Genomic DNA, 72,089 nt, shown 5'->3' with positions numbered 1-72,089 from the left:
ACCTGGAAGTCCTCCCAGGAGCGTGCGCAACGCACAGGTGTGCAGAAGCATTCTGTGCACTTAGCACATGTGCAGAAGCGCAAAAACGCATGAACCTCCGGGGGTTTTCCCCCAGGGGTGTTCATGTTAAGCATGCCCGTGTTACATAGTGCGATCAAGAACACGGGGTACCACTGTATAGGGTTGCCCAGAGGCTCAGTAAGGGCAGCAGGGAATGCAGAATAGTATCTTTGGAGCTCTTTGGTGTCTAATACAGTCATTTAATATTGCAGAGAGAAGGAGGATCTTTGGGTGGTAGTGAGCAACAACAAATCCTGTTTCCACATCTGCTGTGACCCAGCTTTGGGCCTCCTGATGTTGCTCAAATGCCACCTGCATCATCCCTGATGATACAGTGGTACCTCTGGTTACGTACTTAATTCATTCCAGAGGTCCGTTCTTAACCTGAAATGGTTCTTAACCTGAAGCACCACTTTAGCTAATGGGACCTCCCGCTGCTGCTGAGCAGCCAGAGCACGATTTCTGTTCTTATCCTGAAGTAAAGTTCTTAACCTGAAGCATTATTTCTGGGTTAGCGGAGTATGTAACCTGAAGCGTATTTAACCCGAGGTACCACTGTACTTGCTAGGGACTGTGAGATGCAGTTCAGCAACATCTGCAGGGCCAAAGGTCCTACACTCCTTGTTGTAACTTACTAAAATAAATGAAAACCAGTGAAACACTTTTCTTGTTAAAGCCTGCTGTGGGTTCTGGAATTTGGGGTGTGAGTTTATGCCCACTCTACTTGGCCCTCACTAGTTCAGTTCCCCATTTATTTGTTAGAAGTTCCTGTTTTCTATGCATGATACAGACCCCTATTCTCTGCATTGCTCAGCTTTCCCGAAATTCCTCAGAATGGGGCAGTCCAAGAAGAGGAGGATGAGAGCTTGCCTTAGGACTTTCCTGCCATTTGAAGGCTACCATTTGCTGTCCTGAAATGGTCCCTGTCTAATGCAAAAGAAAATATTTGACTTCCCTCTGATAGATCTGTCATTTTCCTCCCAGTAATTTGTCCTGTTGACCCGCAGACCTTTAATTTCCAAGCTCTTAAGACCCAATTTCCTATGCAATGCTCCTGAGAAATGAAGTAACTTTCAAAGGCTAATTTGTTTGTTTATGCCTTTTTCTTTAGCCAGCCTCACTCTCTCCAAATGACAGAAGAGAGGCACGGAAACAGGGAGACAGAAAGAGAGTGAGAAAGAGAGACAGAGAGAGCTTTGTCTGTCATTTTATTGTTGCAATTTCTCTCTGCCACGTCCTTTCCTGAAAAGGCGCATAAATCCTCCTCTCATAAGCTGCAATTTAGCAGGAAGGGAACATAAGCTGTATTTACGCAAGACAACTGCCGTTTACTGATAAAATGTAAAGTTGCCATGTCCCTCCCTTGCGTACAGAGTGCAGCACCATTTGGAAAGTCAATGTTACATAGCCTTGACTTTGAGCCAGAGATAGTCATGGGGTGCTCAGAGCCATCAAAGGTCGTGGGGTTGGAAAACTTTATTTTGACAGTGCATCAAGTCAGGTTGAGTCTCTAGCACCTCCATGGCTAAAATATTCAGGAAAAGGAAACTCCACAGAGTGCCACACCAGTCATCCTACTGCAACCTTGAATCATTTCCCTCTGTGTTACAGGCACCACATAATACCTGTTCTGCATTTGTAAGAAATCAATATTTTATGGTGGCAGCACCTAGACTTTGGAAATCACTGCCTACTGACATCAGGCGGACACCTTCAATGTACACCTTTAGGCACCTGCGAAAAGCATTTTTGTTTAGACAAGCCTACCCAGATATTTCAAACGCTGATGTGGTTTTCATTTATTGCTGGTTTTTAAATTTTTTTATGTTTTAATTATTATTTTTACTAATAATCTTGGAAACCGCTTTGAGTTTTTCTGCAATTGAGCAGTATATAGATTTTATGAAATAAGCAATGTTCTTCATCCAATGAACAATTCAAATGCTTATGACTCTGCCATCACTTTTCCAGCACTTGACTGTATATAGCAGAAGGCTCTATACCACTTTCTATATTCATAGACTCTATACCTAACTGTCCTCCACTGATTTAAGAGTGCGATCATTCAGAACATAAGAAGAGACCTGCTGAATCAGACTGAGGGCCTGCCTCCTCCTGCTGTTCCCAAATATGATGATGAGATGCCTTTGGGAAACGCAGCAATACTAGACAGCAGTAGCTCTCTTCCACTCTGATCCTGGAGGCAGCATGCAGCCATCAGGACTAGTAGTAGCCATTGCTCATCTCCCAAGAATTGGGATTGGGACCTGCACTTTTTAACTTGTCCATAAATGGTTTAGAGTTAGGCATGAGCCGTGCTGTAGCCGAGTTTCCTGATGACACCATATTGGCCAAGGTGATTGAAACAAAAAAAAGGACTGCAGGGAACTCCAAAATAATCTCCCCAAACTGCATGGATGGGGAGTAAGAAGGCAAATGCAACTCAATGAAAGGAATCTAGGATGAGCAATCTAGAAATGGAATGAAGAAAATAAATAATAGTTCCTAATTTTGGCATTTGTGTAACAACTGGCTGGAAGAGACTGGCATGATTCCAAGGGAAAGGTATGCATCTCACACTCTTTTTGGAGTTTTTAAAAGGACACCCTTGGCCCTCCGCCTTGACAATGAGGGCCTCCGGTTGCTTGTCCAAATATTTGTGCCTGGAAATCAAGGATGGAGAGCTTTGCATTCAACCCTCGGTTTGCAGTGAAATATGGATTGGATAACAGAGGAATAAATCAGACGAGGTTTCCAGGGAATTGCAGCACTCTTGCGACACAGTTTGACACACAGAACTTGGTCTGCCTGATCGGCTCCTCGCACTTGAGATGGAAATTAGCAGGCTCGTTAAGGCAAAGAGGCTTCTCCTGCCTTGGTTTTCTGGAGAGCAAGGCTCTCAGAGCAGAAGCAATCAGGGAGATGTGGTAGAAGTGTGTGCTGGAGGCCCAGGTGCAAATGAGGATGGGGCTGTCTATGCGACGGAGCTCCGTTTTATGTCTCCTCCACCTGTCTCTCCCAGACAGATGTGGATGGTGTAAAGCAGACAGATGTGGATGGTGTAAAGATAGCACCCACCTGTCTATCCCCTGACACCCCAATGACATCAAGTTCCCTTTGTTGCTCATGGAGGTCTTGCAGATGATTCAAAGTTCTACCTCTGAAAGTGCTTCTTCACACAGGGCATCATAGTTAGACTATGAAACTCGCTTCCATAGGAGGCAGTGAGGACCACCAACTTGGATGGCTTTAAAAGAGGATTGGACAAGTTTATGGAGGAGAAAGGTGTCCATGGCTCTTAACCATGATGGCTCTGCTCTGCCTCTACAGTTGGAGGCAGCAATGCTTCTGAATACCAGTTGCTGGAAAGTCGGAGAGTACTCAGGTCTGAACTAAAACTCCCATAACCCCTAGTCATTAACCATGCTTGTTAGGATTGATGGGAGCTCAGCAATATATGGGAAGCCAAAAACTCTCTACCCTTGAGGAGTATCAGTTAGGTAAAGGTAAAGGTATCCCTGACCTTTAGGTCCAGTTGCGGACGACTCTGGGGTTGCGGCACTCATCTCGCTTTACTGACCGAGGGAGCCAGTGTTTGTCCGCAGACAGCTTCCTGGTCATGTGGCCAGCATGACTAAGCTGCTTCTGGTGAACCAGAGTAGTGCATGGAAACGCTGTTTACCTTCCCACCAGAGCGGTACCTATTTATTTACTTGCACTTGATGTGCTTTCGAACTGCTAGGTTGGCAAGAGCTGGGACCGAGCAACGGGAGCTCACCCCGTTGCAGGGATTCAAACCGCCGACCTTCTGATCGGCAAGCCCTAGCTCTGTGGTTTAGACCAAAGTGCCACCTGTGTCCCCTATCAGTTAGGTAGAGGTGCATTAATCCATTTTGGGCCAAACTGTCCCTAGTCACAGGATAGCCACTTCTATCTTAAAACTCCTATCAATGCAGACCCTCCAAGTGTCTCTATTTTCCAGGGACTGTCCCTGATTTACAGAAGCTGTCCCAGTTTCTGGTTTGATCCCAGAATGTCCCGCTTTCCCCCTAATTTTCACTGGAGAAATATTGGTGGGTATGTCAATGGCTACCTGTCAGAATGGCTATCCTGAATACCAGTTGCTGGAAACCACAGAGGGAGAGAGTGCTCTTGTGCTTGAATCCTGCTTATGGGTTTCCCATTGGAGCATCTGTTTGGCCACTGTGAGAACAGGATGCTGGACTAGACGGGACATTGGCCTGATCCAGCAGGTCTCTTCTTACATTCTTAAAACCTTCTTAAAAATTACAATCAAAGAGTGCGGCTTCTCCTCACCTTTTGTCCAAATGGGATTTTGATTCGGCCTCAAAGATAACTTGCAGAATAATATATACAATATATTTAGCATTCATAACTGTTCTAAATTAACTCAGAAACTGACAATTTAGTTCCAGGCTTCCCTGACAGCCTGGTCTGGAGGAAGAAGTAAAACACTTTCTTTTTCTTTTCTTTTTTTCCCTTTCCCCCAGCCTTGGCAGTTCTGTATAATTTACAATGTTGCCCTCAGAGTAAAAGAAATTGCCCTTGAATGTTGGCAAAGTGCTCCCTTCCTGTAACTGTGCAGCAAATAGCAGCCTGCGAGACCCTCTGGTCTAGTCTTCCGTCAGGCGCGGTGATTTGTATTCCGACAAAAATTACATGGCGCGCGTGTGACTGAACTGCCGGTTTCGAGTTTAACATCCTCTCCCCCTCCCCCTCCCCCCCATCACGATAACACTTGGTACTAGAAGTGCTTTTCCAACCTCCACTGATAGTATGTGGAGTGGCATTTCCAGCGAAAAGTGTGAGACAAGATTCATTACAGGCAGAGAATAAAATGTCAAACATTTTATCAACTCTGTAAAGTGGTGTGCCAGAGATGCTCCTCTCCCCTCCCCCCCAGCCCAACTCAAAGCTTGATTAAAATGACAAGTACTTCCTTAATATGAATATTAGATATTCTCTCTCTCTCTCTCTCTCTCTCTCTCTCTCTCTCTCTCTCTCTCTCTCTCTCTCACACACACACACACACACACACACACACACACAAACACACACACACACACACACACACACACACAAATTCTTTCTCTCTTCCTTGGCAGTTTATTGGGCAGAGTCACCATGCAAGGGGGGGGCATCATAGCATGTGGCATTGACTTGAAATTCAGCTTCTCAAAAACCTTAACCTTATTTTTCAATTTTTTTAGTCACTAGCCTTCATGTTTGCAGAATACCATAATGCATAAAAAGCACATGCCAGTGTGGTGTAGTGGTTAATAAGAGTGGTAGACTCGTAATCTGGTGAACCGGGTTCGTGTCCCCACTCCTCCACATGCAGCTGCTGGGTGACCTTGGGCTAGTCACACTTCTCTGAAGTCTCTCAGCCCCACTCACCTCACAGAGTGTTTGTTGTGGGGGAGGAAGGGAAAGGAGAATGTTAGTCACTTTGAGACCCCTTCAGGTAGTGATAAAGTGGGATATCAAATCCAAACTCCTCCTCCTCCTCCTCCTCTTCTCCTTAAAGTTGAAAACATTCATAAGTTAGCTTCCTGAGAATCCCAGATTTGTTTGTTGAAAAAGTAAATTTATTTCATTCTTAGTTAACGAGTACAGGGAATTAACATCATTTGAGGTTGTTTAGGATGGCTTAAATCACTCTGTCTGACTAATCAGAGAACAGGTGATTGGCCTCTGGTCTAACAGGAAAGTGTTGTTACTTCAGTTGTTGGTCCTTTTCTTTTGTCTTGAGTTTTATTTGTTTATCCAATGGGGGGGAAATATTTCTAGGACTGCAAAGCTGCACTTGCCAGAGTGTGAGTGATGACAAGTGAAATCTCAGAATATCATAGAATCATAGAATTGTAGAGTTGGAAGGGACCACAAGAGTCATCTAGTCCAACCCCCTGCAATGCAAGAAACTTCTGCCCAACGTGGGTCTCAAACCCACAACCCTGCGATTGAGAGTCTCATGCTCTACCAACTGAGCTAGCCCATATTTATATTACATTTTTAAAATTTGTATTCCGCCCTTCATCCGTAGATCTCAGGGTGGTTTAGAAGACAGAGGAACAGCTGGATTCAATGTTCAGTGTCCTCCCCTTACTTCATCACTAGCAGAAACAGAACTAAGGATCTCACTTGTGGAAGCCACAGTAGATGGCCGGGTGGAGTCCTTGGTCCAGCTGTTTGCAGGTGCTAGTGATATATAAAGAAGGCTGATCGCCAAAGAATTGATGCTTTTGAATTATGGTGCTGGAGGAGACTCTTGAGAATCCCATGGACTGCAAGAAGATCAAACCTATCCATTCTGAAGGAAATCAGCCCTGAGTGCTCACTGTGAGTGCTCACTGGAAGGACAGATCCTGAAGCTGAGGCTCCAATACTTTGGCCACCTCTTGAGAAGAGAAAACTCCCTGGAAAAGACCCTGATGTTGGGAAAGATTGAGGGCACAAGGAGAAGGGGATGACAGAGGATGAGATGGTTGGTCAGTGTTCTCGAAGCTACCAACATGAGTCTGACCAAACTGCGGGAGGCAGTGGAAGACAGAAGTGTCTGGCGTGCTCTGGTCCATGGGGTCACAAAGAGTCGGACACGACTAAACGACTAAACAACAACAACAGTGATATATGTAACATTGGGTCAAATATCCCTCCGTTGTGGACCCTCCATGAAAGCTGGAGAGGGTTTTTTTTTGGGGGGGGGTGATTTTTGAAGAGGGAAACCACTGGTGCTGGATGGTTTGATGAGGTCAAAAAAAAAATGGAGACTGGATCCTAAGAAGATGGAGGCACATGTGCTGGGCAGTTCCTGTGTTCTGGTGCTGGGTCCACAACTTTCTTCAGATCCTGGAATTGTTTGACTTCTGCTTTTTTAGAAATTATGCACCAGTGGTTTGCAAGGAGAGAGTCAAGACAGCCCCGGACAGATGCTGCACACAGCTCTCCATCCAAGCAGAACCCCACAAGACGTAGCCAGAATCCAAGTGCAGTTCAGCTTGCTAAATGATGACAGCATAGTCATCTCCTGCTCTAACTTCATTTGCACCTGAAAAGGGAGGGCGTTAAGAGTGAAGGGCACCCTGGATTACCGGTAGGCTGTGTGAAAAACAAAAATATATTCACAGCAATGCATCTCATTCAGCCTGCTGTGGCATTGAAGGCTGCCTTATTTCAGGAAAGCACAATTGTAGAATAACCCAATTCACCAGGGGTGTGGACCCTCTGGCTCATTTCCAGACCACACCCCTCACTGGACCTGTCCTTTCCTCTAGGGTAGCCTTTTTCCAGCTGGGATTTTCCTATGAACTGTGACAATGCTTTTTGCTAGCCTGGGTGGAGGATAACTAAGTGTGGCTATGGGCAGAAACCTCTGACTTCTGCCTTACTGCAATGTAGCCTACTGTATGAGTTATCTAGCCCCGTTGCTCTGCTCACTTTTGCCTCTGGCTACACCCATCCCGGGTAAGTGACCTCTGGAAGGTTGCCCACAAAGGAATGCAGCCCCTAGGCTCATTATAAATCAAATCAAACAATTGTTGAAAGGGACTTCCAAAGGTCATCTAGTTCAGCCCCGGCCATGAAGGACTCACAGCTAAAGAACCCCTCACAGATGGCCCCCCAACCTCTGTAGAAGAGAATACTCATTTAGAAATAAGTCCTGTTGCATTCAGTGGGCCTCCCAGGTGAGTGAATATAACCAGATGCAGGGAGCCTTTTTCAGGCTGAGGGCCACTTTCCCTTCGAGGTGACCTTCTGAGGGCCACATGCCAGGTCAGAGGCTGAAGTAGGCAGAGCAATGAATGGTGTTGAAGAGGCCATCTCTCTGAGGTAATTATTGACCTTTAAAGGCTGTGAATCAAGACCTGAAAACCAACACATGCCTTTGGTGGAGGAAATGCTTTAATTTGTGGTGTGTGGAAACGTGAATGGCTGTTATAAAAAAAGCCCATTTAGCAATGTCAGGGTAAGAAACAATGCAGTGAAGCTTGTCACTCTTGACCCTACAGTCGTACGGACCCTGTGGTGACAACTTTCAATAGGTCAAAATGCAGGAATAAGAATCAATCCCGAAATCAGTTCCAGCTTTGGATCTGGGGAGGGGATCTGTAGGAGAGGAGACTTAAACCAAGAACTTTCCAGATCTGAGCAATGGTGCCCTCTTGTGGAAAGCAACTCAGGACCACAAAATGGACCAAGCTGCAGGACTGCCCACTCGAAATTGCTCCATCCTCCACATGGCCTGCTGTTTCACCCTGACTAGGAAGGCTTCAAGTAAATCTGTGTGGAAGTTTCTCCAAGGGCAGCCTTTCCAAATAACATCGGAGGATGGGAGGCGCTGCAAAGCATTAAAAAGTCCTTGAGGTGTCCTGATTGTTGTTGCTAGTATCCATCTGTCAGTGCGCCTCCAGGAGTGAAGACAAATCATTGTGTTGGCAGCTTTGAAGTGACCTCCCTGAGGTGCAGGGCTGGGCAGTATGGATGGAGGTTGTGAGTGCCCAGGTGATAAGACACCCGCCCCTCCTCAGCCTCGCTGATGTGCTCCAAAGGAAAGCAGAGTAATGTTTTGCACCAGCTCGGCTGCAGGAATTGCCTGCAAGGCTCCATCCAACTGTCTTAGGGCCCCCACTCCGGATTTGTGTAGGGTTTGCTCCCTAGCCTTTTATTCTCCTGAAGACATTCCTCAAGGCACTGGTGGTTTAGGATCAGAGTCTTCCTTCTCCTAGATCATGGGCTGCTTTCCCAGGTTGATGAGCTCCATCTGCCCCTCACTTCCCTCTACAGCGTGGGCAGTAACCACCTTCTTGACCATTGGACCCACTACTAGTCTCATCTGCTCAATCCTGGCACCAAGCCATTTATGGTAGAAGTGAGACAAATTCCTCAGGAGACTCTTTCCCCTCTTATGATTCCCAGCTATGTTGAAGCAGATTGTAGGCATCACGGCTAGTAGCCAATTTCCACCCTTGGTTCTAGTCCTGCCCTCTTTGGGTGACAGTTATACTCAGCTGTTGTTGTTGTTGTTGTTGTTGTTGTTGTTGTTGTTGTTGTTGTTGTTGTTGTTGTTTAGTTGCTTAATCATGTCCGACTCTTCGTGACCCCATGGACCAGAGCACACCAGGCACTCCTGTCTTGTTGTTGTTGTTGTTCAGTCGTTCAGTCGTGTCCGACTCTTCGTGACCCCATGGACCAGAGCACGCCAGGCACGCCTATCCTTCACTGCCTCCCGCAGTTTGGCCAAACTCATGTTAGTAGCTTCGAGAACACTGTCCAACCATCTCATCCTCTGTCGTCCCCTTCTCCTTGTGCCCTCCATCTTTCCCAACATCAGGGTCTTTTCCAGGGAGTCTTCTCTTCTCATGAGGTGGCCAAAGTACTGGAGCCTCAACTTCAGGATCTGTCCTTCTAGTGAGCACTCAGGGCCGATTTCCTTGAGAATGGATAGGTTTGATCTTCTTGCAGTCCATGGGACTCTCAAGAGTCTCCTCCAGCACCATAATTCAAAAGCATCAATTCTTCAGCGATCAGCCTTCTTGATGGTCCAGCTCTCACTTCCGTACATTACTACTGGGAAAACCATAGCTTTAACTATACGGACCTTTGTCGGCAAGGTGATGTCTTTGCTTTTTAAGATGCTGTCTAGGTTTGTCTATACGGCTGCAAATAAATGTTTTAAGTGTGTTGCAAAGTGCATTGTACAAATGTGACACTAGGTGGTGATGGTGAGCTATGGCAAATTCTATGTATTTTTCAGAACTTTTTAAAAAAAACAAAAAACAAAAAAAACTTCCAGTAGCACCTTAGAGACCAACTAAGTTTGTGATTGGTGTGAGCTTTTGTGTGCATGCACACTTCTTCAGATTCTTCAGAAAAATGATTGGACATAAGAACATAAGAGGAGCCTGCTGGATCGGGCCGATGACCCATTAGTCCAGCATCCTCTTCTCACTGTGGGATTCCTGTAGGAAATCCACAAGCAGGACCTGGGCACAAGAGCCCTCTCCTCTCATGTAGCTTCCAGCAACTGTTCTTCAGAAGCATTACTCCCTCCAGCCATGGAGGCAGAGCATAACCACAATGGCTTGGGAAGCTCTCCTGGTTTTTTTTCTTAGCCCTCCATGAGTTTCTTCTGCCAAATGGGACAAGGCATTGGCACGGATGTCCTGGGAGCCTCGTGAGCAAACGCCGCCCACCCTTCCTCTTTGCTTGCGACAGAAGCACCCCCAAGGCTTGGCATTTCCTACGGAGCCTAATTTTCACTTTCTAGACGAGTTGTGAGGCCACGTGCCATCATGAATGATTAATCTGGATGCTCCTTAATAGGGAGCGGCATCATGCTGCTCTCCTCTTCAGTAACCAAATGATTGTCTCCCCATAGCGAAGACTTCTTGACTTCCTCTGAACCCCCTGGGTAAGCAGTGCCAAGCACGCCCCTTGTTTGGAGAGCCTCCCTCTTCAAAAGCCTGCAGCTTAAGTAGAAACAATTAAATTATTTTTTCAGCACCTGCCAGGCCTGTGGCACTGCTGAAGTGGAATTGTGTTGTATGACGAGGAGATTGTTTTTAATTACATATTGGAGGGTTTTTGGGGGGAGGAGGGGAGGGGATGAAGAATTCCCGGCTGACGTTCACGAAAAAGAGGGCTGTAATTGGTCGGCTTTATCAGGCAGCTCACACAGTCTTGTCCTGTCCATACCGGATTTCAATTTGCTTGTGTGTGTGGTGGAGGGACTCGACGGCTGGGGGGGGGGGGAGTTACTCACCTATGCAGAGCTATCTGGCAGCATAACAGAAAGAAAGGAGTTTTGCTCAAATTTGGCAGGGACAACCACATTTAGCGACTTAGGAATGCATTGTAGACAAGGACACAGAATTAACTCTGTACTCCCCAGTTTACAGCATGGTAGACTCCAGTTGTCCCCCTGCCCAGCCCCATAATTCTAGTGAGAGAATGGATAACTTTTCACCTTTTCACATGTCTTGCTGTCAAGCCAGGCATCCCCCATCCTATATTTGTGCACCTGGTTATTCCTGCCTAAGTGCAGGACCTTATATTTGACCCTGTAGAAATTCAATTGGTTAGTTTTGGCTCAGCTCTCCAATCTGTTAAAATCATCTTCAATCCTGATTCTATCTTCCACTGTGTTTGTTACCCGTCCCACTTTGCAAATTTGATGAGCATCCACTCAGTTCCTTCAACCAACTCATTCATAAAGATGTCGAACAACAACGGGCCCAGGACAGAACCTTGCGGCACACCACTTTTCTACCCCACAGGAACACCTGGGCAACACCATGACATCACTGCTGGTTCACCATTCAGCTTTTAAGAGTAGTAGTAGTAGTAGTATTTCCCTGCTTAAGCTCTTCATTGCTTATAGTTCCTACACGAAGAACGCTGAACTCCTGATAGAATGCAACAATACACTGCAACATTCAGTTGCAGACCCCACCTTGGTTTGGTGCCTAGCTGGCTTTCCTTTTAGAAAAAGTTTCTGGAGGCTCAAAACTTCAGGGATACTGGCTCTGGCTAACACGTGCCAAAGTCCATCTGGATAAACTGCAGAATGGGAAGGGGAGCTTTCCTGTCGGGATCCAGGGAACAGGCTGTGCTGAATTTATTTGAGAGAATGGACCTGTCTCTCTGGAGAGCAAGTAGCAGCTGCGGATGCAGCACGGAGTCGATAATTCAGGTAATCTCTCTCGGGAGCTCTTAATTTTTCTATCCACTGATTTCTGAAGTTATTTTCGAGGAAAGCGGCAAGTCACGGTCCATGGCAGCTGAGTGCCCGCTAACAAGGACAGCAGAGATGGTTCAGTGAAGAAATGTGCAGGCAACGGACCAGTCAGTGGAGCAGCCTTGAGTGATTGTCGCCTTTGCTGCTCGGAAGAGATTTCATCTTAGGATGGGGGAGAAATTCAGCACGGCGAGGATTTCAATGTGAAAATTTCCTTATTTCCCAAAACATTCCACAAAAATATACATTAGATTAAAATGCATTTAGAAATGTGTGTTTTGAGAGAAACATCCACTTGGTGAGAAAATGGGTCCATGATTTCTGCATGATATTGAATGGGAGGAGGGACAAAGCTGTATTCTTCTCCAGATTGTACCTCTGGAACAGGTTCCCTCACCTCATGGTCAGTATCCGAGCTGTCGTCCGGGGTCCTCAGGTGCAGAGAAGCAGGCAGAAATTAGGAGATAGATACGGTAGATGGGCTGGATGAGTGCAGCCAATCTGTGAGCCTTACAAGAATATAAGAAGAGCCCTGCTGGATCAGGCCAATGGCCCATCTAGTCCAGCATCCTGTTCTGACACTGGCCAACCACAATATCCCACAAGCAGGCTTTAAGAGCACTCTCTGTCATGGTTTCCAGCAACTGGCACACAGAATCATTTCTACATCTGGCCATGGAGGCAGAGCATGCCTTATTCTCCATTATCTCAGACTCTGACACTGGACTCTGGGCATTCTCCTTCCTCGGAGGTTTTTAAGCAGAGGTTTCTTTAGCTGAGATTCCTGCATTGCAGGGGGGTTGGTCTAGATGACTCTTGGGGTCCCTTCGAAGTCAAGTGTGGATTTCATGCTCTTTATTCAGCTCATTGTAGCGAGGAATGCAGTTCCCCCCAAATGTCTGCTTTATATACGCTATTTACACAATGGGCCCCACGTGGTTGGCTAATTCCGGGATACACCTGTATGCCAATCGGGTTGCAGATTCACTTCCACCTGGAGCTGGATTGGGTGGCTCCTGCGGACCAATCAGACTGCTGCATTCTGAATCCTATTGTTCTAGGACCAATCAGACTGCTGCATTTTGGATCCTATTCAACTCAGTACATAACACTATGACTAACTCTCAAGCGTCCCCTGACTTTTCCAGTTGAGGAGGGTTCTAGGCTGTACCCTAAAACCAGTGCCAAAACTCATTTTCATAGAATGGTAGAAGTTTAAAGTTGGAAGGAATCCAGAGGGTCCCCTGCAATGTAGGAATCCCATTGCAGGTTTATGTCGTGGGGTGGGGGCTAACTGAATTCAATTCCTCTCATCTTATTCCACCCCATCACAAGCATTTTCACTGATGAGTTTTGTTTGGATTTTTAGGAATAAGGAAAACAAAGTGTAGGAGGCATTGGGTTATTGCCTGCAATGTAAATGACATGTTTTGTTGTAGGTGTTGGTGTTTTTAAGTAATCCCCACCCCCACAAAAAGGGCAGCTTTTTCAAGAGCATCTCTAGAGTGCTCAGCATCCCTGCTTTGAAACATTGCCAGGTTTTTAAGTTTAAAATTGTGTGCGATGGGTGTCTCAGTAGGAGATGCGTGACACGAGTGAGCAATAGATGGAGAGAGTGGTTGTAACAAGTAGCTGGTTTATTGTGGTGTGAGCTTTGGTAGGCAGCATATGGCTTGATCAGATCTGTAGGTGCCAAAACACGCAACAGATGCTATGCAGACACAAGTGGATGTCCAAAATTTGATCTCACGTGGTTTAATTACTGTACAGCCTGGCGGTGTTGCCTGGCGAGGGGAGGAAGTGCAAGCGGCCCTCCGTTTTCCCACTGGACAGTGCGCCAGCAAGCTGCAGAAGGGCATCCATGGACGACCACGGGGTAACGTTGCTCATGGAAGGGGTGGTCAGGCAGCAGGGAAGGGGTGGTCAGGCAGCAGGGAATGCTGCTCTGTAAGCAAAGGTCAACTTGCAGGCTGGATGAGGGCAAAAACATCAGGCACTCTTAGGAATAAGAGCCTCCAGCCTGCCTGTGATTGGCATTTTTCTGCTGACCTTGCAAAATCACTCCCAGAACTTGCGGGCCGCTTATGGTTGGCCTGTTCATTGGTGCCCAGGCAATGATGCCTCTGAGCATGTGCAGAGTGCCCCTCCCCCCCGCTTGCAGCTGTGCAGTACTGGTTCACATTTTTCCTAGAAAGAAGGAAAAAACACTGAATATAACCTGTTACCCATCTTTCTTGATGAGAGTCTTCTTGGGCGTGTTAGCAATGAGAGTTGTAATCCAGTGGCATTGGAAAGGCTGCAGGTTCTCTTTCCCTGCTGAGACTTTGGAGATGGAGCTGAAACTCTGGATGCATTCTAATGCTTATGAATACCAGTAGCTGGGGGGGGGGGAATCACAGGAGGGGAGAAAACTCTTGTGCTCGGGTCCTGCTTGCAGGTTTCTCATAATGAGCACCTGGTTGGCCACTGTGAGAACAAGATGGTGAGCTATGTGGGTCACTGGCCAGGTCCAGCAGGCTCTTCTTACATCCTTATGATGCAAACTACCTTATATCTTTATGCAAAACCCATAAACCCAAATCCCCATTTCCACCGTGCTCCTTAAAAGGGGGAGGGGGGAGCCTCCATCGCTATCGTACCGCTGAAATATTTCAAGCGGATGTTGTTCCCGTGGCAAATAACTGCTTTCAGCTCAACGCTACCAGTTCCCCAAGGCAGGCTTGGAAACCCTCCGACGCTTCGTTGTCTTTCTTCACCGCCTCCATATTAGCTTGGCTTCTTCTCAATGTGGACCCAGGGAAATGTTGCCTCAGGATTTAAATCCCAGCAACATCACAGCACCGGGCCCAGAGTACATCTCCTGAATGCCGGAGCGCCTGTCTAATAAGGAGACAAAAGCTTATGTAAATAGAATAGCTCTGTTTCCCCTTGTTCTGCCTTAAGCACTCTCTAAGCCACTACAACTTGCTGATTCACATTAAAATAATTTACACGGAGCTGTTCGGCGGCAAAAGCGAGAGGAAGCCGGTTATTGCCTCGGCGCCGAGGTGAGTCGTTCCTCTGGGCTTCGGGGAGTATTGCCAGGTACAGGTCTTTTTACATTGCAGCGAGTCGGTTTGGGTGCAATATAATGCAGGAGATTAATGGATCTGGATGAGGTGGGATTAGCCATTTTGTCTAGCTCAGCAGCCTTGGACTCCATTTTGGACTTAATCAGTCTATGCATTACCATAAGGTTTGCCTGTGAGCGTGCAGAGATTAATTTCAGGAGAGGAGCCATGTTAATCTGTGGTGGGGATGGTTCCAAAACCCTGATTGGAATCATTCCCTGGATTTGTAGTTTCAAATTATCCAATCTTGTTTCTTCAATAGGATAGGTGTAACAGAAATCTGCCATTCCCCCCCCCTGTATGTGCCAGATTTCTATTACATCCATCCTATTTAAGAATCTTATACAATCTTAATTTCAGTGCAGAATATTATACATTCCAGTTCTTGCATTCTCCCTTCCCCATCTTCTACAATATCATGCGATTATAGAATTTGAAGGTCCCCTGGATGTCATCTAGTCTAACTCAATACAGGGGTGCAATGAAGAATGCACCTACAGCAGGCATGGGGGAGCTTTGCCCCTCACACCCAGGTGTTGCTGAATGACAGCCCCCGCAACCAACCCCTGGAATTACATCCTGTTCTCAGGCTTCCATTCCTCCCACTAGGTTTATACTGCATCTGCTGTGCCCTGCTCATTCCTGGTGTCTTTCCAACACCCATTTCTGGAACGTTGAGGCTGTGTTCCAATAAAAAGACACTAGGACTGAGTCCTGCAGAATCCCCAACCTGACACAATCTGTCACATCCCTTGTGGCTACTTCCACTCTCAAAATAATTGAGAAGATAACTTTAGGATGTCCTCCTATGCATAAATTGGGCCTTTGCAACTGCTGCTCTAGAGGAAGGTTTGGTGCTCATTTCATAGATGCTATCAACAGAGCAACCTCTGCTTTTATGGGTAGGCAAACTCCTGTGACTCCTTCCACAGTCTACCATTATTTAAATCCTGACTCTCGATAATCTCTTTATAGCTGGCTCAGCATGAAGATAAACGACTCAGGAGGATGCTTAAGCTGGCTGTGTTCATCTGATTTTTGTTCATGTCTGCGGATAAACAAACTTATCTGCAGCATGCCCAGAGGACATGCATGACAGCTCCCAGATCAGAAAAGTGGAGGTCTGACCTGAATTCCACAGTCCATTTCAGGTCAGCAAACCCTTTAAAAGACTGTTGAGGCAGTGTTTCAAACTGGACTTTAACTGTACATTGAGCTTTCAAACATATGTTCCACCCAACAATTTTCCAGGGTGATATTTAACATTAAGGCTACATAAGGCTGAACCAAAACTATTCAACCACCTCCCAAAAATAGCTTCTGTGGTGTCTGCCCACTGGGGGTGGGAATGCTCCCCTTGTGTGACAATTTTTGGTACTAATGATTTTGATGATGAATATGATAATGATTCAGTTTATTACCGGACCTTCACTAAGAGGCCCCAAGATGGATTACAACCATTGAAAAATTAAAAAAAAGGATAAAACAGATTACATTCACAAGAATAGGAGCATTCATGAAAGCTTTATAGTGAAGAAGTCAGGTGTAATTCCATGAGGAGAGGTTTCTGCAACTTAGGGGCCATCACAGAGAAGGCCCTCTCATAAGCCACTTCCCCCAGAACTTCAGAGGGAGATGGAACTAACAATAACCCCCGCTTAACTTAACACCCAGTAGGGTCTGTAGGGAAGGAGTTGGTCTTACAGGTATTTAGGACCTGGGTCACCTAGGGCTTTAAACACTAAAATACTCTCTGTCACTTTCTTTTTATTGATGCATTTGTTGTTGTATAGCCAGATATTATTCTTGCTATGCTTCCTGCACTGCAGAGAGTTGGACCCTTTGGGTCTTTTCCAGCTCTACATTTCCATGATTCTATGTTTAGCTAAACAGTGTCACAACACCATGATACTCACTGTGTTGACTGGGGATCATCCATGCGACTGACCAAGGAATTCTAAATAGGCTGCCTTTGTCATTGTCTTCACAGAACCACATCCAATGCACTATGTGGTACCATTACAACAACTCTGTGAGCCCTAATAGGCTAGGACCCTCCATATAATGAATATCCCAGGAGAGGAAAGAAGCAGAAAGTATGCCAAAGAGACCCAGTCAAAGGATTTTCCAGTAAAGGTTTCTATTTAGTTCAATTGAAATTGGAATCATCGAAATGTAGAGTTGGAAGGGGTTCCAATGGCAATCTTGTCCAAGGAATCTTGTTCCTTGCAGTGCAGGAATCACAGGTGGCCATCTAATCTCTTTAAAAAAACCTCCAATGAAGTAGAGCTGGAATCTCCTTTCTTGTCATTTGAATCCATTGGTTCAAATAGCCCTGCCCTCTGGAAAAGCAGAAAACGAGCTTGTTCCATCTTCTATGTGACCACCCTTCAGATATTTGAAGATGGCTATCACATCATCTTTCAGCCTTCTCTTCTCTGGTCCAAACCTACACAACTCCCTCAATTGTTCCTCCTCAGGCTTTGTTTGCAGGCCCTTGATTATCCTGGTCACCCTCCTCTGCACACCTTCAGCTTCTCAATGTCCTTCTTAAACTGTGATGCCCAGAACTGGACATAGGACTCCAGGTGGGAGTTGTTTGTTTTCAGACTGAAACACTGAAACTGGAGAATATTAGATCTGGTTCTAGTTCTGAGCAATCACATATACCTCTTGATGCACAAGGAGAGTGTCGGGGAAAATATTAATGGATGCTGTCTTCTGGCGTTAAATCTATATCGTTGAAGTTCCTGGATTATTACTGGTTTCGGGTGGGCCAATAGGCTATTCTAACTCCTCCTCCTGCCTTAATATATTATAGAATTCTCCAATTAATTTTTTTTTTTTTTATAAGATTTTATTATTTTCTGTTCGAACAAAAGAAAAAACATAGCATAAACAACAACAATGACAATACAAAAATGCAATACATAAACACAGCACAAAAACACAATCAAACAATTACAATAAAAAGAAACATATACAAACCTTTAAACTAACACTTATCCTCTTACTTTTCTTATTACTTTCTTCTCTGTTTTGGGGGACTTCCCCCATTCCCTCCACTGTCTTCAGAATCATATATAACTTCTGGGTAGCTTTTATATCTTATTCTATTCACATTTGCTCAACTTTTAATGCGCTTTGCTTTACTTAACCATATCTTAACTTAAACACCAAATCTTAACACATTTTCTAGCAATTAAATCTTTCACACAAAAATATCTTACTAACACTTTTATCTAACATATACCTACTAAAGCCGCTATTCTATTTAATTCTGCTCAAATATTCAATTTTACTGATTTAACTAAATAGTCTTTGAATTTCTTCCAATCCCGTGACACCTTCTCCTCCCTCTGGTCTCGGATTCTGGCGGTCAGTTCTGCGAGTTCCATGTATTCCATCATCTTCATCTGCCATTCTTCCACCGTTGGTATCTCTTCGCCTTTCCATGTTCTTGCCAATAAAATTCTAGCTGCTGTTGTGGCATACATAAAAAACACTCTATCCTGACTGGGTATCTCATCATTAGTTATGCTCAGAAGAAATGCCTCTGGTTTCTTACAAAAGGTAACTTTCATTACCTTCTTGAGTTCATTATAAATCTTATCCCAGAAAGCATTTACCACTGGGCACAACCACCACATATGAAAAAAGGTACCTTTCGCATGTTTACATTTCCAACATACATCTGACATTTTGGTATTCATCCTGGCCATCTTAACTGGAGTCAAATACCATCTGTAAACCATTTTCATTATATTTTCTCTTAAACTATGACAAGCAGTGAATTTAATACCTTTTTGCCACAATCCCTCCCAGTCATCCATCATAATATTATGTCCTATATCTTTCGCCCAATTTATCATTGACGATTTAACCAGTTCGTCTTTCGTATGCCACTCTAGCAAAAGATTATACATTTTGGAAAGGTTCTTAAAGTTCGATTCTATCAGTTCTGTTTCCAGTTTTGATTTTTCTACTTGAAAACCAACTTTTTTGTCCATTTTAAATGTTTCATATACCTGATGATAGTGCAGCCAGTCGGGGACCTGGCTTTTCACTTGATCGTAACTTTTAAGTTTAAAAGAGTCCCCTTCCTGCTGCAATATGTCCATATATCTTAACCAGTTTGCAGACATGTTCGGTCTCTTGTAGGCTTTGGCCTCCACTGGAGAAATCCATCTAGGGGTCTTTCTCTTTAACAAGTCTTTATATCTAGTCCAGACCTGGTACAGGGATTTTCTAACTATGTGAGACTTAAAAGTTCTGTGGATCTTAACCTTGTCATACCAAAGGTATGCATGCCAACCGAACATGTTATCATATCCTTCCAAGTCCAATACATCCACATTCTCTAGTTTAAACCAATCCTTTAACCAGCAAAAGGCCGCTGCTTCAAAATAAAGTCTTAATTCTCCAATTAAAATGAGAGGAACTCAATTTAGCCCTGCATGTTTCTTATCTGCATTACAAGGTTTGTGCAGTGTCCACGGAGACCTCTTGAGCAGCTCTCTACACATCCACCCAGATCCATAACTGCACCACTCATTCAAAGTGCAAGGGGATTAATAGAACAGCACTGAAGTGAAATGGAGTGTATTGTGGTGTATTGAGGAGATTGATTTGACTTACAGCTTAAATATTGTCTTTTTCTTCATCATCTGGTATAGGCGAATAACTGTGGTACTAGATGGGCAGAATGTATTATTAGCTTTGTTCAGTCGTTCAGTTGTGTCCGACTCTTCGTGACCCCATGGACCAGAGCACGCCAGGCACGCCAGGCACGCCTATTATTAGCTACTAAGCTATATTAGTGGCGCTGTGGGTTAAACCACAGAACCTAGGGCTTACCGATCAGAAGGTCAGTGGTTCGAATCCCCATGACAGGGTGAGCTCCTGTTGCTTGGTCCCTGCTCCTGCCAACCTAGCAGTTCGAAAGCACATCAAAGTGCAAGTAGATAAATAGGTACTGCTCTGGCAGGAAGATAAACGGCGTTTCAGTTGGCTGCTCTGGTTCTCCAGAAGCGGCTTAGTCATGCTGGCCACATGACCCGGAAGCTGTACGCTGGCTTCCTCGGCTAGTAAAGTGATGTGAGCGCCGCAACCCCAGAGTTGTCTGCGACTGCACCTAATGGTCAGGGGTCCCTATACCTTTACCTTTAGACTTATAAACAAAACACTGCACTGATATGATATTGACATCAAAGGGACCACAGGTAAGTCAAACACACACACACACACACACACACACACGCGAATTCAGTGGGTTGTATTCAACCAACTTTTAGTCTGGGTCTCCATTGTCTAGGAATGCAACAAGGCTTTCTTTCATTTGTGGCTGCCAGCATGTTGGGGTTCTGCTTTGCACAGATTTTTCCAGTTCTTTTTGACATAAGTTCTGTCCTGAAAAAGTCTGTTTGCTCCATACCTAAACCAGTCAGAAGAAAGACTGCAGAAGAATCAGTGTCAAGGAGAAACCCAAAGTCACTCAACGGGGAAATGGCAGACACGGGGCATCAACACGGTTCCTTGGAGTGATAGTTCATGTAGGCTCATCAGATGGTTTCCCATTAAAACCACATCTGTTAATATGGCTGAGATAAATACGAGGGCAATTTTCTCCACCTTGCGTTTTGCATTAGCAAAAAAACCACAACCATCTGCCTTAAAAACAACAACAGAAAAGACACCTATGATGTATTATTCATTAAGACTAGAACATAATCCAGAAGGGGATGGAAAGGCATTCTGACAAAACATCGTTTGTTTATTTATTTACTTGTGGAAGACAGGAGAAATTTGGGGGGATTTAAAGATGCTAGAAAACACAAAAAGAGGACAATCTTTAATATCTGTAATTGTGCACAAAACATTCAGCCAAGGAAGAAATGAGACATGATCATAGGATTCTTCTTCCCAGGTTCAATTTCATGGGAACTACAGTATTAAAAAAATTGCTTTTAAGGCAAACCTACTAAACCTGCACTTCACAAAACAATTTGTGTACCGAATCTCTGCCACCCCACATAATTCACACTTCTCTGAATTCTGTTTTGTTTTCACTGAATTTCACATTCTCGTTTTCCGTTTCTGTTTCCTTTTCTTCCATGTCATGATAAACGACAACTAAAATCCACTTGACAACCTGGAGAGTCGCAGGAAGGGTGCATATACAAGCTGGGCAAGTATCATTTACCTTAATTTTCATGTAATTATGAAGTCCAGTTTTCTCTTTTCGGTGCAGGTTGAGAGAGTCTTATATATTGGTAGATGAGACATGAGAGATAAATTCCCACTAAATGACATAAAAGTGCTCTGCAGATTTTTGATTATTTTTTTTTAACCTCTAATCATCTGAAGATTGTGGTTTACTTTTTCAGCGATTATCGGAATCCATGTATTTTTGTACCATAATGCAAGGTACAAATGGGACCAGTTTACCTATGAGATTGCCTTACCCCACTTGTGGCCACTCAGCTGCTTCAATTGGAAGAACTGGCATTATTTCAGGTGCCACATAATACCTCTTCTGTATTTGTAAGCACTTGATCATTTAGTGTGGCCCGAAATCATGTCCTGCCATCTGCCGTATTGGATGGGAGGTATAGGGGGGTTCCTTTGGGCGACAGACTCTGTCCATGCGGCTCCAGAGAAGTAAAGACTACAGACCATGTACTTCTCCGTTGCTGCTTTTATAGGGCTTTATGGAATGAACTTATCTCTCCGCTATGATGTGAGTCTCCTGGATGTCCCGAAGAACACTACGCCCATTGGCTCCTATCAGATGCCAACCCTAAGGTCACTGCTGCGGTGGCAAAGTTCTGTGCTGTCGCTATTAAGCTTCGGTCCGCACAATTAGGTGGCTCGTGATCCTTCTTTTGATTTAAGTATTATAATAATCTGGATTGTTGATTTTTTAATTAATTTCTAAATTTATTCTTTTAAAGCAATAATTATTAATTTTAATGTACTTTAATTTTAATATGGCCAACCCCTTTAAGATCAAATCTCAGATCAATTTTAAATTGCATTTATTATTGATTCTGTATGTGTCTTTGTGTGTGTGTGTGTGTGCTGGTCGTTGACCGTAATAAAGTACTTAAATTAGTGTGGTTGCACCTGCACTTTGGAAGAAGAAGAAGAAGAGTTTGGATTTGATATCCCGCTTTATAGATTACGAGTCTATCACTCTTATCCACTACACCACGTATTGTGATCAACATGTTGCCTTCACTGTACTCTGTTTGGCACCTGCTAGAAACATTATTGTTTAGAAAAGCCCACCCAGATGTTTAGAAAGCTGAGGCAATTTTAATCTGTTTTAGTATTTCAAGCAGGGTTGTCATTATTTTATTGTTCTATATTTTCGTAAACCACTTTGAATGTATTTCAGAATCGAGCGGCATATGAATCCTATGAAATAAATAAGCCCATTCAAAGTTCCCCTTTCGTGTGCAACAGAGGTTCTAGCTGCTGCTGCTGCTAACATCCAAAGTATTTGAGGAAAACAGGATAGCTCCATCAGTAGAGAATGAGTAAACCACAACCTGCAATCTCAGGAGAGCCAGTGTGGTGTAGTGGTTAAGAGCGGTAGACTCGTAATCTGGGGAACCGGGTTCGCGTCTCCGCTCCTCCACATGCAACTGCTGGGTGACCTTGGGCTAGTCACACTTCTCTGAAGTCTCTCAGCCCCACTCACCTCACAGAGTGTTTGTTGTGGGGGAGGAAGGGAAAGGAGAATGTTAGCCGCTTTGAGACTCCTTCGGGTAGTGAAAAGCGGGATATCAAATCCAAACTCTTCTTCTTCTTCTCAGGGTTGTGGGTCTGGCAAAAAGATTCCTACATTTCAGGGGGTTGGACCGGATGGCACTTGTGGTCTCTTCCAACTCAATGCATTTCTTGATATTAATATAATACTTGCTTTGCACAGCTGTCCCAGTTCTACAAGAGGCAGATCCTTTGGACCCATCCAAATTACACTATTCTTGTTGGCCACGAATTTTCTCACTAGCAGTGTTTGTGTGTGCATGCTCGCGTGCGTGCACAATAGAGAGACAGAGGAGGTGGAGAGAGGGAGGGAGGGAGGGAGGGAGGGAGGGAGAGTTACAGCAGGAATATCGTCTTCTATCACAATCAAGTGGGGATTGTCATACCAGATAATAATTGCAAAGGGAAATAATCAGTCGTTACCTTCTGGGAAAATGACAAGAAAACTCTTGCTAAATCAGTAGAGTGTTACCTTCCAATAGAAATTTTCACATACAACGCTACATCAACTACAAGAGATATGAAAGGGAGAGAGAGAAAGCTTTCCTTTACCATCCACAATGCAATGATCTGATACTGAGGCCATGTCGTACTGTATTCCAATCTTCTAACCAAGCTTTCGCCAGGGCTGTGTTAAGCCTTGATTTGCTGGGAGCATAGATAGGTGGGGGTCACAATGTGGTGATGAATGCAGAATCCAGCTTACAGTCTATTTTAACTGTTGTTTGAAAAAAACAAGTTCCTAGTCCTTGCTGCTGTGAAAATGTGCACTCGTTGATGTCTGAAGCTGGAATGGAGTTGGGGGAATGGAAGTCAGGGCTCCTGTGTCAATTCCTTGCTCCAGGACAGTCAAAACCAGCACAGGCTGTGCAAAATGTCAAAACAAAATGAGAGGCATCTTGCGAATTAACTCAACTTATGTGGGTTGCAGTAGGAAGCTTTCCTCAGTGTAGAATTCGGATTACCTCAAAATAGAACGTTATCTCTTTTTTAATGGCTTCTTATTAAAATTTTCTCAGACAAACAAGAAATACAGAATAATAAAATCTATTGACTGTGAACTTAGTCCCTGTACTACTTTTTGATGCACAGAAGAAGAAACTGAAGCAACCAGAGGACACAAGCCAGATGTAAAGGCAGCAATCTGGAAGACCAAAGAAGGCAATTTACAAAATCAGAAAGATCCAGCATGCTCTTCTTATGTTTTTATTCAGGTGTTCTGCTGAAAAGTTGCAGAACAGTCCAGAATGTCTGTACTTTACCCCATACTTCATTCATTATTTTCCTGATGTTTTTCCTGTTTTGACCAGGGCCTGATCATCAAACTGGCTAAGAACATCCTAGTCTGTGCGATAAATAATGCAGTCTAGTTAAAATAGAATCATAAAATCATAGAATCATAGAGTTGGAAGAGACCACAAGGACCATCCAGTCCAAAGCATCAAAATAGGCACACCCACTGCAATAAAAAGACAAGGCTACAGTTATGATCACTATCATCATAATCATAATCATAATCATCATCATCATCATTGGTGGCTTCCAGCAAAAACATGAGTTGTGTATATGATTTTATTTTAGAGCAATGTATATGAACCAGTTTGTTGAGAACCCCAGCAATCTTCAAGTGCTGTGTGCATTGAATTTTAGAACCAATGATGTTATGGCATAGACTGTGGTTTGGTGGATCTTTCCAAAAGCCATAAAAGAATATCTGCAGAAACCCTGGACATCACACAAAAAGAAAAAAAGAAAAAAAGAATTGTGCTTCAGTTGAAATAATGGCAACAAAATTCAAGAGCCTCTTCCCTTCAGCTGGAATAACTAGGTGTAATTGGGGGGTGGGGCACCCATCTCCTGTGTTATTGTGTTGGTGAATACAGCTCATTTGTGGCTATTTGGGTGGAATTATATGACCATTTTATTGTTCCTGGCCATATTTTGGGTACATTTTCATCCACACTGTTCAGCAATTATTTCCCATGAAAAAGAGCTATCTTAATGGTGTTCAGAGGGGAGATGAAATAAGCAAGATGTAATGACCTCTCTTCTCAACTGTTCACAATTCGGCAACATTTTCTGGAGAGCTGTAAAAGTAGTAATGATGTTTTGTGGCCTCTCAAGGGTGGAATAGAAAAGCCTGTCCTTTAAGCATAATGTTAGTTGTCACTATATTATTTTCTGCTACTTTCTGTGTTGTACAGTTGTAGATGCTGTGAAGGGAAGGGGCTGTGGCTGAGTGACACACACCATGCACACAGAAGGCCAAGGTAAGGCTAGGCTTCTTACTCAATCTCTGCTCAGAATTGGACTGAGCAAATCTATAAGGAAGGGTACATCAACTCTTTTGATGGGGAAATAGACATAGCTCAATGGTGGACCCTCTGTGACCCATGGGGCAGAGTTAACCTGTGGATGTTAACCTGTGTCACTCACTTGGAGTTGAGCAGCCACAAAGGGACATGAATCAGGAAGATCTTCTGCCTGGCCTAAAGGGGACTGGACAAATTCATGGACCAGATCCAGGAGCTCTTATGGTAAACTGATTTTCTAGATCCATTTTAATTGGGGTTTAGGCCCAGTTTTGGCACAGAAACTGCTTTGGTCACCCTGTATGAGAGAAGGGGGAAATTCTCCTTGACTTTCCAGTGTCTTTTCATACCTTCACCATGGTATCTTTCTGGCGCAACTGTCCGAGTTAGGTCTTAAGATTTAGTGTCAGGAGTATAACGTATTCCTGGACACCGCAGAGTTAGACGCAGACTTTTCTGGAAGCTTCTGGCTGTTGTGTAATTGACTGGACAGCACAACGCAGGAACTCAGCAACTCACTGGATATACAGTATTTATTGAAGCAACTAGCATCCATAAGTTTCTATGTACAGACTTTACAAATAAAAGAAACAAAACATAAAATCTTTTCCTCTCTGTCTCTCTCTCTCTACACTGACCACTTTCTCCACACCAACACCTGCACCACACACTAACCACACAAGCTCTCACACAGAGCTCAGTCTTTAGGAACTCATTGACCAATCACAGGTCGTTGCTAAGGGTCTGAGAGAGAGCAGATCTGGGCTTTCTGCCAACTACTAATTGCTTGGAGATAGACAGATGAATTTCTGCACGTAGGCAACTCTGAAATCTCTAACATTAGGGGTGGGTGGCATCATTTTGTGGTGGCTCTGGTCCTACTTGGATGATCATTTCCAGAGGGTAATGATTGGGGAGTGCTTTTCGGGGCTGTGAAGGCTTCAATGTAGGGTTCTTCAGGGTTCTATTTCAAATCTGCATGAAACCACTGGGTGGGGTCATCCGAAGGTTTGGAGATTTTGTCGGCAATATGTTGATGACACACAACTGTACTTCTACTTCACATCTGCAGGTCTGGTAGTGAAGGTGCTGGACCTCCAGAATGGACTGGATGAGAGCCAACAAATGGAAGCTCAATCCAGATAAGACCAGACACTGTTAGTGGGTGGTTTCCTAGACCGAATGGATGGGAGTTTTCCTGTTCTCCAGCATTCTGTTCTCATGGTGGCCAAACAGATGCCTATTATGGGAAACCCTCAAGCACATATTGAGCACAAGAGCCTTCTCCCCTCCTGTGGACTTGCAGCAACTGGTATCCAGAAGTACTGATGCCATCATGGCTAATAGCCTTATAGTTCATGAATTTGTCCAATCCCCCTTTAAAGCCATCCAAGTTGGTGGCCATCACTGGCCACCTGGTGGAATGAGTTTCACAGTTTAACTATGTGAGGCATGAAGAAGCACCTCGGTTAAGAAGGTTAGATCAAGATCAGAGTAAGCATGCTTTGTCATTACACAAACATGTGCTCATAAAATACATGAGGAGGAAAGAGTGGATGAAATGAATTAATGTTAGAAGTTCTCCCAGTAGAACCAAAAGTCAGAGGGAAAGGTATTCAAGTCAGAGTCAAGCAAAGGGACAACAATACCAAAGCTTAGTAGTAGCTGGTAGCAGTCAGAGGCAGCAATGCTTGTGAATATCAGTTGCAGGAGGGGAGAGTGCTCTTGTGCTTGGTTCCTGCTTGTGGGCTGCCCTTTGGGGCATCTGGTTGGTCACTGTGAGATCAAGCTACTGGAGTAGAAGGGCCATTGGCAAGCTATTCTTATGTTATTATGTTCTTGCTAAGTTCTACTCAGGCTAGATACATTGAAATGAATGGACCTAAGTTCATGTCTATTAATTCCAATGAGTTTACCCTGAGTAGGATTATTGTTAGATGCACTCTGAAATGGAGGAAATCATCCTCTCCCTGCCTTGGCTGCTGCGAAACATGAAAACGTCCCTTTCTCTTGCTTTGGAAATGCAGCCACAATATTGTTGCATAGCTAAACCCCAGTTCATTACACGGAAGGGTGCCTTCACATGAGTAGAGATAATCCCATATTCAACTTTGTGCACAATGAACATGCCCTCTACATCCTGATTCTCGTGTCACTGGTAGCCTCAGAGCGTTAACTGCATGTAGACATTTTGGAAAATCCTCATTAACCACAAATAACTGGTTATAATTTGATTTTCTCATGTGTGGTATCAATTTACATTTATATCAAAATGCCTGTTGGTCGCAGGAATCTCATTTTCTAATTACCCCTGCCTAAGGATTACCCAGCTGAGGTCCTTTGTTCGCACAATGACATTCTAATAATATGAAAGTTGCTTTGAAAATCTAGCAGAAGGGCCCATGAGATACAAAGGTGAACCTCTATGCAATCCACACTGATTTGTTTCAAACTTACCGACTTTGCCATTTTGAATTCAAAGTTGCAGTTTGAAACTGGTTAGGAAACTGTGGGTTTTCCCAAAGAATGATAATTATTGCAGTTTTGTGAAAGATTATATTGTCAAATCTTCTTAACGATAAACTCCTGGTCCTTTCATACACACCACGGCAACTTAAATAGGTTTCTGCTTTTTAAAAAAATAATAATGAGCATTTGTATTGGGAGTGGGGTGGATATTGTCATCTCTCCGCTGCCAGGAAGGGAATGATCATGTCTCAGTGGTTAGAGCACCTGCTTTGTAAGATGAAGGTCCCAGTTAGGCTGGGGTAGGGGACCAAAAGAGAAGGCAGGTTGCACAACACCAGTGGCCATGGGCATGGGATTGAGAGGGGAGGGACACTGACAAGGGGAAAGTCATGGTTTAAAACAGCAGCAGAAGTTTGTGTAAAGCAGGGGTGGAGGGACACACAGGAAAATGGGAGATCAAAACAACAGCAGATGTTGGAGTAGCAACTTTGACATGTAAGTGATGCAATGTGGGCAATACTCAATTGGGTCAGAACTGTGAAATTCCATGTGTGAATCTATTTAAAATGAATTCCTTGATTGCAGCATCCTATTCCCAAAGAGGCTAACTAGGAAATCCCCAAACAGGGCATGAGAGCAATCCTGTGGTAAAAGCATTAATTATCTGTGCACCACATTGTTTGAAGATGAGTGTTCACTTTCCCTGTCAATTTGTACAGTTTTAACGATGGTATCTCTTGGCACTAATGGAGGAATAGTGTCTGCTGGCTTTCAGGTCTCTTAGAACCCCTTCAACCTCCCTTAATAGCACCCCCCTCTAGAAAAATCCCACACCACATACTTATTGGAACATTTCAACTTGGAGGAAAAAGGCAGGCACGTCCAATAATTATCCCGAAAAGGCTTGAGTTAATAATCAACGTTAAAATAATAACCACACATTTTACAGCCTCGCTCGAGCTCAGCCCGCTGGGAGACCGAGAGATCTGCCTAGCCACTCGTATTGATGCTAATGGGATTTATGTGTCTCTAACAACCTAATAGCCCTCGTAATTTTTACATTGTCCACATTAAAGAGTGGCAGGTTTCTGCTCGCTGCTTATTGTAACACAATCTCAGACAGCTTCCATTAGAGCAATCAGATATTTATTTTTCGAAAGATGGACAAATGGTTACTTTGCAGGCATTTGGGGAGAGGTTGGAAACTTTTGAGATGTCCATTCTGAAAGTTTGAAACAAACCGTTTAAAAATAGTGATAATAGAATGTGCACATGAAAGGCGAGAGAGAGAGAGAGAGAGAGAGAGAGAGAGAGAGAGAGAGAGACTTTGCATGCTATGCACACAATGCCATCCTTAATGTTGAAGTGAAGAATCATTGGCTGGTATCCATTGCAATTCTGACTTAAAGAAGACCTATCCATTTCAATAGGTTTACTTCAAGCAGAACTTACTTGGACACAACCCATAAAGTCTGGTGACCAGTCCCCTGCCAATGCAGACAATCCACAACCACAGCAATCTTGATAGATGGCCATGCAGCCTCTGTTTTAAAACTACTAATGAAGGAAATATCACTAGAGCTGTGCACAGTTGTTGTTGCCCCCTGGTTGATATAGGGCCCCAGCCCAGAAAACACCTGACCCAGACCTGGCCCTGTATCAATTTGTGGGTGGGGCAGCTCTCCCACTGAATATCTTGAAGGAAAAGCCCTGTCACCCTTTTTTTTTCAAGCCTTCTGGTGAGCATGGTTCTTTGCCACTACAACTTGCTGGGAACTCTCCAGGGTCCTAATGTGAGAGTGAACTGGGAGGGAAGGACTTATCCATTAGAACAGGCATGGCTAAACCTGGCCCTCCAGATGTTTTGGGACTACAACTCCCATCATCCCTAGCTAACAGGACCATCCCTTGCTAACAGGTCAGGGATGATGGGAATTGTAGTCCCAAAACATCTGAAGGGCCAAGTTTGGCCATGCCTGCATTAGAACATATGTTCTTGAATTCCAGGTGTGCTGGCCCCAAGGGTTTGTCCGTGAAGCGAGGTCCAAGTCCAGTCCTGGGTCTAGGGGTCCAAAGGAGGTCAGTCCGGTGGGGAGCGAGGCAGGGAGCAGGTCAAGGTCCAAGGCAGGTTCAGGCACAAGGTTGCAGGTTGAACACACGCTTGCAACTAAGTTGCTCACGCAACTTGGGCTGGGTCTGGCTGGCTTTTATCTGGCCCTATGCTTAGGGCGGCCCCGATCCTCCGGAGACTCGCCTCTCCTCCGGGCCTGGAGGCGAGCACTCCTGTAGGCACTTAGCTCCCTTCGCCTCTCTGTCCTGAGCCTCTGCAGCTCAGGAGAGGCTGGTGGGTTACTGGACCCAGGGGCTGCCTCAGCTTCCTCTGAAGAGGCTGGAAGTGGAGCACCTGCAGGCAATGGGTCCTCCCTCCCATCAAGAGCCAGAGCAGACTCTGCTGATGCCTGCACCTGGGGATCCAGCACAGGTGGGGATCCTTCAGGCTCAAGCCCTGGCCCCGGCTCAGCTGGTTCTGGAGGCGGGGAATCCTGTGCAGGCTGGGATCCCTCAGGTTCAGCATCAGAGTCTGACTCCCAGGCCATCACACCAGGTCCCATCAGCCCAAGCCACCACGGCTAATGGTCAGGGATGATGGGAGTCATAGTTCAGCAAAATGTGGGAGGTTACCCATCCTTGATTGGGATCCTAGGCTACCAAGAAGCTTAAGAATATACGAACAGCTCTGTTGGGTCAGGCCAATGGCCCATCTAGTCTAGAATTCTGTTCTCATAGTAGCCAACCATGTGGGAAACCTGCAAGAAGGACCCGAGCCCTCTCCCCTGCTGGGTCTTCCATCTGCTGGTATTCAGAAGCATTGTTGCCTCCAACAGTAGATGCAGAGCATAGCTTTGCACCATTTACTGCTGCATTTAACAAGCCAGGCCCTCCTCAATGGCTGCCAGCCCATTGGAGTATCTTATGTATGTAATGGATTATCAATACCAATCTGGTTTGGGTCGGTGGCAATCTAATCCCATTAGGCGACAGCTCTTTTGATCTAATTCCAATCTCCCTTCAGGCTGGGGTGTGAGCCGAGCTGCCATTAGATGCTCTTAATTCTATCCCACTCCAGTTTTTAAATGGCCTGACTATTAGTGAGCTGGAACATTGCAGGAGTCAGACTTTTATGGCAACTCTCCTGCCATTAAGCAGTTTGGGGCTATCCATCACTCCCAGGGCGAAGTGTGTATTCAGTGCTGCGTATATAGCTAATTGGAAGCCTTGAGTGCCAATTAATGGGATGCTGAGGTATGGAGGAGCAGCAGTTGCTGGCAAGTGTATCTCCTATGTGACTGGCAAGGTGGGGAACTTGATCCCTCCCTAAAATGGTTAGGGAAGGCTCATGGTTGGTTTTCACATTAGAACATAAGATGAGCTTTGCTGAACAGGCCAAATACTGGATAAATCCACCTTCCTGTGTCTACCCTATCTCCAAGTTGCATGCACTGATGTGAAAAAACATGAATGTTATGGCAATTAAATATAGATGGCTAGATGGAGCAAGCTTGTTTTCTGCTGCTCCAGAGGGGAGGAACAGAACCAATGGATTCAAATGACAAGGAATGATATTCTGACTAAACATTAGGAAGAACTTTCTAGCAGTAAGTGCTGTTGGACAGTAGAATGGACTACCTCATAAGATGGTGGACTCCCCTTCATTGGGGTTTTTAAAACAGAGGTTGGATGGCCATTTGTCAGAAGTTCTTTAGCTATGATTCCTGCTTTGCAAGAGATTGGACTAGATGACCCTCGGGTCCCTTCCAATTCTATAGTTCTATGATTCTCTTAAAAAGAAAGAAAGCAAAAATTAAGAGTTGCTACCACACACAGACACACACACACACACACACACACACACACAATCCCTAAACACACAACGTCCAGGATCAATGCCTCCCAATTTCATGCACTTCTGTGGGGAAAGAAAGGATTATGGCCATTCTGGTTCCCAATGAAAGTCAATTATTCAGATTTCCTCCTATTGATTCAGATCTGGGGGGGGGGTGTCCAGATTTGGTCCAAATTGATCTGAATCAAGTCAGCTCCCATTCCAAATTGCCCCATTGCAGGGAGCTTATGTATTTCTATAAGACATATACTTTACAATGCTTTTCAATGCATATACCACACACACCAAAAAGAAAACACATATCTTGCATTGCATTGCATTGCAAAAACCAGAGTGGTGTGTAATCGGACAGGGAGTTATGCTCTGGTATACAATCAGATTGGGACAATGTGAAAAGTGGACCTAACCCAGGCTTCAGATGCTTTGAGACTACAATCCAGATGTTTTGAGACTACAATTCCCATTATCCCTGACCAATGGTCCTGTTAGCTAGGGATGATGGGAGTTGTAGTCCCAAAACATCTGGAGGTCCGAGTTTGCCTATGCCTAACCTAACCTCTCTCTAGTCTATACCACACTCCTGTGTATATCTATCTCCCTTCCTTGTTTGTTGTGTAATTCCATGCACAGTTCCAAGGGCAGGGGGAGGAGGAGGGGAACCCTACCAGACTAAAACTCAAGCTCTGTGACATTAAGAGGGTCATTACAATGTTAGCAAGACAGCTTTGTTTTCCTAAGCTGTCATTAACAATGCAATACAATTAGAGCGGAGGCTGAGGATGATTTATGATGCTAGCCCTCGATAAATTTTGGAGGGCAATGGGTTGGGAGGCAGGCAGGGAGAATGGTTGCTGCTGACTTCCCTGCAGCAACTGGAACAATCTCTCTGGATGGTTGGCAGGAAGGATTTCCTTGGAAGTATCAGACTGAGCAGCTAAACTGCAGAGAGATTTATGTAACTATTTCATTCAGAATGCAGGACCACAGGAATCTCTACTAGGGCTGTGCATGGCCCGCCTGGCCTGGATCCGACCCCAAAGCAATTCAGAGGTGGGGGCTAATGATTAATTGGGATATTACAACCCCTAATTGGACATACAGCTGGGAGATGAGCAGGGAAACGATAGGTTATGCTTCCTCCCTGCTTCTTGACTGCACTGCAGAGAGCAGGATGGCTCAGTCCTGCTGGGTGTTGCTGCTTCACCAGAGCATTCTGAACAGGGAAGCAGATCCCTGCAGCCAGCAGGACTGAGACCTCTGCTGCCCAGCTGGTGAGGGGAAAGTGAAATCCCACCGGGTGCTGCTTCCCAAGATAACAAATCAACACCCTGCAGCCAACAGGATTGATCAGACTAGGTACAAGCACCCACCATCGACGCTGAGTGCAGGGCTACTTGAAAGCCTTTGGGCAAAGAGCTCCTCACTTCTTTTCGCAGGGGCTGCCTTCCTCGCTTTCTTACCACCCAACATGCAACCTTTTGACAGCCCAGGATCACTCTGGGCAGCCTGACCTAACCTGAGACAACCCAGAGGTAACTCAACTTGAATGACTTGAAGCCTGGAGCACCATAAAGTGGCCTGATTTGGTTCAGGATTCATCCAATTCCAGCACACAGACCTAATCTCTGTAGTGCCTTACAAAGGGTAAACTGAGTGGTAGCGTATGTCTCAGTGATATTAGGGAAGGGTTCTAAATATTCATTGGTGATGCTGTGAAAGGAAACAGATATAGTAATATCTATTATTATTATTATTATTATCATTATTATTAATATTATTTGTTGTTGTTGTTGTTGTTGTTGCTGCTGCTGCTGCTGCTGCTGCTGCTGCTGCTGCTGCTGCTGTTGTTAAATCAAACCACTGGGAGCCCACAGAGAACTCAAAAGAACAAGATCTGAGCCACTCCCCTTGTAATTTAAATTATTTCCCTTCTACCTATAGGTTAATGGAGCTTCCTTCCTCTAGATGGTTTCTGACTCACATTCATAACTTGCTTTCAAATTTAGCAGGACAGGAGACAGAGTTTTTATTGAGATAAATGAGTTCTTCAAAGACAGAAGCTGTTCACGAATGGAATCACTTGCTAAGCGACTCATCCACATCTGCCTCAGGAACCCAAGCACATTGTACAGGCCACGTTCGGGGGACAAATACAATTTATATGCACGAACAAACACAGGAAGTATCCTCATACCATGTCAGACCATTGGTTCATCTAGTTCAATATGTTTGGCAATGGTCAGCAGCGGCTCCCCAGGATTTCAAGGATGGGTTTTCTTCTCTGCATCTATTTCTTCTTTCTGCTTGATCCCTGCTCCCTGATTGCCCTGGATTGCTCAGGGATATCCAACCCATCCTACAGCTGTCTGGGACTATACTGTCTCAGATAGAATGGTGGGACAAATACAGTGGAGTGACACTTGGATCCTGCCCCCCCCGAATGTGCCCAAATAAGTCAGCGTCTTGGCCAAGTTTGATGCCTGGCCCTAGTAGCTAGTTCTGTATTCAGTGAGAGGAGTCTCTCCATTTAAAAGGGCCAGTCCTGCTTTAGCCGGTCATCCTTGGGTCAGAGATGTAACAGCAGGTCCCTCTATAGCTAGCACTTCTGGGTTAGTGGGAACTTCTTGGGCTGGCCCAAAGGGCAATTCTCTCTCCCACTGAATATCTAGTCTCATCCTGTGAACAATGGGTGTCTAAGCAAACTATGGGGCTGAACAAGTGACACCCCCCCCAAGACTGTGAGGAAGGGTTGTGGCTCAATGGTAGAGGTCACAAGTTTACAAATGTCATACTTTGCAAAAGGTCACAAGTAGAGTTCCAGGCAACTCAGGTAGGGCTGGGGATGTCCCTCACCTGAAACCTTGGAGTTCTGTAGTCAATCAGCTTGGATTAGACTGAATTCAATGGACCAATGTCTGACTCAGTATAAGACCGCTTCCTGTGATCTTAAAGGGAAGGCAGAGCACTTCCTTTGCATGCAGAAGGTCTAAGGTTCGATCCCCAGCATCTCCAGGTAGAACTGGCAGAGACTTCTATCTGAAACCTTGGAGAGCCACTGCCAATCAGTGTAGACAGTACTGAGCTAGATGGACAAATGATCTGACTCCAATGAAGCTGAATGTGGGAAGATTTGGAAGAGATAAAAGAAAGTATTTCTTTGTGCAGTGAAGAAGAAGAAGAAGAGAAGAAGAGTTTGGATTTGGATTTGAGACCCGAAGGAGTCTCAAAGCGACTAACATTCTCCTTTCCCTTCCTCCCCCACAACAAACACTCTGTGAGGTGAGTGGGGCTGAGAGACTTCAAAGAAGTGTGACTAGCCCAAGGTCACCCAGCAACTGCATGTGGAGGAGTGGAGACTCGAATCCGGTTCCCCAGATTACGAGTCTACCGCTCTTAACCACTACACCACACTGGCTCCCAAGAGTTAAGCTACGGGACTCACTCCCACAGGGGGCAGTGACAGCCACCAATTTGGATGGTTTTAAAAGAGGATTGGAGAAATTTATGGAGGAGAGGACTATCAATGGCTGTTAACCATGATAACTATGCTTTGCTTTCATGGCTGGAGGCAGTAATCCTTCTGAATATCAGTTGCTGGAAGCCACATGAGGGGATTGTGCTCTTGTGCTTGGGTCCTGCTTTTGGGTTTCCTACTGGGACATCTGGTTGAGAACAGGACCCTGGACTAGATGGGCCATTGGGCTGATCCAGCAGGCCCCTCTTATGTTTCTTATGTGTGTTTGTGGTTGGCATTAAGTCTTTGGGTTGCCTAAACTTGCCTAATTGTCTTTCCTTGCCTAGTCAGCCAAGCAGAACCTCGGACAGTTCCTTCAGCTCCAGCCATTGTTTTAGCCACTGATTCATGCCAGCAGCTCAAGCTTCTTAATTTGGGGACCTGACTCCCCACTTTTCTTCTCCCCACCCCATCCAAAGCTTGGAAACTTGTCTCAGGTGCCCTGGAAATATGAAGCCCTCCAGATGATAGTGGCAATAGCAATAAATTTCAGGGCAACATTTTTCATACTGTAAAGGTTACGTCCTGTTCGATGCCTTGTCCTGTTACCGGCTTTGGAGTGTTAGCAGGGGGAGAAAAAGAAGGAAGATAAATCTTGCGAGACGCGGCCTCATTATCTGTGTGGCATTTGAGGGTAATTTATGCCCCACATCCTACCACTCTGCTCAGCAGGAAATCACGCCGTTGGTTCCTCTCTGCCACTATGGCAACTGTGTCAAAAGTATTGAAATAAATTGATTTAACTTGAAGCCTCTGTGAATTTTTATAGCCTATTTATCAATGTGGGTGAGGCATAATATGTACTAAATTACTTATCTATCAAGAAGAAGAGGAAGGAGAGGAAAATGTTTTAAAGCATTTTTAAGGGTGAGCCACTTGTGCCATTGGAATGCTTATCAGATCTGATGTGAATGAATTCATTCTCAGAATTTCTCCTCGGAGTGTTTCGATATTGAATATTCTCCCGATATTCCTCGAAATATTTAAAAATTTGCTTTTGACATTCATTGGTACGAATGCTCTGTGTTCAATTGTCTACAGTGGATATTTGAGAGTTAGCATGCAATTGTATAGAGAATGCAATGATGACGTGCAATAGCAGATAGCATAGGATATTTGTTGGATTCCTTACCTGCCTTTCACCATAGTGTCCCAGGGTGGGTTGCAACAACAAAAACAGTACAGTCGTACCTCATGTTGCGTTCGTTGTGGGTTGCGAACGGCGTGGGTTATGAACGCGCTGAACCCAGAAGTACAGGAACGGGTTACTTCCGGGTTCGACGGTTCATGCATGCGCAGCTGTGTCAAGTGACATCATGCACATGCGCAGAAGCACTGAATCGCGACCCGCGTGTGCGCAGAAGCGGTGCTGTGGGTTGCGGACTGCTCATGATGCGAATAGGGCTCCGGAACGGATCCCGTTCGCATCCAGAGGTACCACTGTATAAAGTAAAACAAAACCACACAAAATCAAACTAACGACACACAACAGGCACCAGGATCTGTTGGTAATGCTTACATAGTAGGCGGGGTATTATTTATAACGCTGTTTCTATATTTGCTATTATGCTGTGTTCTATTATGTTACTGATGGGAAGTTCCTGCCATTGCCTGGGAAATTGCAGAAACCAAAACATACTATGATTTTTAAATTGATAGTGCAATTTGCGAGTTTGGACCTGTCAAACCAAAAATCAGGCAAAGTCACATTTTGGTCTGCCATCTTGATTCAAAATGGTGTCTGGCATCCAAACACCATTGAAGACTGCTGCCCCCAGCTCGGGAACCCTTGTGGCAAGTTTGGTGACGATATCTCAAGAGGCAGTCAAATCTATGCCAAAAGACACCAAAGTCATTTTTCAGTCTGCCATCTTGATTCAAAATGGTGACCAGCATCCAAATACTGACAAAGTCCATTGCCACCACTTTAGAAACCCTCATGCCACATTTTGTGATGATATATTGAGAAGCCGCTGAACCTATACCAAAAAAAGGGGGCAAAGTCAAGCCAAAGTCACATTTTGGTTCGCTATTGTGATTCAAAATAGGATCCAGTATCCAAATGTCAACAACAACTGCTTCCCCCTGGGTCAAGTTTGGCAACAATGTCTCAAGAGACAACTGAACCTATGGAGAACAGGCAGGGAGATGGACAAACCACCTACATAGCAGGTTATGAAATTGTTCTTGTGGTGGTTGATCTCGGGATGCAGTCCTGTTTTCCTTGTAGTAAACTGCTTTGAGCATGATCCTTTTTTGTGGAAAAGTGGAATAGAAATAAAATCATGAATGAGCAAATGGAAGTAAATAAAAGAAAACAAACTAAGAACGTCCTGGCCCTAATCTCCACTGCCTCCCCCTCTCCTGCTGCAGCTGCATTTATGGAGTAAAAAATGCACCAGCAGTTCTATAATGTGTAGTGTGACCCTTTGTAACAACAAGGCAGCATCACACAATGTTCTTTTCTTCCCTGATAATGAATGGCCAAGTGGAATCCTTTTTGGAGAAGTCAAAAATGCAGCATATGAGGGATGTATCTCTCTCTTTCTCTCTCTCTCTCTCTCTCTCTCTCTCTCTCTCTCTCTCTCTCTCTCTCTGCGTGGGCAAGGGAGCCAGCACAGCAGCTGCGAGCTCCACTCCATCTGATGCCCCAGACAACAGTGGGATGTGCCAGAGTGACTCCAGCGATCTCCTTAATTTGTCCTTCTGTCATCTAGTTTCTGGACAAAAACGGATAATTCTCTTCAGACCTTGTCACCCACCCCAGCAACACTCGAGACGGCAAACCGGTTCCATGTGCCGTTGAATAGCACAGAATTCGGGACAAACCTATACTTTTAAAAGTATTTATTTATTTATTTATTTATTATCATTTATAGATTGCTTACTATCTGAAAGATCTCGCAGCAGTTTACAATAGATAAATATGGAGAAGCTTCCATGAGAGAGGGAGAGAGAGAGACCATTTAATCCAAGATTTGCTCAGCATGGGGAAACCTGTGGCTCTTCAGATGCGGCGGCAGAGCTAGCCGCTCTGGTACCTGGAGCGGCACACATGCCACGCACCCAAGGGTGGGGCGATCCACCCGTGGGGCATGGGGCAATCCACCCAGGGAGCAGGGTGATCCACCCACGGGGGTGATCGGCGTGTCAGCGGTCCACCTGGGGGGATTTTGTCACACACACACCCCTGGGATAACACCCAGGGCAGACCTCCCCCACCGTACCCCCCTTCCTATGCTCCTGTTCAGGTGTTTCTGCCAGCCCCAACAAACATGGCTAGTGGCCAGGAATGAGAGGAGCTGGAAGCTGGTGAGCTATAGAGAGGAACACACTTCTCAGACTTTCCTTTCAGAGACAACTTGGGTCCATTTCTTTTGTCAGTCTGCTCTTGTCTTGCCATCCTTCAGAGCCCAGGTATACACTTTAGGAAGTGGGGAGGGGGGGGTAGTCAGCTGAAATGAAGTCCTCTCCCTCTCCCTCCCTTTCATTCTGTGCTGGCATGTCAAGTGAGACGTTTTTGCACATCTGGAGTGGCACATCAAAGCTGAGCTTCAAGCTTTGCAGAAAAGTTTCACACTTTAGTGAACAATCCAAGTGCATGACAATTTCAGCATCCTTGTGGAAAACCTGCAGCTCTCAAAAACATTCTCTCTCTCTCTCTCTCTCTCTTCCTCTGCCAGCAGAATCAGGGCTCCCTGATTTGTTAGCAGCCGGCGAATGCCCAGATATTCATTACGATTGTGGAATGAGCAGCTAATAATTTATACAAATTGTATGTATAGCTCAGTGGATTAGCCAGCATGCCATTAGCTAAGGATTATAAATACCCATTCTCCCCCCCCCCTTCTCCATTGTCAGAACATCCTTCCCCTGCTAGCATTTTATTTTCTCTCTCTCTCTTGCCTAGGCAAAATCGGATGCCAAGAACTTAACCTGTTTGCAACAGAGTTTGAAAGAATTCACAATATTCAGATCAAACATCGCCCCATCTAAATTTTTAGATTGAAAGATGCAATGTGGTGGATGGGGGAGAAATTTATTTATTTGATATATTTATAGCCCACCTTTCTCCCAAGTTGGGATTCGAGATAGTTTCCAACATTTAAAAATGTCATTATAAAATGCAGAATGTATTTATCTTTTTGTTGTTGTTGTTCAGTCATTCAGTCGTGTCCAACTCTTCGTGACCCTATGAACCAGAGCACGCCAGGCATGCCTATCTTTCACTGCCTCATCAAAGCTACTAACATGAGTTGGCCAAACTCATGTTAGTAGCTTTGATAACACTGTCCAACCATCTCATCTTCTGTCGTCCCCTTCTCCTTGTGCCCTCAATCTTTCCTGACATCAGGGTCTTTTCCAGAGAGTCTTTTCTTCTCATGAGGTAGCCAAAGTACTGGAGACTCAGCTATAGGATCTGTCCTTCCAGTGAGCACTAAGGGCTGATTTCCTTAAGAATGGATAGGTTTGATCTTCTTGCAGTCCGTGGGACTCTCAAGAGTCTCCTCCAGCACCAGAATTCAAAAGCATCAATTCTTCGGCGATCAGCTTGGAAACAAAATCCCTCTTTCACCTGCTCCATCCCCATGCAAGAGGTAAGTTTTTCTTTGCTTGAGGAAGGTGAGGTGGCTGGGATGGTTTCATGAGAGGGGCTTGGACCCACTGGAAAAAAAATTTTAAGCAGGGGGAGTTTGCATTCTGAACTACAACCCGCTCCCCCATTCATTGTCTCACACAATGATTAGGTAAAGGTAAGGTAAAGTTAAACACCGCTGGACGGTTAAGTCCAGTCAAATTTGACTATGGGTTGCAGCACTCATCTCCACTTTCAGGCAGAGGGAGCCGGTTTTTGTCCGCAGATAGCTTTTCCGGGTCATGTAACCAGCTTGACTAAACCGCTTCTGGTGCAATGGAACACTGTGACGGAAACCAGAGAGCATGGAAATGCCATTTACCTTCCTGCCACAGTGGTGCCTGTTTATCTACTCACACTGGTATGCTTTCGAACTGCTACTGTAGGTTGGCAGGAGCTGGGAGAAAGCAATTGGAGCTCACTCCATTGCATGGATTCAAACTGCTGACCTTACAGTTGGCAAGCCCAAGAGGCTCCGTGGTTTAGACCACAGAGCCACCCACATCCCTCTAACACAATGATTAACCCTGTCCTTGCCAAACTGATGCTCTCCAGTAGGAACACAGGAAGTTGCCTTATATTGAGTCAGACCACTGGTCCATCTAGTTCAGTAGTGCCCACTCTGACTGGAAGCAGATCTCTGGAATCCCAGGCAGGAACATTCCCGGCCCAACTTGGAGGCACTGGGAATTGAACCTGGACCTGAACCTGCATGCAAGGCAGATCCTCTAACCACTGAGCTATGGTCCTTCCCTGTGTTAGCTGGGTGTGATGGGAGTTGTAGCCCAAAGGCATCTGAATGAGCCCAAGTTTGCAAAGCCTGGATTAATGCATACAATTTAAAAATTATAATTCGTATTGCACCAATTTTCCCCCCAGCCTCCACTCCTGAAAATAAAGGTGCTGAGTCTCTTCTCTAACTTAATAGCAATCAAAATCACCTGGAAGCAAACACATAGCAGCAAGCACCACTTTTCCAGCGAGCTATAAATCTGCAGGATTTGTTTGTTTGCTGCGAGTTCTGAAAACAAAAGCGGATGGGCAGTGCCCTACGAGTGCTTATTGTCCAAATATTGTTTAAATATTTCATCTGGGAAATGCAGCACCGAAGGAGGAGGCAGACAATAGCTGGCCTGACACAAGATTTATTAGAGAAACTTGGCACCAATAGATTTGTAAGGAATGGAAATATGTTTGTAGAGATTATAGCAGATTTACAGTGATTAATAATGGATTGGACATGGCAGACATCAAAGGGGTTGGCTCTCTCGCAGTTTCCATAGCGGATTGAGGAGGAAAGGAAGATTAACTTCACTGTTTCAAAATGCCTTCAGAAAAAAAGAGAAGAAAATGAGGTTTCCTTCTAAACAAAGGCAAAGAAACAACATCTCACAACAGCTGTTAGGCAGGGCAGGATCTGCATGCAGATGCCCCTTGCGGCAAATTGCTGAACTGCAGGTGGCAGCACTCACAGCAAAAGAACATTTTAGACAGGACTGGCTCCACCCACCCAGAATCCAGACTAGTCATTAGATCTTTCTGGACAGGACGGAGTATAAAGGGCTTCCTCAGTTGTCACAGAATCATAGAATTGTAGAGTTGGAAGTAACCTAAAGGGTCATCTAGTCTATTCCCCAGCAATGCAGGAATCACAGCTAAAGAATCCCCGACAGGCAACCATCCAACCTCTGTTTAAAAACCTCAAATGAAGGAGAGGTTTTGTTTGAGTTCTAGTGTGTGTGCACATTCACCAACTTGAGTAGTTTTAAGAAAAGGATTTCACAAATTCATGGAGGATAAGGTGATTGGTAGCGATGTTTTCCCTCCACTGTTGGAGGCAACATATCTCTGAATGTGGGAATCTCAAGTGAGGAGAGTGCTGTTGCACTTGTGGGTTTCCCCACATGCATCTGCTTGTCCATTGTGTACTAGATTAGCCTGATCCAGCAAGGTTTTTATTTGGGGAAGAATATATAGCTCATCCATGTGAGGATGAAAGAATTGGCTAGATCTCTAGATCCAAAATGCAGGGCTAAACACACTCTCCAGCCACAGAGAACCCCCAGCAGAGTATTAAAATCACAGAAGCAAGCAACAGTATAGTTTGGGAATATAGGCTGTTAAACCTTTTAAATATTCCGTTCTAGTCTCTTCCAGAGTTTCCCCGTTTCCACCCCTCTTAACATTTAACAGGCCACACTCATTATTAAGTTTTAAAATGTTTTAGCCACAAAGTTCCAAAGGTCAGATTCATGCATTTATCCATGCAGCAGCAAGTAAACACAGGCAGAAATCTTGTGCTACAAAATATGGTGAAATAGCTGTAAGCATGCACTGAGCTTATAGTGGCAAACTCAGGAACATCCTATTCCTAACTTAGTCTAGGAATACAGATCTGTGGTCTTAACCTTTTCATGCCTTAACTAGTGCAAAGCTTGCAAGTTATATTTGACTGCAATTTCCCACATTTTCTATTATATTCTTAACACACCACCATTTTGCACCCTCCACAATACAACAGGACTAGAGTCAGTCCATGACATTGTATTTGCACAAGTATGTGTGTGTGTGTGTGTGTGCGCGCGCACAGGGGGAAAATGATACTTACTATTAAATTGCTAGAGAATAATTAGTGGTAATTCTGCAAATTTGCCTTATTTTTCTAGGTTTGGTGGTGGGGAAATATCACCCCCCCCCAAAAAAAAAGTCTTCTCAGAAATTTCAGCTCTGCTCCAGCCCTCTCAGAAATGATTATTGGCCCACATCTCTTCCTTTCCCTCCCGTTTGCAAAATCAAGACTATCTGTATCCCAGCTGGCTAAGCTCTTCTCTAATCTAAACATTGCCTTTTGGATGGAAATGCTGCTGAATTGGTGCCTGCCTGAGCTTTAAAGCATGGGGAGGGAAAGGAGGAAGACCCCAAACCTTCCATTAAGTGTTATCAAGCAGCAAATCTGCCCTTCCCTACAAAATTAAAACAACCACACTCAGCACAGCTACGGAGAAAAGGAAGTGTGGAACTGAGAGAGTAACACAAAATAAAAAATACATTAAGTCCTACCTAGAAGATGGTTAGCTTTGCTCTAGAGAGAAAAACAAAGAGGTATTTGATGTTCCAACCTTATGACAAGCCAGCTTCCCCTGTTCTTTTTTTTTATGAAGACAAATGGTCGAGATTATCAAATGGGGGAGTAAAGCCTGTGTAATACATCTCACCTAAAGTGAGCCGTTTGACAAAGTTCCTCACAGCTTCTTTGTAAAAAACATTCCATCCCTCCAACCAGCACACAGAGGTCTTTATTAGGGGAACTTCCTCTGCAGGCCCTCTGCCTCTGAAGTGCAGTGGGTGCCCCCCATGGAGCATGGCCCCCACGGAACTGATTTTTGCTCAGAGGAGACGCACTTGGGTACATTCAATGTTAGTCCTACTCAGAGTGAAATTAATGGATTCAAGTTAGTCATTCCCATTAATTTCAATGTGTCTACTCTGAATAAGGCTACCTTTGGATGTACCCAAGTGCATCTGAGCATAAATCAGTGAAATACAACCTGGAGTCATCAAAGTTTAGGGTGACATGGCAGTATATCGATAGAAAAGCCACAGTGCAACAGGTATTGCAGTATAAAAGAAGTCTTTGAAAGCAAGATACAAGTGCTAGCATTATAACCAGGAAAATTATGCAATTCCCTCCAAAGAGACTGGCTCCCTCCTTGTGATCTTTCCCCTGGTAGGCTAAGGCATTCCTGTTCAAACAGGCCTTTGGAGACGATGGTTCAAACAGTGATGTTTGTTGGGGAGTTGGGAATGTTTATCCTGGAGAAGAGAAAACTGAGAGGAGATATGAGAGCTATCTTCAAATATCTGAAGGACTGACACATGGAAAGATGGAGCAAACTTGTTTTCTGCTGCTGCAGAGGGGAGGACCCGAACTAATGGATTCATGTGTCCAGAAAGGAGATTCTGATTAAACATTAGGAATAACTTTCTGACGGTAGGAGCTGTTTGATGGTGAAACAGGTTCCCTCAGAGAGTGGTGGACTCTCCATTGTTTGAAGTTGTTCAACAGAGGTTGGATGACCATCTGCCAGGAATCACTTAGTTATGATTCCTACATTGCAGGAGTTTGGGCTGCATGACACTTGGAGTCCCTTCCAGCTCTACAATTCCATGAATTTATGATAATGGGAATACTCAAATGTTGCTGAATTTTGTTGGTCAGCGTGGAAGTCATATCTTTTTTCGTTGGCTCTGAAGTCTCCCGGCATGCTTTGCTGCAGCTTAATTGCTTTGGGGCTTATTGAGCCAAGATTTGCTTTACCAACAAGAAACATGTCAGCTGTTACAAGTGGAAATCCCCTCTTTAAAAGGTTATGGTTGGAAACAAAGGTATTAGAGGTGACAGTGGCCCAGAATCCACATATTGCCCTGGGACAGAAATGCTTGTGACAGGAAGTCTTAATGACAAAGATCACTGCAGAAAGGGGAGGACTTGTGGTATTTAGGTTTCACAGATAATAAAATAAAGTTATGAGTGGAAAATCTATTGAGCCACCTGATGACTGCAACTCCAAAACTGCCAAATCTATACCAGGACACTAAAATTGCAACATTCAGCTCAGTTAGACACAGCTGGATTACTGCAATGTGGTCTATGTGGGGCTGCCCTTGAGACTGGTTTGGAAGCTGCGGCTAGTGCAGAATGCAGTGGCCAGATTGCTGGTGGGGGCATATGGTGTATAACATGTGATGCCATTGTTAAAACAGCTGCAGTGGCTGCCCATCCACTACCAAGCCAGGTTCAAGGTCCTTGTACTAATTTGCAAAGCCCTGAACGGCCTAAGTCTATGGTCCTTCAGGGATCACCTGAACCCTTATTTCCCAGATCAATCACTCAGATCATCTACAGGAGCATCATTGGACAGTTATCCAGAAGTCTAGGCCAGGCATAGGCAAACTCAGCCCTCCAGATGTTTGGGGACTACAATTCCCATCATCCCTGACCACTGGTCCTGTTAGCTAGGGATGATGGGAGTTGTAGTCCCAAAACATCTGGAGGGCTGAGTTTGCCTATGCCTGGTCTAGGCCTTACTGATTTCTCAACCTCCACTAATAAAGGACCTTTGTGGAAGGGTGCAATGTGTGTCTTTGAGTGTAGATGCAGAGATGCATTGCACCACATGAGGGCTTCCAGTAATTCAAAGGACTCCACCACTTGTAACAATGGATGATTTGCTCACAACTGCTAGCCAAACACTCATCACCAGGCTGTCACTGCATCTTATCTGCTTTCTTGTTTGTACCTTCCTTGAAGCTTCCACACTTGTCGGCATCAGTTAGAGAACCTCTGAAACGGATGAACTACCTAATTACTAACTGGGAGCTGACAGCTACAGAAATGTGTCTCATCAGTGACAGATTGCTCAATATTAATCAAACATTATTATATGTTATGCCTGGAAGGCATTTTGCAAACTAATGAAGATGCGTGTGCGCGTTTGTGTGTTTTCCCCAATCTCTCCTACATTTTTCTCATGATGCTCAGAAGGTTTCAGCAAAAGTCCTCATTCTGCATCCAAGCGCAGGGTTATAGGAATTCCCAGAAGTCCTAGTTGCCATGGAAATCTTTTAATGCATCAGTTTGAATTCCTCCCTGGAGTTCTCCCATGACAAACTGGACTCATGGTAGCTGTAATCTTCAAGCTGTCGGTGTAAGTGATTGATTGAGCAGAGCTGATGTTAGAACCATCTAGGTGCTCCTTTCGCAGCAGGGGGTGGAACAAAACAAGGCAAATGGAACACAAGAGAGAAAGAGAGAGAGAGAGAGAGAGAGAGAGATTTTCTCCAGCAGACCTCCGTGAGGAACTTTCTCCCAATGGTGGATCAGGAAATGAGTGAAAGTTTGTTTGTGCTGTGGGAGCTGACTTCTCAAAGCATTTATAGAATCATAAATATCCCAGGAACCTCTTTTTACCCAGGTGTCAGAATCTACCTTGCTAAAAACAACTGGTAGTAACATAGCCTTTATTATAGTCAGCAATAGCTGTTATTCCTGCATTGCAACCGTTTGGATTAGATGACCTTGGGGTTCCTTCCAACTATACAATTCTATGATTTTGCGATGGTCATCATCATTTACTTGTATGGACACCTTTCCATAGTTAAACTCTGGCCAAGGGAGCTTATGAAACAAAAAAAAACATTTACATAACAAAAGCAATCACATACAATAAATAAAGCATTTCAATAAGTATACAGTAAAATTAAATGGTTTCCACATAAGTCATAACAAGATCTAACAAATAAAGAGACGAAAGAATAATAAGAACAGCAAAAATTAGGCATTTCCATTATTGTTATTTGAAGAAAGACATAAAGTTTTTTTTTTTAACATAAAACATACAATGAAATAAAATTCTTCCGTTGTGCTAAAGACAGAAACATTGAATGACAAGTAGAGCCTATATATTGAACATGCTGCAACTCCAAAAATTCAGAGTGCAGAAGACACCTACAGATTTTGTTAACAGACTAGGAAGCAGAATTCAGATAACACATCCAGAGAGCCTGCTGCAATTCAGGAGGACATAATGCATCTGTGTTGCTCTTAACAAATGAAATAAATTGAAGCCATACACCCTCAAATCTGTCATTTTTTTTGTACTTCTGCAGACAGCTCTACAATGATGAGTAAGTCTCTCTGAAAGAGCTACATTTCACAAAACATCCTAAACAGTATCTCACCCCAAGAGCAACTGGGCACCCTGAGCAGGACTCACAACAAAGATGGTCTCCAGCTTTTTCAGCCTCCTCAGCTTGTGTAAGTAGAGTCAGCCAGGGCCCCAGGGCCCTCCCTGGCCAGGTGGAAAGAGACTAGCAGGGCAGGGAGCAGGGCTTGCTGGACTCCTAGCAAAGCTTATGGTATGAACTCAGTGACCAGTACAAAGCATATTCTAGTTTGGTTGCTCTTACAACAGCAGTGACAATAAATCCCATCTGAGAACAAGGGACAAGGTCCTGGAGTTCAAAACAGTAACAAGAGCTCAAGACTGCAGAAGAAGCTGTGAAGTTGCTTCAACAAGTCTCCCTATTAAGCTTTTAAGCAGAGGTGGTGGGAGCTCAAAAGCTCAGTTACTAATGAGGGTTCCTCACCTTGATGGAATTCATTGCCAGAACATAGGAACTTCACCTGGGGATGAAGGAGGAAGTCTCCTTCCTTCTAGGAGACATCACTGCACACATCTCCTCCTCTGAACTTGACTGTACTATCTTAGTAGGCTGGGCCACTGGGTTGCTCCTCATCCTCCACAGGCTGGGAAGGAGCAGCCACTGGGTCATCCACCTTGTCAGGGCTGGGCATGTCCAGAGGCAGGGGTTTTCCTCAAGTGGATTCTGCTGCATAGTCTCATCCCTCTTCCTCTTCTCATGATGAGTCATCCAGAGGTGCCCACTGCTTGTCTGAATCAGAGGGCAGCGTAGCAAATCATGGCTGCCTGGAGCATCATTTTTCAGTGGTGAGCTAAGGGGAAGAACTTTCTGGTGGTAAGAGCTGTTCAACAGTGAAATGGACTTCCTCTGACGGTGGGGGGCTCTCCTTCATTGGAGGTTTTTTCAGCAGGAGTTGGATCAGCAGGGATTCTTTAGCTGTGATTCCTGCATTCCAAGGGGTTAAGCTAGATGTGTCTTTGGGTCCCTTCCAACTCTACAGTTCAAGGAATATAAATAAATAAACTTAATAGTGTACCTAGTGAAGGGAAGAGCCATACCCTTGAAAGAGGGAAAGGCTCCCCAACTGTGTCTGAATAGAAGAAAACACACCGGAGCACTGAAAGCACTTGAGACACCCCCCCCCCCAAGGAAATAAGACAAGAAACCTCACAAGGTGAACCAAGCAAATTTATCCCTGATCCCTGCCCCCAGGGTCCCCCACAGAACCACCTCTTTCTAGCAGTCTGATGGACTGTTTTACAGTTTGGATATCAGCTGTTACATCTCATCTCCAGTCTAGTCATGCCTCCGAGTTATAGCTGGTTCTATAAATAAAGTGAGAATTCTCCCGCAATGTTCTCCTGAAATTAACATGCACCCAGTGCAAATTAAATGGGATAAAATTAAACATATATTTACCTTCTTATTCAACGTGGTGTTTCATGGTGCTGGTGGAGCAGCTGGAGGAGGGGTGACCAGGGGGTGGGGTGGGTGGCAACGGAGAAAGAAGCAAAAATCCTAATGTTGACATTTGTGAAACAGCCTTTCAAGCTGATAAGAAAGCATGAATGATTCATAAAAATAAAAAGAACAAAGGCGTTCTAATTAACCATCCCAGGAAATGTGTAATTTCCTTATGCAAATTACATTATGGGTTTATCACAAGGTTTTGGGGATTTGACCCCTTCTTCTGCTTTGCGAGATCCATCTTGCGACCAGGCTGCAGGGATCTGCACAGCTCAGGGAAAACATACAGACAAACTAAACAAGGAGCTGATAAAATGTAATAATTGAAGTGTGCAGTGTGTGTGTGGGGGTGTTCCTGATTTCCCCCCTCCCTTCGCATCCACAAAACCTGATGTAGAAATCAGTCCTGCTGCAGAGAAAGGAACATCAATTATTTAAAACAGTCAGCCCCTGAGATTCTGCTCAGTAGTTACACAGCTAGAAACTTTGCTGCTGGACAGTCTCATTTGCAACACCTAACAATGTTCCACTCCAGGAGAACAGCAGGTAAGTCCCCAGAAGGGCTATTTCAGATGTTTTGCAGAGGCAAGTCTGGCTTTGATACAGGGAGATGCAAGCAATGCAGCGATGCAACAGTTAGCACACTTAAATAGTGGGATCAACAGGGAGTTGCAACCAGTGCTGGGCTGAGGGGGTTGCACTTTTTTGGCAGTTTGGGGGTGCAATCAAAGAAGCTAGAGGGAGAACTTTGAGGACATTTTATGGGGGATGGGAATGGCATCAAGTCTGTCTAGTTCAGCACTGTCTAAACACAAAATCAAGCATGGCGTGGAGAAAGTGGATAGAGGAAAGTTTATCTCCCTCTCTCAAAACACTAGGCATCCAATGCAGCTGAATTTGGGAAGATTCGAGACAGATTTAAAAAAAGGTCCTTCTTCACGCAGTGCAGAGTTAAACTATGAAATTCACTCCCACGGAAGGCAGTGAAGGCCACCAACTTGAGTAGCTTTGAAAGAGGATTTAGCAAACTTATGGGAGAGATGGCTGTCGAGGCAACTGGCGAGTTCCCTAGCTTAATAATGTGCTATGCAAAGAAGAGTTTCCCCTGAATCCTCCAACATCCCTGCTTCTGACTCAGAGGAGGAGCTCCCTGAAGGACCTTTGCTCCTACAGCCCTGCAGAAGCCAAAGTCCTAAAAGTATGTTGATGTCCCTTTAACCACTCAGCCGGTATGTCCAGGGAGGAAAAACCTATCACATTCCAGGTAGTCAGCTTAATGATTCATTGCACTCTAGTTCTCAGCAGAGGCTGCATCTCCTGTAGCAGCCTTAGGGTGGAGAAGGCTTAAGGCAGCAGAGCCCTATTGGAGCTATCCAAGGTCCTGTTTTTGCATGCTAACATTGTTGTTTTTGTTTAGTCCTTTAGTCGTGTCTGACTCTTCGTGCTAACATGGTGCCCTTTAGATATTGAGCAAGAACTAGCCAGGCAGCTGCAAGAAGGTAGCAAATAAGAAGCTTTAGCTGAACATCTCCAATGTTGTGATGGGGGGGGGGAGTTTAATGGGGCTAGTTCCAGAGATTTTGATAGCTGTTGTCCAGTTATTTTAGTAATTTCTGCAAAGACCACAGTCCAAAACTGTGGTGTATTTTCCCCCCCACAAGATGAAACAGCACTGGTTACAAAGGATGATGATGATGATGATGATTTATTAAATTTTTATACTGCCCTTCATCTGTAGATCTCAGGGTGGGTCGCAACATAAAAATAAAAGACAAAAAACACAAACTACATAATGACATGGATCTAGAAAATCAGTTTCCTCCAAGGGCGCGTTGACTTGATCCACAACCACCTGCTCAAGAATCTTGCCCAAGAAGAGGAGATTAGCAAACTAGCCAATAGTTACTTAGATTTTCCAAATCCAGGGAAGGTTTCTTGAGGAATGGTTTTACCACTTCCTCCTTCAAGCAATCAGGGACCACGCCCTCTTGCAAGGAGACATTAGTCCCCTCCCTGGTCCAGATAGCTGTCATTTTCCTGCTATTTTTTATCAGTCTACACTCTAGAGGGGCAAGGGTCCAGAGTACAAGTGGTCACTGATTGATCCAAGAACCTTGTTAACATCCTTGAGCCTTACTAACTGAAAATCATCCAACACAACAGGACAGTGCTCTGGACACCCCATGGAATCTGTCTGCTATAAGTGGATTAAGGCTTCCCAGCTTGACCTATATGAACCCCATATTTGCAGCTAATATTCCCTAACAATTGGGAGGAAGGAGGAAGAAGAAGCATTAGTCATTGTGGGGGAGATAATCTTTGACAAACAATTGAATTAAGAAGCAAACTGACCTCTCCTTCTCTATCAGTTTCGCTTCAGGTCTCTCCTAATTTCTTACATCTTGGAAGGAAGCCTTAAAAGTTCTGTGTAGGCAGACCTGAGAGGTGGATGGATTGGTTCATTCCTGGTACCAGTCAATTTCAGTTCTACTTATTCATAGAGCTGTTCCATCCCATTTCCTCATTAATCTACATTTTAAAGGCATAAAAATTGCATTTAAATAAGTGTATTATCGCAACACATGCATTTCTAAATGATATTTTATCAGAGAATAAACATTTTGCTACATTCTTTCCCCTAGCCAAGTAGTGTATTGGGAAATCAGAGAAATGCAAGATCTGGTGGATAATTATATTCCCATCTACGCATCAGTGTGAGATCATGTAAAGTGGATCATGTAAGTTCACACTGGAAGTCATGGAAATCAGATGCATGCCATGTTGTCAGCACATTGAATGATTGTTCTGGACAGCTAAAATAAATTACTTCATCATGCAGCACATAGTTAAATTATGGAACTCCCTCCCACAGCAGGCAGTGATGGCCAAGATGACTATGCTCTGATGCCACTGTTGGAAGCAGTGTGTCTTTGAATCCCCTTTACTGGAAACTGCAGAAGGGGAGGGTTTCTGGCCAGTTTGAGGGTTTTCCACAAGCATCTGGTTGGCCACTGTGAGAAGAAGATGTCAGACTAGATGGGCCATTGGTTGGCTCGTCTATGTTCTTAAGTTTTTACAGCTAAGCTAAACTTCAATGATATGTGATGGTGATCATTATTTTGGCCTCTTGATGATCACTATATTCATTCCAGTAGCAAAGGCAATATGCCTCTTAATACCAGTTACTGACAGACAGTGCCCACCCCCATGTTGCTTGTAAGTAAAAGGGCAGGAAGGTGGAAGTCTAGCTGAGAGGAGAAAGAGGTTGGTGGGACACTTCCCCATTCACTATAATGGACTATCCACCACTGCAACAACAATAATAATTTCAGAGGCAGGGGGAAGGAATGCTTAAAATATCTCTGACAGATGGTGTTTGGTTTTTCCCTAAAAGCCTTCAGGGAACAGGGAGATAGTATGTTCCCTCCATCTTACATCCCCTTGCTGGAGTGTTCTGAGAATTAGAAACATCTGATCTGCATAGAAAACCTATTTCTCCCCTTCTCTTTCCTTCTTTCACTCCAGTACCTTGGAGAGATGCCTCTCCACATAGCAGACATCAGTTCCAACCCATTGCTGCTATGAAACAAACACTCTGATTTCCCCAGTTGGAGCCTGTATAGATATCATTTTGAGTTGGTTTCTGGTCTCCTTGTTTGCACAAACAGTGATTCCTTGGAGATGAAACATCCTGTTGCCAACTTGACCTCTCCCCCCCCCCCAATCCACCTGAGTGTTTTGCATTTTCAACATGGTAAACATCTTATTATTTGAATGAGACTGGTTTTCTTACAGCAGGTTCGAGATCAGGTTTATAATGACTGTGGTGAATCTTAAACAGAGACCTCCTCCCATCAACACAATCACTTAATGGCCCAGAAAATATAGTTATTTAGATAACTTCAGTTTGTTTTGGAGAATGTTCTCAGATGCTGGCTTTGAAGCCCTTGATCAGTCAGTGGATTTTGCATCATTGCTGTGACAACTGCTTATTAGGACTGTGAGTTATCTTGCCCTACCTGATCCAGAGTCCCATTGCAGAGCCACATATTGGCCCCAACACCTGACCTGACCAGGATCCAGACCTGAATAAATTCAGATGTCAGGAATGCTGTTTAATTAAGGTTGTTGATTCTTTTAAACAGCCAGTGAGTGAAGGATTCGATCCTGCTGGGCTCTGCTTCCCTGCAATGAACATGCTGGTGAAGCAGACCCCTAAAACCAGCAAGACTGTACCCAAGGCAATCCAAGGCTGCCTCAACCCAACTCAGTCAAAGCTCAGATCAGTCCAAATCAGTGCAACTCGGTATCAAGAGCACATGACTGATTTACATTAAGAAGACCCAACCACAAACCAAACTGTGGGTTGTATCCGAGTGGTAAACCTATTTGGAGTAAACCCATCGAAATAAATGGACATGATTCACGTTGGCCCAATAATTTCAATGGGCCTACTCTGAGTGGGTCTTAGTTGGATACCACTCTGAATGGCTTATGGCCAGCATCCACTCCACCCCACTGCACCACTGAGAGGACCTACACACCATCCCTCAGCCAGAAAAAAAACCCTAGATTTTCATACCCTGGTCCCTAGTTACCTAGCAGAATGCATCCTGCTTCCTCTATTTTTCTCAACAACAAAAATTAGTACAGTAATTCTAATCTAACTTCTTTTCCCTCCTTGCCCTCTCCTGCAATGGCACATTTTTTAACTGGCATAGAAACTGGACGTTAATGGTGCAATGGATTTATTCTGCTACTACAGTCCTGAATAATGCATTTCTAAAGTATGACTAAGTAACACAGAGACCCAATTGCCTGCTTTATACTTCTCTAGCTTCTCAGCTTGTCGAGTTGAAAGTAGCCACGGGGGCTTCTCAATTCATCCTGAAACAGAACCTCGAATGCACAAATTTGTTTTTGTTCCCTTTGCCACTTTGGAGCTGCCTTGCAGTTGGACAGATCATTGACATGTCTTCCCCGGTGCTGACTGCTTTTGACTGGCAGCAGGCTCTCCAGGGGTCCAGGTGTGGGCCTTTCCCACCCTGCTACCTGTAATGAGTTTGGATCCATGAATGTACATCCAGGGACTGAAGACTGGCAGGCATTTGAAGCAAGAGTCAGTCAACAGCTTGTTCAGCAATCCTAGGCCTCCCTCTGCTCCATCGGGGTATGTCCACAAGATATCGATTTCTAAGAAGCAACTAGCCTCCCAAATAAATGAACACCTCTAAATCCTAAACTGTTGGCACACATACACCACAATACCTTTGAACTAAACACATTTGGAGATGGGGCTATCACTTGGACCTCAGATGCTGCACACCTACCCACACACCAAGCTTTTCATGCCTTCTATGGAAACTCTTAAAAGGTCCTACTGGTTTTCTGGGCAAAGCAAGGGAGCAGGGACAGGCACATCACTCCAGAGGTGACAACATACCCTCCAACATTTCTCCAATGAAAATAGGGACTTCCCATTCCAAAATGATAAGTTTACTATTTATACCCCACACATCTTGAGCAAAAGGCTCCCTATTCCAACAGCTCCATTGGCTACCAGTCTTTTTCTGGGCCCAGTTCAAAGTGCTGGTTATGACCTATAAAGCCATATACAGCTTAGGTCCAGGCTATCTGAAAGACTGTTTCCCCTCATACAAACCTGCCCAAGCTCTGAGATCTTCAGGGGGGACCCTTCTCTTAGTCTTCCCACCCTCACAGGCGCACTTGATGTGGATGTAGGAGAGGGCCTTCTTGGGGGTTGCTCCCAGGCTTTGGAACTCCATTCCTAGAGAAGCTGAACTGGTTCCCTCCTTCTTGTCCTTCTGACGATGGGGGGGTGGGGGTGGCGGTGGGGCACAAGCAGAGCCTGAACACATGCTCAGGAGATGTGGGGGGTGGGGGCAGGGAGCTGACCTCTCCTTCTTTAGGGAACTTTCCTGCCTGAACTGTGTTGATTTGGTTTCTTCCGATTCATTGTTGTTTGCAGAGCCTTCGTGTTGTTATACTTCAATAAATACAACCCTTTTTTCATCACAGTTAAATTGTCTTGAGTCTTCTTTATGTGTGCAATTTCTAACATGGACCCCTGTCCAGGTGGTATCAACAGGTGTGCCTCAGCTGTCCCATCATGGTAACACTAGGAATTAATAAAACAAACCACCAGTCTCAACAGCTTGTTGCTTCTTTTCAAAATCTCCCAAAGACTTCTCTCATATATATATATATATATATATATATATATATATATATATATATGAAATCTAATATGAAATCTATGTAATAATAGGACTTGTTGAGGAGAGACAGCATGATATGGAGGAGGACAGTAATATGGTGAGGTGGCTGGCTGGATTTTTCTAGCCTTCACTTTTCAACAGCCTGGTGAATCACAGAAGTATTTTTAGAGATTTAAGCAACTTCAAGTTATGAGAAAGATAAATAAATGCTGAACGTCTCCAACAAGTCGGGGTGCTTCTAGATGGGTCATTGTATAACTGGTGGTCATAACTGATGATGGGGAATGGGGGACACTTTTTGCTGCAATCAAGGAAGCTCTGCCCAGTGGTGCAGATGACCAGCAACTGAAGAGCAATAAACATCTATGTCTGGAAAGGCGGGGACATGTGAAAGCCAGCAAGTCAGAGGCCCACATAGAGAAATCAGGACTGAACTCGGAACAGGGAGAATGAGTGGATTCATTTCAATGCAAACCTGCACATTTCGCACCTCTTGAAACATAGCTCTCCTTTTACAATGTCAAACCCCAACTCCCCTGGGCAAAAGACTCAGAATGGTTTTGCTCTGGTGTCAGGGACTGGACATAGGAGGAGGAATGGTGGAGACCGCCTCCCCCTTCTCCTGAACCTTCCTGGGAAGAGGAGGATAGTATAGATTTACAATGGTGATTTGCAGAGGGTCACAGCTCAGAGATAGAAGAGTGGCAAAGCTGGGAAATAATGGGAGAAGCAGAGCAGGAACAGATGGCTGACACGTTATCACTAGAGAGCATTCCAGACCCCCCTTCTCCCAGAACCTGGAGACCAATGAAAGTAGGAGAGCAGAGAGCTAAGAGACAATTGGTCCTAGGCAGCCACTGTAAGGGGTATGCTGTTGACGACTGAGAAGGGAAGGGGAAGGAGATTACTCGGAGCAATGCAATTACCCAAAGAGGCTGCATTTCTACGCCTCTCTCTGTGAATAGTGAATAAAAAGACATTGGTAAGAGCTTCTTGTCTTTCCATTGCTGGCAGCCTGCCATGAGGGAGGGGGATCGGATTCCCTGAAGCCTGACATCTGGGGAGAAGTTAGGGAAGGGCCAAGCAGGCTATTGGGCCAATCAGGAAAGGAAAGAAGCCGGGCTTTATAAGCTGGCTCCACCCCAAATCCTCAACTCTTCTCTTTGCCACATCCTCCCTCCCTCCCTCCCTCCCTGTGCAGTCTGGACTTTGCTGATTGCCTTTTTGGGAGCTCAGTAAGAATTTAGAGAGGAGCATCTGGTTGGCCTTGGGACTCCTCTTTTCTACCTACTCCATACTGCTGGCAGTCTTATTCCTGGAATGGTTCAATTGGCTTTCTGCCCAAGCAGAAAATACAAATCAAGATCTGTAGGCGCAAATGTCCACGGCACTGTTAGATTAAAGGCACTCTTTGTCCCCTTTGCCACCTTAGCTGTGGGTCCTTTCAGATGCCCTTTAAGCTTGGCAAACACACCAATGTGAACCCTGACATGGCAAGGCCATGGTGCACTTGTTAGGTTCACAAACCCAAGGACGAAGTGTTCCTTCCAATCCTTTGCTGTGAGGCCACAAGTGGATCCTAAAATGATGCCCAGGAGTGAGGAGGGACCCAGTTTCTCCTGCCTTAATGAACTTCCCTGCCTGGGCTGTAATATATTTTTCGTAATTATGCATATTCAGTTGTTTGCAGATCTGCTATTTCAGTGGTTCCCAACAGCAAACCCCCTGGTTTTCAAAAGCAAAGTGGACCCCCTACTTTTGAAAAAAAAAGATATCTCTATGCTAGTTTGTGTTATTTGAATAGTGACATGGACCCTGGGGGGGGGGGCGGGTCTGCAGACCACCAATTGGGAACCACTGTGCTGTGGTTATATTTGAATAAATGCAACCTTTTCCACCACAGTTGTGGTTTTCTGAGTCTTCATTGCAGGTGTGCTCTTAACTTGCACTTCCCTAAACTTTGCTGTGCAGTTCTCCAATCAAAAGCCACATACAAAAATGTGTATATTAGGAGTGAGTGTGTATAAAACTGGATAAATTGCTGAAAACAACACACGAATGCATTGTACGAGGGGATATTGCTTTGGAAAATATATATATTATGAGAAATGCACACAAAAATGCTGACAACTTTTTGGCACGGGCTTTTTAACAAAAGAAATATGCAAACTGATGCAAAAATCTTGCAAACAGAGCTTGAAGTTGGAAAATGAAAAACAGAGGAAAGACAAAATCAAAATTGACAAATGCGTTTTATTTTCCAGCCCAACCTGGCGATGTCAGATATTGAACAAGCTTCCTACATGCAAAGCTGGTGCTCCACTGTGGAGATGTAGATGCTGCTGCTGAACACAGAATGCTGTTTTCTGCCAAGTCAGATATTGTCAAGACTGACCGGCAGTGGCTCTCAAGGGTTTCAGAAAAGACTCTTTCCTAACCATACCTGGTGATGCTGGGATTGAATCTGGGACCTTCTGTGTGCATTACATACATGTTCTTAATCAAACTCAGAAGCCCCCAACACTAGAGAGTTGATGGTCTTAGTGCTAAGGGGCATTTCCCTTCTGAATGTTCAGTTCCTAGACCAGGCAAACTCAACCCTCCAGATGTTTTGGGACTCGGGCCACCAGATGTTTTGGGACTACAACTCCCATCTTCCCTGACCACTAGTCCTGTTAGCTAGGGATGATGGGAGTTGTAGTCCCAAAACATCTGGAGGGCCGAGGTTTTCCCTGCCTTCCCTCAAGAAACAGACTTTTTAGAAGCCTGGAAGAAGCCCAAAGAGAAATTAAACACACACACACATTGCATGCTTTCCAGTTTTTCTCTGTGTTTCCAAAATTAACATGACTAAGGCAGCTCCCCCCACCCCACCCCCGTACCTTTTAAGCAGTGCCTGAAGGCAGAAGACCAAGCAGAGCAGCTGATGTCAGAAGGAAATAAGGCAGCATCTTGAAGACAGAGGAGAGTGAAGGAGTCTTTGGCAGATATCGAACAGAGAGGTGAAAGGTGATTTTCTAAAAAGCCATTAAGTGATGGGATGGGATGATGTACACACACACACACGCACACAATCTTGTTTGCACTTAATTTCAATTAACATCCCTCTAAGGGCCAGAAATTTTATCTTTACCCACAAGGAGGTTTAAAATATAGATGGGAAGAAGGATGGAGGGAAATTTATTAAAGGTTCATCGGATTCAAGGATGTTGGAGGAAAGAGTAGTCTTGTGATTCTCTGAACTGTCCTCGCTGGTATTGTGAATTTTGCAGCTTCATCTAAGGGGGAAGAGCATTGCTAGTTCAGTGGTCTGTGCAAAAGGTTACAGGTTCTAATCCCAACATCTCCAGGTAGATGTGTAGAGGCAGCTTGAACCTGGATACAATGTGATGTGTGAATAAGTTTTTTTGTGTTGGGGGGGGTAGGTAAGTAATGTAGACAGGTGGTAATTAGCAGAAAATGCCCCATGAGCTGTATTGTGCATCTTAACAAAGCATACTCTGCTTTCTCTAAAAGTTCTTATCCTGCTTATTTAAAGCAGGCATTGCCTGATTAGTTGGGTCCCCTTACGTTTCACCTGAAGACTGCCAGGAGGTTTATGAATAGATTTTTCTACTCCTCTCCCCGCTGCTTTCACCGCCATCCCTCCCACATGTCCTTGCCATTTCAGAGCTTTGAGAGCAGAGTATAGCTAAGAGGAAACAAAGCAAGCCTTGAGTAAGATTGAAAGCAGACCCAAGGGCATTCTTCCTCTTTACACAAGTGATGAAACCTTGCTATCTGCTCTGATTTAACATGTTGGAAATGCAGTAACCCAGAAAAGCAAAGCCATAATGAACACACACACACACACACACACACACACACACACACACACACACTGTATATCCCCAATTAACTAAATGTGACGAATTTAGCAAAATGGGTCTCTGAACAAAAGATGAACGTCGATGTCACTGCTGTCATTCTTGAGCTTTCCAACCCCACCACACCTGAATTAAGAAAAATAGAACCTGTTACCAATCATGCTGGTTTTATCCTGGGGTAGGGGCAGAGTGATGAGATACTGGGAGACATTTTGAATAGGCACCACAGGTGACAAGTTGTGTCCAACATTGTGGGGGCTGTATGTGCACTCGATGAAGGTTGCATCAGGAGAGGCCAGCCAGGCGTCCTCCTGATGCGACAATCGCACGCCAGGTCATGCTGGTCTGCCCAGGGCAAAATCCCCCAGGCCACACAGCTTCTGGAGGTGTTGTGAGGCCCTGGGCAACATCCCGCCAGGGACATAGGGGAGCTGTAGAAGCCTCAGCCCCATAGAGTTGGCATGCCTGGTGGGAATATGGCAGGGAGAGAGAAGATTCTGCAACTTAGAAGACTTGAGATGGTTTTAAAGGGGGATTGGAAAAATTTATGGAGGAGAGCACTGTAATTGGCTACTAGGCATGATGACTATGCTCTGCCTCCACAGTTGGAGACAGTTATGCTTCTGAATATCAGTTGCTGCTGTAAACCGCAATATGCTTTATTGAGTTTAAAAAGAAGTAACAAACAGAAGGGTTATCCAATAAATGGTAATATTTGTTACATCACATCACATTATGTTCTTCTTTGATGTCTAGTGACTTCCTGTCACCCCATCACGTATCTACCTAGCACACCCCATCATGTATATCTACCTAGCGCACTGTTTCTTTTTGTTTTCTTTTGTTAATTTTCATCTATCTTATAACCTCTTATAAGTATCCATCATACCACAGAAGTCATTCTAGGCCTGCCACTGATGTCATGTTGTTACAGTAATCCTAGATAGATAGATAGATAGATTGATAGATAGATAGATAGATAGATAGACATTGTACATGTCCCATTTCCTAGTAAATGTTTGATCAGTATGACCTCTCAGTTTTTCTGTCTTTTTTGCCAGCTCGGCGTATTCCAATAGTTTACTTTGCCACTCCAGCTTTGACAGAATTTTCTCTCCTTCCCAATTCATAGCGATTAATACTCTTGCAGCTACTGTGGCCTGATCCAGCAGGCTCTTCTGAACTCTCAATCCCAGACTGATTCACATGTTCCCACACAGATGTCATGGCATAGCCAAATCTGACTGGCTACATAGCAACGCGATGGCATCTATGCTTGGATGGGATCACCTGTGTGGCTGTTCAAGATAACAGCAGGTGTTGGTTGGGAGAATAGCACAAAGCAGCATCTATTCAACCACCGTTCAGGTGTTCAGTCAAAGGTGGGAGGGTACTCAGCATCTCCCTTTAGATCTCTGTGCTGAACACATGAAGAATGGGAGTGAAGCTGGGCAGGTCTTGTGTTTTTTGGGGGGGCACTGGTGATAGTGCATTTGGTCCTACATCCCTACACTGGTGGTGAGCAATCTTTGATCCTGCAGATATTAATGAACTACAACTCTCCCTGCAGCAAGCATGGCCAATGGCCAATGCCTTTTTGTGCCATTTGGCTTTAGACCATTTGGATCATCCTTCATCTAGCCATTTTTGAAAGGCCTCTCAATTCATTTTACGCTTAATGGGGATATGCTTTTTAATAAGGATGCAGGGCTTTTGAACAGGATTTCTGGGCCAAAAAAAAAAGAGGCAAATTGAATGGAGCTTGTTTTGCTCCTACAAAACTTGGTCTCCAGTGGTAATATTTGCAAACACATAAATTATTTTAAAATTCATATTTAAAACAACAACACATATTTATTATCCTCCATTTCCTCCAAGAATTGTGGACCCGGAAGCTCGGCCAGTAAAGCGATATGAGCGCCGCAACCCCAGAGTCGTCCGCGACCAGACCTAATGGTCAGGGGTCCCTTTACCTTTACCTTTACCTTTAAGGTGCTACTGGACAATTTTTTATTTATTTATTTCGGCTGTGTCAGACCAACACGGCTACCTGCCTGAATCTACCCTCCTCTTGGTTCAAACTGAGTGGAATCCTGGTGGGTTTTCCCAATCACTGCTCCCATCAGCAAAGAACATCTTTAGTTAGCTAAAAAGTTATATTATTTCAAGTGTACAGCCAATCATAGATTGCAGAGTTCAAAGGGACTGTGAGGGTCATCTAGTCCAACCTACTCTCTTCCTTCCCCCCCCTTCACTAGCCAGCCCCTCTTTAGGCCACAATCCTGTGCACACTTACCCAAAAACAATCCCCATTGAACTCAACGGGGCTTGCTTTTGAGTAGGCAAGTATGCATTTGATTGACTGGTTGCATTTATATCCCGCTTTTTTCTCCAAAGAGCTCAAGATGGTGTCCATGGTTCTCCCCCTCCTCATTTAATCCCTAAACAACCCTGTGAGGTAGGTTAAACTGAGAGGCAGAAACTGACCCAAGGTCACCCAGTTAGAATCTACACACATTAAACAAATGCTGTGAAAATGCTTTATTTTTAAATGTTTTGAAAATCACATTGAGTTTTGCATAGCTCATTGTCGCCATCTAGTGGTACGATTGTATATTGCATTTTGCAACACATTTATTTTTTTTTTTAACAGAATTTATTGACATTTTCATAATATAACACAAACCCAACCCCACACCTACAAATACCAAAACAAATACATATACACATAATGTCAGGATTCTTCTCCTTATCTATATACTTTACAAAAAAAAAAAAATTCTAGTTCTGAATCTTGACGTTTGACTTCCCCCGCCTATACACCTTCGGTTTTAAATCAATATACCATTTTCTTAACAACTTTTCTCTATAAAAAATTTAACTTTACTTAAAAAGAAAAAACACCATTGTCTTAATCTTTGCATTATAACCTAAATCTTAACCAAGTATTCTTATAGCTAAACTTATTTCTTCTATCCTTTATCATGCTGCTTATAACTTAAAATTCAATATCTCCTTACTTATTTAAAATAAACTTGTAATTAACAGACTTCACACTCCGATTTCGGATACCATGGCAGACCATTCAGATTATACATTTGAGGCTTCAACCCACTCCCCCTCTGTCCATTGTCCTTTTCCGTCTTTCTCCACAGCCAAATCCCTCATTGTCTTCCTCTGAGTGTCCACAGATCCAGGCAGCGTCCACATCAAACCCAGCATCGAGCCTCAGGGCGTTCCACATCTCCATTCTGGGCGATTCTTTTGCTCATTCTTCTTGTAGAAATCTTAATTCCATGTCTCTTGCCCCTGAGCTGCCACCTCGGGGTCTGGATATTGTAAATTTTCCTGTTTCAGGTTCCTTTTCCATTCGCCCAGCCATTTCCGACCATCCTCCAAGCGCCCCTCCCAGCTCTTTGCCAAGGCTTGATTCCATTGTGTAGAACTTTTGAAAAGCCTCCTCTGTGGAAAGTACATCCTTTTTATGAATAATTCCACTCAAGACCTGTAGTTTCCGATTAAACAATTCCATCTGCAAAATAGTGAGCATTTCCTCATCCCTTAAATCAGAGCTCGATGCCAGTGCGATCGCAAAGTCCAGCATTTTGAGAGAGAGGGTGAGTATCAGATTTCAGTTCCTGTCTCTTCCTTCCTTTGTCTCAATTTTTCCCACGACAAACCAAGTCGCCGCCATTTCTCCGAAGCCGGAGTATAAAGACCAAAACTTCAAACGGAGATATTTTTTCCCCAATTAACCCCCGAAGGGAGATCTCAACAGACTCAGTTTTCAAATTCCAAGTACTTTCTATAATTGTTGTAGCAGCAGTCACTTAAAGGGTTAATCTCTTTCACCACTCGAAGGGAGGGAGGCGGGCTGCCTTTCTTCTTTCCCCCAGAGCATTCCAGGAATACAAAGAGTCAATCAATTACTCACAGCCTCTGGGTTCTTATCAGCTCCTTGATGACAGGTAGAACTTAGACGCTCATCACAGGCTTTGCCGCCGCATTTCCATCCCGGTTGGGGCATGTCCCCTATAGCCCGGCTCCGTAGTCCCTTCACCCCCACTCCCCCTTTACAGGGGGCGCGGGGGAAGGGTTCGGAGCCACAACGGGCACAGCCGGGGAGCCCAGGGCACGGGACGCTCTTCCCGCACCCCAACCGGAGCCCCGCTATGCGGCTGCAGGGCTCCTGACCCCCGGGATGAACTGGGTGCTTCGCAGCCGAAGCAACCCACGACCACCCATAATGGCGTCAGCCGCCGGAAGTCGCATTTTGCAACACATTTAAAGTGTTTTATTTCCAGCTGTGTAGCTGAGTCTTTAGTTTCACAGCAGAGTAGGGATTTGAACCCTGGTCTCCCAGGTCCTAGTCATATGCTATAACCACTATACCACAGTAGCCCTCACTCTGCACTGTTATATGTGTCCAGCAGCTTTTCCCACACAAACACAAGGCTTCCAGAATTCTCCATCTCCCAATCCTGGTCCCTGGAAAAACTCTATTTGTTAAAATCCGAGAGACAAGTTATTGGCCGCCCCCCCCCCCCAGCCTAGGTGCGCTGCATTGCAATGCTTTAATGGAGTTTTGGGAATTCAGCCATGAGACTCAGAATACTGAGAGATAATGGCTCCTTACCTCAAAGAAAGGTCTCCATTTAAAAGCATTTCTTCCCCAATAGTTTTTCCTTCATTAAGAAGCTGCAAGGGCTCAAAGATCCACTCAAGAAACAAGCAAGTGAGGGAGGTTTTTGTCCATATTGTTATCCCCCATGGCAGACAGCCACACGCCACAATGTTCTTCAGGTTCTCCTGTTCATTAGGGATGGTCCCAATTGTCTTCTGCCTGGCCTGTAGGGTTGCCATTTTCGCCATGTGGCCACGGTGTAGTAGGGTGGCCATGTGGCCTCATAGACCTCATAGACCCAAACCTTCCAAGTGTCCCTGTTTTCCAGTGACAATCACAGATTTACAGAAGCCATCCCAGTTTCTGATTTGATCCCAGAATGTCCCGCCTTTTCTTAAAAGGTAAAGGTACCCCTGACCATTAGGTCCAGTGGCGGATGACTCTGGGGTTGCGGCGCTCATCTCGCTCTATAGGCCGAGGAAGCCGGCGTTTGTTCGCAGACAGCTTCCGGGTCATGTGGCCAGCATGACTAAGCCACTTCTGGTGAACCAGAGCAGTGCACGGAAACGCCGTTTACCTTCCCGCCAGAGCGGTACCTATTTATCAACTTGCACTTTGACGTGCTTTCGAACTGCTAGGTTGGCAGGAGCTGGGACCGAACAATGGGAGCTCACCCTATTGCGGGGATTCGAACTGCCGACCTTCTGATCGGCAAGCCTAGGCTCTGTGGTTTAACTCATGGCGCCACCCTTTTCTTAGGATGTCCCTATTTTCATTGGAGAAATAGAGTTATATGACACGTGAGCCAAGGAGATAAGTAACTATACAGTGGTACCGCGGGTTAAGAACTTAATTTGTTCTGGAGGTCCGTTCTTAACCTGAAACTGTTCTTAACCTGAGGTACCACTTTAGCTAATGGGGCCTCCTGCTACCACTGCACCGCCGCCACGCAATTTCTGTTCTCATCCTGAAGCAAAGTTCTTAACCCGAGGTACTATTTCTGAGTTAGCGGAGTCTGTAACCTGAAGCGTCTGTTACCCAAGGTACCACTGTACCACTTTAGAAGACATCTGAAGGCAGCCCTGTATTGAGAAGACTTTTTAAATGTTTTATGTTTTATTATGTTTTTATATATGCCGGAGCAACCCAGTCAGATGGGCAGAGTATTATTATTATTATTATTATTATTATTACATAGGGTGTCCCTATTTTCATTGGAGAAATGTTGGAGGGTATGTAGACATTCATATTGGTATTGGACATTAGCATTTTATTCTCCCATGAAATGGAGAAGGTGAGCCATTACTGTAGCTGCTTTGCCAATATGCTTGTCCAGCTCAGCATCACTGGAGAGGTTGCTGGTTGTGGTGGAACTCAGATAGACAAAATCATCTACCACCTCAAGCAGGTGGTCACCGATGCTGTAACAACTCAACAGACCTCTTTTTGTTGTTGTTATTTATTTCATAACCTTCGTATGCCGCTCGATAGTAAAAGCAAACAACTCAATGCAGTTTGCAGAAAGATTAGAGCAATAAAATTATCAATAAGAACAGGTGTGCCTAAACAGAATGTAGGTGATGCCAAACGAAGAGAGAAATTTCTTACAAAAGCAGAGTGTGTTTTCTGTGGCCCTTGTAACCTTGCCAGTTCCATAAATCGAAACAGTCCAGCAGGCATATATATGGTGCAACATTCTTTTTTTTAAAAAAAAAATGCTGTTTTTAAAGGGGCAATAGTATATTTGAAGGTGCCTGTTCAACTTCAAAAAGAAGACTGAGTGATTCAGAACTCCAAAAGGCCAGGAGAAATTCAGAGAAGGAGAGTTTTCGGAATGTGTGTGAACCTGGATGCCAGCTTTGTTGGACTTTCTTGTAAGTAAAGAGGCATAGACTCAGGCTGCAAAAGGCCAGAGCAGAGAATGGATTTGGTTCCGAGCTGTGTCTCCTGATGTGAAAGAGTCAGGCGACTTCATTAACCTGCAGTAATTAAGCAAGTGCTCACTTTCCCTCTGCTGTGATTAAAATGTTAACACTTGCTAAAATTAGACAGCCGAGGGGTTTGCAACTTCTGACTTTGAACACCACGGTGTAGCGACTAAAGGGCGGATCAACCCGCAAGATTGCTGTCCCTACCTAAGGGACTCGGGAACTAAAGGGGCCTGCTTTAAATGGGCTCGTCCTTTATTCACCTCCCCGTCACACACAAAAAAAACCCCACATAGTCATTTTCTGAAAGAGACAAGAAAGCAAAGGGCACCCCAGTCTCCATCCCTGAAGAGTCTCAGCTTAATCAGTTTATCAGCTTGGGCAGGGAGTGCGAGACGGGCAGGAGACTTGCCAACACCTCCTTGATTAATAAGGAAGGCAATGAAGGCCGACAGTTTGCTCAGGCCGCCATAATAGAGTCAGCAATGTCTCTCCATTGAGCACGTGGGCTTTACGGCGTCCCCTGGCACCATTGGACAAAAGCAGCCTCTTGGCAGGTGAATTATAACTCTGGCCGTGGAAGGGGGCTGCTCTCCTGAACCTGAAAGCTTATGTTTATTTAAAGGAAATACAGTGGTACCTCAGGTTACAGACGCTTTAGGTTACATACACTTCAGGTTACAGACTCCGCTAACCCAGAAATAATGCTTCAGGTTAAAAACTTTGCTTCAGGATAAGAACAGAAATTGTGCTCTGGTGATGCAGCGGCAGTGGGAGGCCCCATTAGCTAAAGTGGTGCTTCAGGTTAAGAAGAAGTTTCAGGTTAAGAACGGACCTCCAGAACGAATTAAGTTCTTAACCCGAGGTACCACTGTAGTGCATACAGCTGTGGTCATCTCAAAGAAGACAGTCTTTTCTTTTTTTTAATCTGCGTGGCAGAATGAGGTGAATGTACTTACAAGCTTTGCATTGACAGCAGGAGAACATTTTTTATTGATTTATTTCTTTGTTTTATTCCATTAAATTATACACAATGCTTGACTGAAACAATCAAACCTCGAAACTTTTTGCGTAGTGAATAGAACAATAAAATCATCAGTAAAAAAAAAAGAACTCTCCTTGAAACATTCAAAAGATAAGACGAGCAAGCTAAAAACAGATTGAAGCATACAGTAACATTCTACATTTCTGGGTAGGGTTATCTAAACGAAAATGTTTTAAGCAGTTGCCTAAACAGTGCCCACATGATGTCAATAGGCAGGGAGTTCCAAAGTGCACGTGCTGCCACACTAAAAAAAAAAAAAAAAAAAAAAAAAAAAACCACGTTCTTACAAATGCAGAACTGGTATTATGTGCCAGTTCCACAGATCAATGCAGTTGAGTGCATATCATAGAATTGTAGAGTTGGAAGAGACCACTAGGGTCATCTAGTCCAACCCCCTGCAATGCAGGAAATATTTCACCCAACGTGGGGCTCGAACCCAGAACCCTGAGATTAAGAGTCTCCTTCTCTACCAACGGAGCTATCCCAGGTCTTTGATATATGCTGGGTCTTGCAGGTAAACTGGTCCCAAACTGTTAAGGGCTTTATATACTTAATAGTAGCATCTTGAACTTGGCCTGGCAGCAGATTGCCAGCCTTTGCAGATCTCTGAGCAGAGGTGTTTTATGCTGTCAATGCCTCAATTCAGTCAACAATTATGCTGCAGCATTCTGCACTAACTGCAGCTTCTGGGTCTAGCTGAAAACCTACCTATAGGGAATACTTCCTTGAAGCAGAAAATGAGCAAAACCAGTAGTCTAGTGGAGTCTAGTCTAGTGGTCCATTAGGGTGAACAGATCACCACTCAAGGTCTGCTCTGCCACACTGCTATCTTAAAGTTGAGTGGCCACCTTTACAGAGGATAGTCCTCTATTTGAAGAGATAACCAATTGAAAGATATGGGATTGAATCCAATGCTAGTCCTACTCGGAGTAGACCCATTGAAGTTGGCTCTGAAAGAAGATTAGACAAATTCATGGTGAAAATTCTCAATAGCTAAGCCATGATGGCTATGCGCTGCCTCCACAGTTGGAGGTGTGATTCTTTTGGAACACCCGTTTCTGGAGGCCACAGGAGGGGGGAGTCCTCTTGGGCTCGGGTCCTGCTTGCAGGTTTCCCTTTGGAGCATCTGTGATAACAGGATTTTGAACTAGATGGGCCATTGTCCTAATGCAGCTGAATGCTCTTACGTTCTTAACTGTTCAACTAAACTCTACCCTCCTGTAACTTAAGCCCATTAGATCTAGTCCTGCCTTCTGGGGTGGCAGGGAGCCTGTCCTCATATTCCCCTAGATGAGAGCAAGCCAGGCATTATGAGAGCACTAAAATGAATGTGCCCCCCCAACAGCTAAATCAAGTCAATACTGGAAGAGTGGAGCCATGTCTACTTTGCCTGCATCCCACAACCTCCTGGTCCTGATGGGGAGCCTTAAAACCCTGTCCCAAAAACTCGGCACAGAACAGCTCAGCTCTATCCCATGGGGATGGAGCAGAGCACAGCTTCCACTGCACTCTGCGGAGCATATAATTGGATTACAGCCTTTCCCCGAGACTCGCAGAGCCTCTCCTGTCTATGTGCAACCTCTTTCAGCCTATGTCTTTACTTACGGCTCAGTGACTGCCAGCTATGACTGCAAATTACAAGGCGGAAGCCTCCATTAAAAAGTGGAGCAGGTGTGCTACTACTATATGGCGAGGGGAACCGAAGACGCTTGCAGTCTGCCTAGACCACATTAGCTGGAGGAGGACCTTATGGTCTGGCGGCAATTTTGCCCAATTGGGGAGAGCTGGAGACAGGCTATTTAAATTGTATGAGTTATTTTAAGGGGAGAGGGAGAAGGCTGCCCAGTGGGCCCCACCCAATGCATCCCCTGCAGCTTCCACAGCAGGGGATGCATTGGGGTACCCAATCTCAATGATCACACAGACAGGAGGAGGAGTTACACTAGGACCAGACCATGTTTTTTACCAAGGAGTCAAGTTTAGTTGTTGTCTGAAGACTCTCCCAGCCTCTGGGTCTGGTCCTGACCAGAAGGATACAGGTATCAACAAGGATGTCCCACATTAGCTTAAGGTGCTGCTATGCAATGCCAGGTCAACGATTCACAAGATCACTGCCATCTATGACTTGATCATGGATGGAGGAACTGACCCGGCCCGGCATGTGTAACAGAGAATTGGTTGAACATGGCAGATGGGCCAATTCTTGCTGCTGCTTGTCCGCCAGGTTTCTCTTATGCACAGCAACCCAGGGCATGTGAGTGGGGAGGCAGGGTTGCGGTGATTTTTAGGAAGTCAGTTTTCACTAGGCGTCCTATTAGGGAGACCAAGTTTTCTGAATGCATCTTCTGGAAGTTGGGCAATAGGAACAGTACAGTATTCCTACTGGTGTACTGACCTCCCTGCTGCACCAAGGATTCGCTGCCTGAGCTGCTTCAGGTTTTTGACCCTTTAGATTGTGTGTCAATGGGTCTACTCTGAGCAGGACATAGCTGGATTCAATCCTTTAAACCCTACACTTTGTATTGTGTCTTCAATCCATGGGTGTGGGGGAAAGGGGCCCCCACTCTCATCCCTTCCATTCCTTTGTCTATCAAATTTCATGGGCATTTAGGCGGCGTTAAATAATTTCAGAAAGCCTTTTCAAACTCTGGAGGTGGAGGGGGGTGAGACGCTTATCACAGTTAAAGTTCAGGGATGGGTGACAAGTTTGTGAAATAGGGACCTGGTTGGGGAAGCATATTGGTTTGCAAAACTATTATATTTCTGTCACTAGGATGTGTGACTCTCCATCTGTAAAAATAATGACTATCGAGACTTGTTAACACAGGGGTTTTAGCACAGCGAAGATAAGATGTAAGAAAAGAGATAACAAAATCTTGGCTGATGCTTTGATTCTGCATGCTTTGTCTTCACAGGATAATGGATTCTTTGAGCTGGTTCACACGTGCTGTGCATGGACATCAGTAGATTACTGAACACTTGGCAGAAAATGGGATCCCTTGAAAAGCACTGGGATGTGAGGCTGTGTGCAAATATACCTTTCAGTTGTGCGAAAACTGAGGGGAAGGTGTAGCCACAAATGCCAGAGAGAGACTGGTCGTATCCTGTTCCTTTATTAGTCCATAGATTGCTTTTGGTTGGGTTTTCCCTCCTTCTGAATTCCAGATTAATTAAGAGCATTTCTGTAATTTTTGTACTGTATTTATTTTAGTGATGTGGATGGAAGAGTGAGCTTTTTATTTTTATTTTACGAGGGAGGTCTCAGAGTTCAGGCCCACCTGGGATCCTTCCTTTATTCATAGAATCATAGAATGGTAGAATTGGAAAAGATCCCAAGGGACAGGGTCATTAGGGACAGGGTCATTAGGGACAGGGTCATTTGGTCCAACTCCCTGTTATTCAGGAATCCAAACCTTCCAAGTGTCCCTGTTTTCCAGGGACAGTCCTAAATTTACAGAAGCTGTCCCAGTTTCTGATTTGATACCAGAATGTCCCATTTTTCTTTAGGACACCCCTATCTCCATCAGAGAAATGTTGGAGGGTATGGAGTCGTGATGCGACCCATGGAGCCAAGGAGATAAGTACCTGTGCAACCTTTAGATGACATCTGAAGGCAGCCCTTTACAGTGGTGCCTTGGTTCCTGAACGGCTTAGTTGTCGAACAAATCAGCTCCCAAACGCCACAAACCTAGAAGTAAGTGTTCCAGTTTGCGAACATTTTTTGGAAGCCCAAAGTCCGACGAGGCTTCCGCTTGAGTGCACAAAGCTCCTGCAGCCAATTGGAAGCCGCAGCTTCCGGTTTGGTGCCGGTCAATGGCGGACGGGAGTCCGACGGCTCCGTCCTCCGTTAGGCTCTAGGGATTACCGTGCCTGCGCCACGGGTCCCTTAAAGCCACGGGAAGAGCGTCCCGTGGACCGACTGCTTCGTGGGTCCCAGACGTGCCGTCTCCGCTCCTGATTGACCCTCGTAAGGGGGAAAATCAGGCGAGCGAAGCTCCGGCACGGGACTGAAGAAGCGACTGCCTGCGGAGGATCAAAGCAGCGATCCCGCCAGACTCGAGCACCCGGCACTTCCGACATAGAAATCTCCAAAGAAACTCTGTAAGTAAAAGTTTTGGACTGTCTGACAAGTTTGGAGAGCACTGCTTGCAGAGGAAACTTTAAAAGGAAGCCTGTTCCCTTTGAACTGTTTGTGCGAGCTTGGTAGCGCTAAAAGATCAAAGCCGCGACTAACGGGAAAAGTTTTGCGAACTCTGCCAAACTTCTTAAAAGTTGTTTAAAAGTTGTTTAAAGGATATTTAGAGACTTAAAAACAATTGATATGGCAAAAGAAGACACCGCTCGCCCTCTGGACTAGGATTCCGGGTCGGTAGCGGGCTGCAATATATTGTTGCCATTTTTTCTTTGTTGGTGTTTCAGTGACTGTTTACCAGTGGAGACATTTTGACTTCTTTGTAGCCAGATACAAGTTACTTTATGGACTTGGTGGTAACACTGCAAGTGAGAAATAGCTACTGACTTGGGCTATTTAAAATAAACTCTTCTTGGCTTTAAGGAATTTATAATTTTGGAAATTTCGAACTCTTTGCCTAAAAGTTGGATTTTTGGACTGGTGTGGGCTTCTGGCTCAGCAGGCTCTTTGTTCTCAGAAGTGAGTTGCTGGCCACCTGGTGTTTACTTTTGGGACTGTTGGTCTTCTGCTGTGAATGTCTGAGATTGTTACCACAGCAACTGGAGTGACCTTGAGACTACAATTGCAGAGCCCACAGGAAATGGACACTAGATCTAAAACAGCTGGCTCCAGCTCTGCACAAAAAAGAGGCTCTGTTTCCCTAACTCTTCAGGAACAAATGGAGAAATTGGTTGCTAGCGTGGCAGAAATTGCAGCAGGATTGAAAAGTGTGACTGAAGGGTTGAAGCAAACACAAGATTCAGTATCATCAGTAAATACAACAGTGAACTCTGCAATAGAAAAACTCCAAGTGGATATAAAAGCTGATATTAAAAATTCCACCCAGACCTTGGAAAAATCAATTGGTCAAATTGAGGAGAATGTAAGGAAGAACAGAGAAGAAATTAATAAAATTGGGCAGGAGGTGACTACTTTGAAAAAGGACTCTGAGGAAATTAAAGTGGTCAGAGAAAAAATAAAAAAGGTGGAGGAAAAATTGGACAATTTAGATTTGGAGCAGATAGAGAATATTGGAACACGACAGAGAACTGTTGAGGAATCTCTTGCCTTTCTGCAACTTCACCAGAGAGAAGGAAACATCCGTCTAAGGGGTCTTCCAGAATTGGAAGGAGAAGACCTAAAAGCCTACATTGTGGAGCAATTTTCAACATACTGGGAGTTAGAAGAGGTAAACGTCTCAGCACGCATAGTGAAGGCCTTCAGATTTGGACCTAGAGGTTCCAGAGGAAAGAAAAGCACTAAAACAGTCAGCGACTGTTTGATTGTGCTACACGATAGACACGACAGAGACTACTTTCTGGACTTACACTACAGAAACAACCTGGTGGTACAGCAGAATAAAGTAATTTTTTTTAAGGATATCCCCAGATTTTTCTTGGACAAAAGAGCTCCTTATAACGACTTGGTTACTGAGCTAAGAAGAAGAAAGATCTCCTTCAGTTGGGAATTCCCAGAAGGCCTTGCATTCACGTTTGAAGGGAAAAAGATAAGAATAAGATCCTTGGCGGAAAAGCAAAAGTTTTTGGACAAACACCTGGAACAATTCAAAGGCACCCCACTTGATCCAGCACAGCTTTACAAGTTTCCAGAAGTATTTCCACCACCGCCGGGACTACCAGGGCCAAGCCAGGATCCAGAGGAAGGCAAGAAAGGAGAGGCAATTGGAGGAGAAGAATAAATAAAGGAAAATGGCGCTCAAGTTAATGACATGGAATGTCCGGGGATTGAACCAGAGACCAAAGAGACGCAGAGTGTTTTATAGCATAGAAAAGAAGAATTTGGATATAATATGTCTACAGGAGACCCACATAGTCCGACGTCACAGAAGACTACTACAGAATAAAAAATTAGGCCAAGAGTTTATATCATCGGATAAGGTCAAGAAGAGAGGAGTAGTGATTTACGCAAAGGAGAAATATAGCCCAAGACAGCTATTTAAAGATGAAGAAGGGAGATACATCGCAATTGAAATTAACGTACAAGGCGAAAAATTTTTGATTCTGGGACTTTATGCACCAAATGATGGAAAGTCGATTTTCTACAAAAAAATACATGACTTGCTGTTGGACTATTTGGACTATAAGGTAGTTTGCCTTGGAGATTTCAATGGGGCAGTTTCCACATTAATGGACAGATCTCAAAGAACTAAATTAACGAATGATGGGAAACTCCCAAAGACTTTTTTTGAAATGGTGGAAAATTTGAATTTGGTGGACTCTTGGAGATTAAAAAATCCCACAGAAACAGAGGCAACGTATTTCAGTGAACCTCAGAAGTCATGGTCAAGGATAGACTACATTTGGATCTCGAATGAATTGGCTCCAAAAATACAAAAGGCAGAAATTGGTCCCAAAACGCTCTCAGACCATAATCCGGTACAGCTAAATTTAAAAATGATTTCCAAGGATTCTTTTAGATGGAGAATGGATGACGCATTGATGAGAGACACCAAGCTAGTAGAAAGAGCGGCGAAAAAGATGAAAGAAT

This window comes from Lacerta agilis, chromosome 8 (assembly GCF_009819535.1).
Source record: "Lacerta agilis isolate rLacAgi1 chromosome 8, rLacAgi1.pri, whole genome shotgun sequence".
In the NCBI taxonomy this organism is placed as follows: domain Eukaryota; kingdom Metazoa; phylum Chordata; class Lepidosauria; order Squamata; family Lacertidae; genus Lacerta; species Lacerta agilis.
This window is presented reverse-complemented; position numbering follows the sequence as displayed.